The sequence below is a fragment of the Hemitrygon akajei genome, chromosome 5, assembly GCF_048418815.1.
Source record: "Hemitrygon akajei chromosome 5, sHemAka1.3, whole genome shotgun sequence".
NCBI lineage: Eukaryota > Metazoa > Chordata > Chondrichthyes > Myliobatiformes > Dasyatidae > Hemitrygon > Hemitrygon akajei.
Genome location: NC_133128.1, coordinates 39763899 through 39835987, shown reverse-complemented (window position 1 = coordinate 39835987; position 72089 = coordinate 39763899). Strand labels below are relative to the sequence as shown.

Genomic DNA, 72089 nt, shown 5'->3' with positions numbered 1-72089 from the left:
AGTTGCAAGCGATGCAAATCTTAATCGTGTCTCTCATCGGAAGTACTTATTCAATTTCAGAATCGAAGTCCTGCAATAAAAATGTGATATTAGATCAAATTATTTTTAAAGTAACATTTTCATATGAAGTAATGCAAGTTAGCACATTGCCTCTTTGCTTTCCGGTAAACCATTTTCACCAAAACAAGTAAATGTTAGTGGGCCACTGTAAGGTGTGTCTGACGTGCACTTCAAAGTCCAAAGGTTGCCCAGGGCATACATTTGATATTTGATCTCTTCACACCAATGGGATTACACATTAACTAAATCTCTCCAAAACTTAATTTTCAAAGTTTTAGAAATACAAGGATATTCTGAACAAAGGCAGTTGGTTAGTAATGTCTCTGATTAGTTGCAAAACCATCAAAGTCAGGAATTAAGGGGGGATTCCATAATGATAAAAAGTTATTACAAATATTAGTAATCTCCAGAATTATTAGAGTCATAAACTCATGGAGTCATACAACATGGAAGCTGGCACTTCAGCCCAACATGTGTATACTGACCAGGCTTATCCCATTTGACCCACTTATCCAGATGCTTTACCGTATCTGCTCCAACAACCTTCTCTATATAAGCACCACCCTCTGCATGAAAAGTTACTCCTCAGATCACTTCTAAATATTTCACTTCTCACCTAAAACCTACAGCATATTCTCTAGGAAAATGGTTATGTGGGTTATGTATCAATACCCCTCATGATTTTATTTCAACCCTATTTCTCCTCCGTTCTAAGGAACAAGGTCATACTCTGCCCAGTCTCCTGCTATGATAGAGGCCCTCAAGGCCCCACAGCATCCTAGTAAATCCTCTCTGCTATTGCTCCAATTTAATGAACTATTTCCCGTAACAGCGTGATCAAGACTGTACACAGTGTACTTTAAGTGCGGTCTCACCAAAGTTTGTAAAACAATGAAAGGTAGTGAATGTCTGAAACTTGATTTTTATTTTATCATTAGGAATGTGTGTTATCATAAAGGGATGCCAATTCCTTGTTTAGTCCTTGAGAAATGAAAGGTTTCCTGCAAAGAACCATGAAACCGAGAATGATACTTCAAAATCATTTAACAAATAAGACCATAAGATATAGGAGCAGAATTAGGCCACTTGGTCCATCGAGTCTGCTCTGCTATTTCATCACGGCTGATCCATTTTCCAACCAGCCCCAATATCCTGCCTTGTCTCTGTATCCCTTCATAGCCTGACCAATCAAGAATCTATCAACCTCTGCCTTAAATATACATAAAGTCTTGAACTCCGCAGCTGCCTGTGGCGATGAATTCCACAGATTCACCACTCTCTGGTAAAGTAATTCCTCTTCATCTCTGTTCTAAAAGGCCACCCCCCTTTTCTGAGAATGTGTCCTCTGGTCTTAGACTCTCCCACCATAGGAAACATCCTCTCCACATCTACTCTACAAAGGCCTTTCACCATTTGATAGGTTTCAATGAGGACACCCCTCATTCTTCTGAATTCTAGTGAATACAAGCCCACAGCCATCAGATTCTCTTCATATGACAAGCTGTTCAAGCCTAGGATTATTTCCGTGAACATCCTTTGAACCCTCTCCAGTTTCAGCACATCCTTTCTAAGATAAGGGGCCCAAAACTGCTCACAATCCTCCAAGTGAGGACACACCAGTGCTTTATAAAGTTGTAACAATACATCCTTGTTTTTATATTCTTTCAGATTACCAGTTCACAAGTGCAGCAACATACTGTACCCTCAGTGGCCACTTTATTAAGTACCTCCCGTACCTAATACAATGGTCACTGAGGGTATGTTCTGCAGTCCATCCACTTCAAGCTTTGACATTTTACATGTTCAGAGATGCTCTTTTGCACACCACTGTTGTAGCACATGGTTATTTGTGTTAATCTCACCTTCCTGTCAGCTTGAACCAGTCTGACCGTTCTCTTCTGAACTGTCTTGTTAACAAAGTATTTTTGCCCACAGAACTGCCACAGGGGATGTATTTTTTTCACTATCTCCTGTAAACTCTAGAGACTGTTGTGCATGAAAGTCACAGAGGATCAGTAGTTTGTGAGATGCACAAGCCACCCCATCTGGCACCAATAATTATTCCATGGTCAATAGATAGATCATCACCTAGGTCACATTTCTTACCCATTCAGATGTTGGGTCTGAACAAAAACTGAACCTCTTGACCATGCCTGAATTGCTCCCACACGATTGGCTGATTAGATATTTGCATTAACATATAGGTATATCTGATAAAGTGGCAACTCTGGTAGTCTCGAATTGTGCTGAAGAAAGACACTATGGATGTTTGGTGCAATGGCATGAAGATGGAGCCGGTGACTAGCAGTTGCCATAGTTACAAAGCAGTGCGCTGAGTTTAGGATGAGTAATTTGACAATTATTAACTGCCCACTGGACCTTAACAGGATCTGGGACTTGGAACGAGGTGGGATGTGAAATGTGAAGAGGCCTTCAGTTGCTGAAGGTGCTGGGCCGCCTGAAAGCTGAAGGGTTAAAATTTTCCCTGGGCAAGACTTACCCTGGTCTGTCAGTTATGTTGGGCACATAGTCTCATGATGGAGTTAAGATAGAGGCAGATCAAGGCCCCAGAATGTGAGTGTTTTGTGCTCATTCCTTGGGTTCTGTGGGGACTTCGGAGGTTCTTGAATCATTCTTTAAATCAGCTGTGGTTACCCTCCCTTGGGGAAGAAAGGGAGGAGGACAAAAGGAGAAGAGGGTAAAGGGTATCTTAGTTCTTCAGTAGTTTCCTTTGCATTGATTACTTAAGAACAAATAAATCAATGCCATGGAAATGATTTGGAGTCATAAACCAATGTCAAGAAAGCTGTTTCTGTTACATTGGGAAAGGAAACTTTAGAGCATAGGTCATGCTTGACAAAGTGCTAGACTCCAGTGTTACGTACTCCGTAACTGGGTTTCTTACCAGCAAAGATAGAAGTATCCATTGGAGTCTGGTACTATTTTCAAAACAGTGTTTATTAGTAAAATATACAAATCAATATCCACAATGCAAATATACAGATAATACATGTTAGCAATACTAAACCTAAAAGTGTGGGTATAATAATAATCAATAATAAACAAGCTCTATCGATGTCTAGGGGATAATGAATTGTCATCTGTGAATATAAAGTTCAGTTCAGTTCATACAGGCTGAGGTAGTTGTTGATCGATGTGTTGTAATTGTTGGAGAGAGAGAGAGAGCGAACAGTGACAGCCAGTCAAACCTTCCTTTACGTTCTTGATCCGTCGATGTGTTGTTGTGGCCATTCAGGTATGACCCTCTCGCCTTTAGCTAGACCGTTCTTCTGTGGTGGACTCGTCACCCAGGCAAGGGTGGACACACTCACAAGCCCCCACCGGTCTCGCTATAAACACTGTGAGTTAAAATTGACCAATCCGTTCGGTCCCCGATGCCCCCCACTTTCTCGTGGGTTCCAACACTTAAGCAGTGCTCACTAGTGTGTCTCTTGGTGCGTCTCCTGGTGTGTCTGAGGGGTGTCTCCCCAGACCTCACTTTTATCCCTACTCACGGGGTCTCAGATGTCAATCAGTTTTGAATGGCTTAGCCCATCAAACCAGCCCACTCCGGCTGTCTACTGAAGAATTTTAATGAACAGAATCGTACCAAGTAAACAGCCCTCTCCGGAGCCGTGAGTCTTTCAGGAGTCATAACATGGTGGAACAACAAGTCTCTCTCCCCTCTCTTATCAGCAGCAGATGTTCTGGCATGTTTTTGTTCCATCTCTTTTTCTCTCATTAGCAGCCTGGCAACAGTAATGGTTTGTAATTCTCCCAGGGGAGGGGACATGGGCAACCCTGCACCCTTCTGCCCATCAGAGCTGTTCATCCTTCGTAACACCAGTAATGTTTTGAAAGATGCACAAGGATAAGAAGAAGGAATAGTTCAGTTAAAGTTTAGAACTGCAGGATGTTACAGCACATTTGGCTTAAAGGTGCAATGAATATTTTAAAGTCAGCCACTGAGTAAACGAGAAAAGAATCAAGTTGGAAAGACGAGGATAACATTTGAGTACGGTGTGTTTAGAATATCTCCATGGGTCCCAGTGAAGTGAAACAGAGGGTGGGGATGAATGTTAATCTCAGAGTGAGCCAGATGCTAAACCATTGAGCAATGAGATAATAGTGGAATTGTACAGTAAAAAGATTTCCTGAAGTGAGAATAGAAAGATTCTCACATCTAGTCAACACCACAAATCAAAATCCTACACTAGAAATTAAATTGTATCTCAACCTGCTCACAGAGCTAGAAGTATTTAAAAATAATCTACTTACATTTTCCAGCCACTTCTCAGCATTCTTTATCTTGTAGTTTCATTTACTTTTATCGTTTTAATTTCTTCTTGAAGCTTGATACTTGCTTCCTTACTAGAGCAAAGCTTCACAATGCCAAAGTGGAGGTGGAGTTATTGTTAATCAGAACAAGAGAATGTACCTTGAACCCAACAGGTATGACTAGTTGAGCAGGTAGCAAAAATTGGATAGAAACTGGCCAGTTCCAAGACTGTTTAAAAAGTAAGTACGGTAACTTTACACGATGCCTCTTGTAATTTACACCTGTTAAGAAATATGCTCACGCGTATAAAAACTGGGGATTAGCGAGTCCATTAATACATCAGGAAACAAGTATAGACCAAAAAAAATCACAAATATTAGGTTTAACTGCAAGTTGCCAGATTTTAAAAGAATGAAACTGGTCAAATGTGGAAAAGAAATTTTCTTTGCCACAGTTTTACTGGGAGACTGGTAGAAACTTTATTAATGCACCTATGCAGTTGATGATATTTGTTTAAATTTATTTTTATTTATTTAGAGATACAGCACATATTAGGGCAGCGTAGCAGGAACGGAGATTTGGCGACAGAGAGAGAAACCCCTGAAGTCATGAGCCAAATGAACCACCTGGTCACTATGACTTCACATAATCCTGGGGGTGGAACAGCTAATGTCCTCACTTAAATCGAGGCTGTTACAGCGGTATGAAGATAGAGTTGTTTGGATTGGACTTGTCAAATAGACTAAGAGGTAAGTTAATAGATGAGCAGAACCAGTTATTTAGATAGTTAATTCATAGCATTCAGCAGAAAAGTATCCCATTGAAATAGAAGAAAGAGAGCAAAGCTTAGCAAAGGAGGCCAAAGTATTTCATCAAAGGTTAAATTATAATATGGCGAGATCTTGTGGCAGACCAGAGAACTAACAATTTTACAGGAACCAATGGTAAAAGACAAAGAGATTAATAAGGAGTGAGAAAACTGAATATGAGAAAAAGCTGGCAACTCATTAAAACACTGCAAGTATTTTTGTTAACATAACAAAGCCTGCAGATGCTGGAAATCCAAAGCAACTCACACAAAATGCAGGAAGAACTCAGTAGATCAAGCAGCATCTATGGAAATGAATGAACAATCAATTTCGTGGGCTGAGACCCACGATAGGCAGGTGAGATGAGCTGAGAGGCCAGAGTGGGGAATAGAAGAAGAGGGGAGGGGAAAGGAAATGTTTTTAACTGGAAGGCAAAAATCAATATTCATGTCATCAGGTTGGAGGTTATCAGGCTGAATATAAGGTGTTGCTCCTCCACCCGGAGGGTGGCCTCATCCTGGCACAAGAGGAGGTCATGGACTGTTACATCAAAATGGGAATGGGAATTGGAATTAAAACGTTTGTCCACCAGGATGTTCCGGTTATTGCAGATGAAGCGGAGATGTTTGATGAAGCGTTTCCCCAATTTATGACGAGTTTCACCGATATGGAGGAGCACCTGGAAGGCCCATTCCCAGCCGATTCCCAGGTGACGTGTTGTCTCACCGGGAAGGACAGTTTGCAGTCCTGAATGGAGGTGAATGGGCAGATGTAGCGCTTAGGCCACTTGCAGGGTTAAGTGCCGGGGGTATTAGTGGGGAGGGTCAAATGGACAAAGAAATCACAGAGGGAGCGATCCCTGCAGAAAGTGGGGAGGGGGAGAGGTAAAATTATTTTTAGTGGTAGGATTCTTTCGGAGATGCCCGAATTTGCAGAGGATGATTTGTTGGATGCAGAGGCTCATCCAACAAGTACGGACAAGAAGAACTCCATCACTGTTAAGATGACAGGAAGACGGGGTGAGGGCTCTTATCGATATATTGAAAGGAAAATGTACTTAACTATGGTAAGTATGGGACATTTTGTAGGTGAGACTGGGGAATTTAAAAAGTAAAACGAAACGGGTACATATAGTAAATAAATACTTTGCATAATTGATCATGGTGAAGGATATCACAAATATCCCAAAGATTCCTGATCAGCCAGTTTTAAACACTGTGGAAGTCCATGTAAATATCACCATTACCTTTGGGGGTTTTGTAACTGCAAAACATTAAACTAATTCCAAGGAAGACACAGGAGTCCAAAATGTTAGTCTACTTTCAGGTTCACTTTAAGCGAGGTGTGATGATGATGTATGTAATTCACATATTTTACATTAACCCATAATTAATTATTTAAATGAACAAGAATGTTTAATCAAACAATACATATACAAGATTATTTAATTATTACTGAAATATCACATACTCAACAATTAATGTAAGACCATAGACATACGAGCAGAATTAGGCCATTTGCTCCATTGAGTCTGTTCCACCATTCAAATATGGCTGATTTATTTTTCCTCACAAACCTATTCCTTTCCTTCTCCCTATAACCTTTGATGTTCTTATTAATCAAGAATTTATTCCCCTGTTTTTTAAAATATGCTCAATGACTTGGACTTGAGCACAGGAACACGGAACACAGAGTCAGGACCCCTCCTTGGGAACAGGACATAGGGCCAGGGCTTTACACAGAGTCAGGACCCCTCCTTGGGGACAGGACATAGGGCCAGGGCTTTACATAGAGTCAGGACCCCTCCTTGGGGACAGGACATAGGGCCAGGGCTTTACACAGAGTCAGGACCCCTCCTTGGGAACAGGACCTAGGGCCGGGACTCATACATGGACACTAAACACAGGGACACAAATTCGAGAGTTTCAGGGAGCAGAAGTAAGTGCAGTCACTGTTACTAACGGGAAAGTACTTGGAAGGCTGAAAGGTCTGAAGGTAAATGATTCTCCTGAACGAGAGAGACTACACCGCAGGGTAGTCTTAGCCAGCATTGGGTAAGACTAAATATACCCAGCACTGAGTATATTTGTGACATTAAATTCCACAGATTCACATCCTCTGGTTAAAGGAATTCCTCTGCTGCTCAGTTCTAAAGGGACATCCTTTTGTCGCCCTGTTGTCCTAGATTCCTAGACTCGCCCACTAATAGAAACATCCTCTGTATATCCATGCTGTCTAGGCCTTTCAAAATTTGGTTGGTTTCATTGAGCTCCCCCTCCCCCCGCATTCTTCTAAAACTCCTATGAGTACAGACCCAGAACCATCAAAAACGCCTCGTACATTGACCCTTTCATTCTTGGGATAATTTTCTAGACCGGCATATGCTTTCTTAGATTTGGAGACCAAAACTGCTAACATTACTCCAAATGTGGCCTGACCAATGCCTAATAATGTCTGAACATTACATCCTTGTCTTGCGAACATTGCATTTGCTTTCCTTACTACCGCTTCAACCAGTGAGTTAATCATTAGGGAATCCTGCACCAGGACTCCCAGTGGAATTTTATACTAAAACTCCAAAGTCCCTATGTACCTCTGATTTCTGAACTTGCTCTTTGTTTAGAAAATTGCCCTTATTCCTTCTATCAAAGTGAGTGGCCATACATTTCCCTATTCTGTACTCCCTCTGCCACTCCTTAGCCCATGCTCCTAATCTGTCCACGTCCTTCTGCAGACTCCCTGATTCCTCAAGACTACCTGGCCCTCCATCTATCTTTGTACCATCCGCAAACTGGGCCACAAAGCTATCGGTTCATTGACATACAACGTGAGAAGTCACAGGTCTAATACCAATCCTTCTGGAATGCCACTAGTCACCAGCAGACAGAGAAGTCCCCCCTTATTCACACTCTTTGTCTTCTGCCAGTCAGCTAATCTTCTGTTAATGCCTGTATCTTTTCTGTTGTACCATGGACTCTTATCTTGTTTAGCAGTCTCCTGTGCAGCACTTGTCGAAGGACTTTTGAAAATGCAAGTAAGTAAAAACCACCGACTCTCCTTTATCAATCCTGCCTCTTGTTTCTTCAAAGAATTCCATCAGATTTATTGGTAATGATTTCCCTGTCATAAGGTGGGCGTTGGGAACAGACCCAAATGCAAGACACAGACACTGAAGTACTAGGGAGAGGACTAGGTGTATCAAGAAAGCAAGGGAAGTGGGGGAGAAATGACGCTGGACAAGACACAAGCCCTGGACAAGACTAGGAGACAAGGCGGGCTAGGACTAGACTAGGAAAGTGGGACCTGGATGAGGAACTAGGAACCTGGACAAGGACTCCGAGCCAGAGACTGGATAGGGACCCAGAACCTGGGTCTTGACTCAGGCTTGGACTCCAGATCCAGGCAAGGACTGGACGTGGCAAGGCAACAGGACTGGACGTGGGGGCAGGACGCGGGACTCCAGGGATGGACGAGGACATGAAGCTCAGACTTGGTCTTGATCGAGGGAGAGTAGGAACGCAGAGCCTAGGTAGAGGGAGAGCAAAGCAGAAGTAGGGAGAGGTGTAGCTGGACACGGACACTAGCCCTGAACGAGACCAGGACTCAGGGCCTAGGCTACAACTTGTACTTGGACACGGACTGGAACCTCCTCAGAGCTCAACGATAGATAGTTCTTTCTGCTGGCATGGCAAAGCTCCGGTCTCACTCCGGCGGCTGAACTTGATGGCGATACAGGCGAGGTTGCTGGCAGGGCTTCCGGCCAGGCTTCAGAGGGAAGGAAGGGAACAGTCCAGCCTCAGGTAACGGCAAGGACAGGAAGGGACAGATCCCACCATAGGGTAACAGCAAGGACAGCCTGACTTACTCCACAGAGGCAAGGACAGGAAGGGACAGATCCCACTGTAGGGTAACAGCAAGGACAGCCTGACTTACTCCACAGAGGCAAGGACAGGAAGGGACAGATCCTACTGTAGGGTAATGGCAAGGACAGCCTGACTTACTCCACAGAGGCAAGGACAGGAAGGGACAGATCCCACCATAGGGTAACAGCAAGAATGGCCTGACTTACTCCACAGAGGCAAGGACAGGAAGGGACAGATCCTACTGTAGGGTAACAGCAAGAATGGCCTGACTTACCCCACAGAGGTGAGGACAGGATACCAACGAGACGAACCAGCAACCACACTCGAACCCAGGGCCACAAACATTCCAACTTCCAGTATGAGAATCAGGTGCCTGTGATTAAGCCGAACTGAAACAACGGACAGCCAGAAGACCCGGAATCTGGAGTCCACGGACCGGACCATGACATTCCCCTCAGGGAAACCATGCTGACTTTAGCCTATTTTATCTTGTGCCTCCAAGTACCCCAAAGCGTCATCCTTAAAAATAGACTCTATCTTCTTGCTAGCCACTGAAGTCAAGCTAACTGGCCTGTCCCTTGCAAACCTCCCTTCGTGAAGAGTGGAGTGTCATTCGCGGAGATCTAGTCCTCCGGAATTATTCCAGAACCTAGTGATTTATGAAAGGCACTACAAATGCCTCCACATTCTCGTCAACTACCCCTTTCAGAACCCTGCGGTGTAGTCTCTCTCGTTCAGGAGACTTATTTACCTTCAGACCTTTCAGCCTTCCAAGCACTTTCCCTTTAGTAATAGTGACGGCACTTACTTCTGCTCCCCGAAACTCTCGAATTTCTGGTATATTGTTAGTGCCTTCCACCTTGAAGACTGACGCAAAAAACTTACTTAGTTTGTCCGCCATTTCTTTGTTCACCGTTACTACCTCTCCAGCATCATATTCCAGTTATTATTAGCAAGCCTACCTTCATATTTAATTTTTACTCTTTTTGCTTTTCAGTTGCCTTCTCTTGGTTTGTAAAAGGTTCCCAATACTTTAGCTTCCCACTAATTTTTGCTACATTGTATGCCTTGTCTTTTGCATTGACTGTCATTATCTTTGACTTCCCTTGTTAGCTACAGTTGCCTAATCTCCCTTTAGAATGTTTCTTCTGCTTTGGGATATATCAATCCTGCAAATTCCAAATTAATCCCGGAAGTACCAGGCATTGCTGCTCTACCATTATCCCCACTGGTGTCCACTTTCAATCAACTTTGGCCATCTTCTCTCTCATGCCTCTGCAGTTTTATTTACTCAATTGTAATAATGATACATCTGATTTTAGTTTCTCCCTTTCAAGTTGCTGGGTGAATTCTATCGTATTCGATCACTGCTTCCTTTACCATAAGCTCCCTAACTGAATCTAGTTCATTACACAACCGCCAATCCAGAATTGCCTTTTTGTTAGTGGGCTCAACCACAAGGTGCTCTAAAAGGCTATTTGCTGGGCATTATCCCAAACACCTTCTGTTGGGATCTAGCACCAACCTGATTTTCCCAATCTACCTGCATATTGAAATCCCCTCATAATATTGCCCCTTTTACGTAACTTTACTATCTCCTGTTGTAATTTGTACCCCACATTCTGGCTACTATTTGGAAGCCTGAATACACCTTCCATCAGGGTCTTTTTAACCTTGCACTTTCTGAACTCTACTCCCAAGGATTCTACATCATCTGATCTTCTGTCGATTCTAATGATCTGATTTCATTTTGACTAGCAAAGCCACCTGAATCCCTCTGCCCACCTGCCTGTCCTTTCAATACCGTGGAAACAAAAGCAAGGAAAGGGTTAAAATCATGAGCTTTATACAGCCTTTCCTACAAGTGGAAGTTTAGCAAGGTGACAGTCAAGATAAGCTGACAAAGAGACGTAGTGTACTCACCCAGTCTGAACATGGCCCTTGGAGCCAAAACTGTTCTTTTCCCAGCCTTTCTTTCCAAGTCTGGGAACCAAGGTCAGCAAACATACCAAGTCAAGACAAATATGTGAACAAAGGATTCCAGGGCAACACTTGCTATTGGCCAGTTACTTTACAAATTCGGAAGTTTTTTTGGTCATAGATTTCAATGGTTATTAACACATGAAATATGCGTGATGATTGATATTTTAATATGTATATGAAGGTATTTAGAAGTGACAAAGATTCTGTTGGATAAATATCCAAACCCAACTAGTCAATTTCTACATAGAACTGGCATTTCTTTTCAAGCCTCAGAGCAGCTTGGTGACAGGGTCTAAGCTGTTCTCCTTGCACACAAGTACGGTAAATAAAGTGTGATGGAAGAAGGAGTGCAAATTGTCAGTCTAGTGAATCGGAGACAATAATACAATGTGTATCCTTGAATGTTAAGATTGTGATCTTCTTTCTAGCATGACTCTGTGATGCCCACAATATCATACCTGCTGATTTCTGAGCTACAAGTTCATCTACTTTATTTCATATACTGCATGCATTCAAATATAACACCTTCAGTCCTGTAGAATCAAGAATCAGTTTTATTACGTCTGACATATGTTGTGAAATTTGTTTATCTTGCAGCAGCAGCAGAGTAACACATAACATACACAATAACTTACAGTAAGAAATATATGCTAAAAACTAAGTCAGGAGTGCAAAAAGAGAGGAGATATAGGAGGCAGTGTTCGTGGGTTCATGGTACGTTCAGAAATCTGATGGTGCAAGGAAGCTGTTTCTAAAATATTGAGTGTGTGTATTCATCACCTTTTATTTCAAATTTTGCCTCCATGTTGCCTGAAGTGATATTTTTATCCCTTTCCAAACTTTTCATTTTATTCTTTATTCTGGAGACAAAGTGGAGGATAAAGTATTTTAAAAAGCTAACAGGACCAAAATTAGTCAAATCTCTAGATCCCCAAAGTTCGCAAACCTGAGTGAGGTTGATAAAATACATTTTCTAGAATACACTTAGAAACAAAGGACATTCTGTGTACTAAGTCAATGACTCAAACAGTGAGGACCTTGAAGAAATAACTCTTGAGGATGGAAGTGGGGAGATCTGAGGTTGGCATCATCAGTGTACAACCATAGAACATTACAGCACAGAAACAGGCCTTTTGGCCCTTCTTGGCTGTGCCAAACCATTTTTCTGCCTAGTCCCACTGACCTACACCTGGACCATATCCCTCCATACACCTCTCATCCATGCACCTGTCCAAGTTTTTCTTAAATGTTAAAAGTGAGCCTGTATTCACCACTTCAACTGGCAGCTCATTCCACACACCCAACACTCTCTGCGTGAAAAAGCCTCCCCTAATGTTCCCTTTAAACTTTTCCCTTTTCACACTTAACCCATGTCCTCTGGATTTTTTTCTCCCCTAGCCTCTGGAAAAAGCCTGCTTGCATTCACTCTATCTATACCCATCATAATTTTATACACCTCTATCAAATCTCCCCTCATTCTTCTATGCTCCAGGGAATAAAGTCCTAACCTATTCAACCTTTCTCTGTAACTCAGTTTGTCAAGTCCCGGCAACATCCTAGTAAACCTTCTCTGCACTCTTTCAACCTTATTAATATCCTTCCTGTAATTAGGTGACCAAAACTGCTCACAATACTCCAAATTCGGCATCACCAATGTCTTATACAACCTCACCATTACATTCCAACTCTAATACTCAATACTTTGATTTATAAAGGCCAATGTACCAAAAGCTCTCTTTACAACCCTATCTACTTGTGACGCCACTTTTAGGGAATTATGTATCTGTATTCCCAGATCCCTCTGTTCTACTGCAATCCTCAGTGCCCTACCATTTACCTTGTATGATCTACCTTGGTTTGACCTTCTGAAGTGCAATACCTCACACTTGTCTGCATTAAACTCCATCTGCCATTTTTCTGCCCATTCCTCCAACTGGTCCAAATCCCTCTGCAAGCTTTGAAAACCTTCCTCACTGTCCACTACACCTCCAATCTTTGTATCATCAGCAAATCTGCTGATCCAATTTGCCATATTATCATCCAGATCATTGATATAGATGACAAATAACAATGGACCCAGCACTGATCCCTGTGGCACACCACTAGTCACAGGCCTCCACTCAGAGTAGCAATCCTCCACTACCACTCTCTGGCTTCTTCCATTGAGCCAATGTCTAATCCAATTTACTACCTCTCCATGTATACCTAGCGACTGAATCTTCCCAACTAACCTCCCATGCTGGACCTTGTCAAAGGCCTTACTGAAGTCCATGCATACGACATCCACTGCCTTCCCTTCATCCAGTTTCCTGGTAACTTCCTCGAAAAACTCTAATAGATTGGTTAAACATAACCTACCACGCACAAAGCCATGCTGACTTTTTCTAATAAGTCCCTGTCTATCCAAATACTTGTAGATTCTATCTCTTAGTATTCCTTCCAATAATTTACCTACTACCGATGTCAAACTCACTGGCCTATAATTTCCCGACTTACTTTTTGAGCCTTTTTTAAACAACGGAACTACATGAGCTATACTCCAATCCTCCGGCACCTGACCCATGGATATCGACATTTTAAATATTTCTGCCAGGGCCCCTGCAATTTCAATCCTAGTCTCCTTCAAGGTCCGAGGGAATACCCTGTCTGGTCCTGGGGATTTATCTACTCTGATTTGCCTCAAGACAGCAAGCACCTCCTCCTCTTTAATCTGTATAGGTTCCATGACCTCCCTACTTGTTTGCCTTGTTTCCATAGACTCCATTCCAGATTCCTTAGTAAATACAGATGCAAAAAATCCATTTAATATCTTTCCCATTTCTTTTGGCTCCATACATAGCCGACCACTCTGATCTTCAAGAGGACCAATTTTATCCCTTACTATCCTTTTGCTCTTAATATACCTGTAGAAGCTCTTAGAATTATCCTTCACCCTGACTGCCAAAGCAACCTCATGTCTTCTTTTAGCCCTCCTGATTTCCTTCTTAAGTATTTTCTTACTCTTTTTATACTCCTCAAGCATCTTATTTCCTCCCTGTTGCCTATACATGTTATACATCTCTCTCTTCTTCTTTATCAGAGTTCCAATATCCCTCGAGAACCAAGGTTCCTTATTCTTATTCATTTTGCCTTTAACCCTGACAGGAACATACAAACTCTGCACTCTCAAAATTTCTCCTTTGAAGGCCTCCCACTTACCAATCACATCCTTGCCAGAGAACAACCTGTCCCAATCTACGCTTTTTAGATCCTTTCTCATTTCTTCAAATTTGGCCTTTTTCCAGTTTAGTACCTCAACCTGAGGACCAGATCTATCTTTATCCATGATCAAGTTGAAACTAATGATGTTATGATCACTGGAACCAAAGTGTTCTCCTACACACACTTCCGTCACCTGCCCTAACTCATTTTCTAATAGGAGATTTAATATTGCATCCTCCCTAGTTGGTACATCTATATATTGATTTATAAAACTTTCCTGAACACATTTCACAAACTCTAACCCATCTAGACCTATAACAGTATGGGAGTCCTAATCAATGTGTGGAAAATTAAAATCCTCTACAATCACAACTTTCTGTCTCCTGCAGTTGTCTGTTATCTCTCTGCAGATTTGCTCCTCCAATTCTCACTGACTATTGGGTGGTCTATAATACAACCCTATTAATTAACAGAGTTAATTCAGATAACTCTGAACATCCTCTACATAGCACCATCCAGAGACAGAGAAGCAGTTTCAGCGACAGGTTACTATCGATGCAATGCTCCTCAGACAGGATGAAGAGGTCAATACTCCCCAATGCCATTAGGCTTTACAATTCTACCGCCAGGACTTAAGAACTTTTTAAAAGCTATTATTAATGCTTTTTGAGATAGTGATTTAGATGCATATCATATTTTTTTTACTGAGTTAAGTATTGTATGTAATTAGTTTTGCTACAACAAGTGTATGGGACATTGGAAAAAAAAAGTTGAATTTCCCCATGGGGATGAATAAAGTATCTATCTATCTATCTATCTATCTATCTATCTATCTAATGTGGTCAAACCTTCCCTGTTTCTCAGCTCCACCCATATAGCCTCAGTAGACAAGCCCTCCAATCTGTCCTGCCGAAGCACTGCTGTAATATTTTCCCTGACTAGCAAAGCCACCCCCCCACCCTTCATCCCTCTGCCTCTATCACATCTGAAACATCAGAACCCTGGAACATTGAGCTGCCAGTCCTGCCCCTCCTGTAGCCAAGTTTCAGTAATGGCAATGATGTCATAATTCCACGTGTCAATCCAGGCCCTCAGCTCGTCTGCCTTCCCCACAATACTCCTCGCATTGAAATAGACACACCTCAGAAGATTTTTAACACCACACACAACCTTACTTTTTGTGACTTTGCATGAACTACTAACATCATTTATTTTTACCCCCATTCCACTATCTACTCTGGAACTCTGGTTCCCATTCCCCTGCATATCTAGTTTAAACCCTCCCCAATAACACTAGCAAACCTCCCTGCAAGGATATTGGTCCCCTTGTAGTTCAGGTGTAACCCATCTCTCTTGTACAGGTCCCACCTGCCCCAGAAGATCCAAAAATCTGAAACCCTGCCCCCTACAGCAGTTCCTCAACTGTAGCATTGGTTGTCCTCGTCGGTGATTGTCAAGCATTGCCAGTTCAGGGACAACTGAGGGTGTGGACAGATCTCAGGTCAGATAACCTAGTCCATACTTACAAAATTATGTACCGGTATGTGGTGGATGTCATCCAAATGAATAATGGGAGGTTTGCTTACTTTTCATTGTCATGGTATGTCTAATGTAATTGGTAAGGCCCCAGATTTCTGCTTTTGGAATGTAGGTTTGTTGTCTTTTGGTTGGCTTGTGCAGAAATATTTAAGATAATTTGAATTCTCTTCTTACTGCGATGGAATAAATGTGCAGGAAAACCTGTTGGTTAAGTTGAAAAAACACATAATGTAAGGAGTAAGGTTTAGACGGGTGAACCAATTCAACACAGTAATTTACTTGCTCGGTGATCCAGATTAATGTACTGTAAGTGGTTACTCAGCAACCTGTTTGGAGCCCTGCTTCACTCATGGCAATCTATTGTCACTTTGCATTTTTATGCACCTGCAAATTGAAAGCCGCAGCAGAAGTGCAAGCCTGGTGAAAGTTCAAAGGTGAAAGTTCAAAGTAAAGTTATTATCAAACTACATATACCAACACAAGATTCAATTTCTTGCAGGCATTCACAGTGCATACAAAAGAATTCAAGTAGCTTAGAGCTAGAAATGGGTTTTACTGAGAATAAATCTAAAACTTAGCAATTATTTTTAGTGATTTTGTTATTTTGTGCACATCTTTTGGTGAATGTTATCTTGTTTCACATTAATTTGTTTTCAATTTTAAAAAAATGTTCAATGAGGCAAACTAGGAATGAAGGACTGTTCTGCAGTTGTTCCATAACTGTTCAATACACGTTTGATACTTGTTTGATCCTGAGGTGCCAGGCGTTTGTGCCAGCGGTGTGTCGCAGGTTTTTTGCCAGTCAGTTTACAATTGTCTCTCATGCGCTACAGAGTTGTGCTTTGTTCATCCTTTGTGAACATTTGCAGTTTTGTACTTTTTTGAAAATTAAGCCTTGTTTTTACATTCAGTTACCCATCACAGTGCAAAAGAAAAGCAGAAAGTGATAGTAAGCGTGAATTCAATGAACAGTGGGAATATGAGTTCTTATTTACAGCGGGTCCGTCAGGAAAACCGTTGTGCATTGTTTGTGAAAACACTTTCTCACATAATAGAAGACATGATCTTAACAGACACTATAAAACACAACATCAGACTGAAATAGAAGGAAAACTGATGCTAGTGCTTGGGTCTGAGTTACAGAAAGAATATGTGATTAAGAAAAAGGAAGAAATCAAAAAAAGACAAAATATATTTGTTAAAAGTCTCATTAAGGTGAGTAATGTTTATCTTGTTTTTTTATATTAAATCAATACATCATGTAAAATGCTAAATATGTCTATATTAACATATTTTTACAAGAATTGAATGGGGGTACCAGAGTTGTGTGGCACATCTGAACTCATGCATGAAAAAACTGATGCATGGAATGTAAAAGGTTGGCCACCCCTGGTTTAGACCCCCCTGAACAGCACTGGTTGTCCAATCCCGTCCTGCATATTGGTGCCCCTTGGGTTCCAGTGTAATCAGTTCCTTCTCTACAGGTTGCACCTGAATTCAGAAGAAATCCCAATGATCCAGAAGTCTTAATGCCTGCTTCCTGCACCAGTTCCTCAGCCACACATTTATCTGTCAAATGATCCTCTTCTTACCCTCACTAGTGCGTGGCACAGGCAGCAATTCAGAGATTACTTCCACAGCTTTCTACCTAACTTCCTAAATTCTCTCTTTAGGACCTCTTTATGTCATTGGTGCCATTAACTACCAAGACTTCTGGCTGCTCGCCCTTTCCTTTTAGAATGCCATGAACTCGATCCGAACCATCCCTGACTCTGGCAGCATTCCGTCCGTGTGTCTCCATCACATCTACAGAATCTGGTTTTTCTTACTCTAACTATGGAATCTCCAATCACTATTGGAGTCTATTCACTTTGCTTCTGTTCAGAGCCACAGTGCCAGACTCAGAATCAGGGACTCAGTTGCTGCTGCTCCCTTGGTTGGTCAACCCCCCCCCCCAACAGAATCTAAAAGGGGAAAAGCCACAGGGCTACTCTGTATTGGCTGCCCATTCCCTTTCTTTTCTCTCCTGTTAGTTACCCAGTTGCCTGCCTCCTGCAGCCAGCCAAGGGGCGACTGCCTCCCTGTAGCTCCTATCTATCACTTCCTCAGTCTCCCGTATGAGTCGAAGGTCCATGCAGGTCCAGTCCTTTAACATGTTCTCTGAGGAGATGCAGCTCGGTACTTGGTGCACTTGTGGCCATCTGGGAAGATGTAGGTCTCCCAGTATTCCCCCATCTTACACAAAGAACACAACACCGCACCTGGAGTCTTTCTCACAGCTCTAACTATGCCCTATCAGATGAAGAGTGAAGAAGAGAAAAAGAAACTTACCGCCCCAATCCTGATCCTGCCCAAGTCTGATGACCCAAAGCCAAAGCCTCCCCACTCTCACAATGGCTGCTCCGCTTGCTCCTGCTTTATTTTTATTGGCCTTAGCTAATGAATCCTCTTCACTGTTTGGCTGCAGTTCAAACTCTGAAGATTGCCACAAAGCACTGCTTTTTAAAATTTTCAATCACAGACCTTTGAGAAGTTGCCTCTTCTTCTCATGCTTCTGTTGTCTGATTGGCCATGGTTCAAACTCACAGCTCTGGAAATCAATCCTCCAACTATTATTCCGCTTACAAGGATAAGTGTCTCCCTCCTGGCACTTATCCTTGTAAACAGAACAAGTGCTACACCTGCCCTTACACTTCCTCCCTCACCATCATTCAGGGCTCCAGACAGTCCTTCCAGGTGAGGTGACACTTCACCTGTGAGTCGGCTGGTGTGGTATACTGCGTCCGGTGCTCCCAGTGTGGCCTTTTATATATTGGCGAGACCCGACACAGACTGGGAGACCGTTTCGCTGAACACCTATGCTCGGTCCGCCAGAGAAAGCAGGATCTCCCAGTGGCCACACATTTTAATTCCACGACCCATTCCCATTCTGATATGTCTATCCATGGCCTCCTCTACTGTCAAGATGAAGCCACACTCAGGTTGGAGGAACAACACCTTATATACCAGCTGGGTAGCCTCCAACCTGATGGCATGAACATTGACTTCTCTAACTTCCGTTAATGCCCCTCTTCCCCTTTTTACCCCATCCCTGACATATTTAGTTGTTTGTTTTTTTTTCTCTCTCTCTGCCCATCACCCTGCCTATTCTCCATCTCCCTCTGGTGCTCCCCCCCTCCCCCTTTCTTTCTTCCGAGGCCTCCCGTCCCATGATCCTTCCCCTTCTCCAGCTCTGTATCACTTTCACCAATCACCTTTCCAGCTCTTAGCTTCATCCCACCCCCTCCGGTCTTCTCCTATCATTTCGCATTTCCCCCTCCCCCCACTACTTTCAAATCTCTTAGTATCTCTCCTTTCAGTTAGTCCTGACGAAGGGTCTCGGCCCGAAACATCGACAGTGCTTCTCCCTATAGATGCTGCCTGGCCTGCTGTGTTCCATCAGCATTTTGTGTGTGTTGCTGAAGGGTGATTTGCTCAGTTGCACTCAAACCTACTGTAATGGAGTATTTTAGAAGCTGGTCATGGCCAGAATTAACTCCTGCCTAGGCAAGGACCTGGACCTGCTGTAGTTTTCCTATCTCCACAATAGGTCTACAGTGGACACAATCTCACTGGATCTCCACTTGGCTTTGGATCGCCTGAACAATGGGAATACGTACATCAGGCTGGTGTTTGCTGCTTACAGCTCAGCATTGAAGACCAACATATTCTCAGTACTTATCAACAAGCTCCACAGCCTGAACTTCTGCACCTCTCTCTGCAGCTGGAATCTTGACTTTCTCATTGAGAGACCAAGTCAGTGTGGAGAAGAAATAACATCTCCTCCTCTCTGACAATCAACACTGGCGCACCTCAAGGATGCGTGCTTAGCCCACTGCTCTACTCTCTCTGCGTCCACGACTGTGCGGCTAGGCACAGCTCAAACTTCATATATAAGTTTGCTGATGACTCAACCACTGCTGGCAGAATTTCAGATGGTGACAAGGATGTGTATGGGGGTGGGATAGATCAGCTGGTTGAGGGGTGTCACAACAACACCTTGCACCCAGCGTCATTAAAACCAAAGAATTGATTGAGGACTTCAGAAAAGGTAAGTCGAGGGAACACACACCAGTTCTCGTTGAGGGATCAGCAGTGGAAAGGGCGAGCAGATTCAAGTTCCTGGATGCCAAACATCCTTGAGGTTCTGCCCTGGCCAACATATGGATGCAATTTCACGCAAGGCACAACGGCGGCTATATTTCATTAGGAGTTTGAGGAGACTCGGTATGTCAGCACATTTCTACAGGTGTACTGTGGAGAGCATTCTACCTGGCTGCATCGCCATCAGGTATGGAGGGGCCACTGCACAGGGTTGGAGAAAGCTGCAGACTCACCCAGCTCCACCATGGGCACTAGCCTCCCCAGCATCGAGGACATCTTCAAAAAGCGGTGCCTCAAAAAAGGCGGCATCCATCATTAGGGAGCCGCATCTCTCCAGAATTGCCCTCTTCTCATTGTTACCATCAATGAATGGATACGTGAGCCTGAAGACACAAATGCAACATTTTGGGAACAGCTTCTTCTCCGCTGCGATGAGATTTCTGAGTGGACAATGAACCTATGTACACACGCTCATTTTTTTCTGCTTTGTTTTTGCACTACTTATTTAATTTATACATACGGTACACACATACATTATATATATATGCACACACACACACTTATTGTGATTTATAGTATTATGATGTATTGCAATGTACTGCTGCTGTGAAACAACAAATTCATGACATATACCAGCCATATTCAATGTGATTCTGATTCTGATTCTGAAGGGATGGTGAAAATCCTTGGTGGTTTTTTTCTTGGAAGGGCTGGATTTTATCGGAAGCCATAGTCTGGGGTAACTGGTTTTGAAGGTAAAGCCACTGCCTGAAGCCATGCCCTGGAACAAGGGTCACTATTACCATGCTCCAAAAGACTAGTGGGGTTGCTATTAAACCAGAAGACAACTCTCTTGTTCATTCTCTCCCTCTGTCCCTCTCCTCTCCCTCTGTCCCTCTCCCTCTCCCTCTCCCTCTGTCCCTCTCCTCTCCCTCTCTCTCCATTCATTCGCAGAGTATCAGTAGTGACTGGTAATACAAATATACGACTAACAAGCTGATTGTTTAAGGGATGCAAAGTCTACATGTGTAATCTATGTCACAATAAACTGCAGTCTAATTGTCATTAATTTCAAGGTTATTCCACACATTTATGACTGCTGTAAAGTTTTGCAACAAAGGAAAATCAAATCACTGATATTCAGGTTTGCTATTTTGTTTACTTATGAAATACCTTTGACACAGGCCAACCTTGCTGTTGTAATTCAAATCCAGCAGAAATTGACCAATGTCTTATTTCATCCCTGAACCAGAAAACATGTGATAAAGCAAAAGATCAAAAAGCGTATTTTAATTGTCTCAAAGTTTACTCTTAATAATTTTATTGCATTTTTTCATCTCTCTTTCTTTGAGTGGACTTTTACCACTGTAATTACTGACAGTGAAAGAAAGAGGTGCCAGTGAACTTCTGATTTTTATTTCCATTTACTTCAGGCAAAACAACCTTGTGATTGAATCTACAATATCTGCAATATACCCAGCATTTATTTTATACATTTTTTTGTCATTCTGGCCTTTCTTGCCTGCTTCACTGAAACTTGGGAAGCCTCTTAGCAGCAAAATAGTTCTAAAAGTAAAGGTGGCCTTTAGAATTGTAAGTTTTATTCTGTGTCACCTCTGAGATTTCTCTTTCATTTTCCCATATGATATTTGGATTTGGGTTGGCTGATATTCTTGCCCTCTTTTTAACCTGATATACAATGTGTAGTTGTCACTGACAAGACCAGCGTCATATTTCTTATTCATAGTTACCACTGGAAGGAGGTGAGTAGTTTTGAGGCACTGCGGACTAACTGGGGAATCTAAAGTGCTGATGAATAAGGAGGTTGAATACATGGTCTAGCAACACAATGGAGTTGGACACAGAGTCTATAGAAGTGAGGCAAAGTGGCATCAACTTCATGGACCCTGAAGGAGGTGTTTGCTACTCTGAGGCAAATCAGGGTGGATTAATCCCCAGGGCCTGACAAAATGCTCCCTCAGATCCTATGGGAGGTGCAGAGATTGCCAGGGTCCTAGGAAAGGTACCAGAGGATTGCAGGATAGCCAGTGTTTTTTCACTGTTTAAAAAAGGTTCTAAACATAGACCAGGGAATATAAGCTGGTGAGTCTGACACCAGTTGTGGGAAAGTTATTGCAAGGTATTCTAAGGGACCAGATATATAAATATTTGGATAGACATGGACTGATTAAGGATAGGCAGTATGGCTTTGTACCTGGTAGGTCATGTCTAACCAATCCTATGGAGATTTTCGAGGAAGTTACCAGGAAAGTGGATGAAGGCAAGGCAGTGGATGTTGTCCACATGAACTTTAGCAAGGCCTTTGTCAAGATCCCGCACGGGAGACTGGTCAAGAAGGTTCAGTCACTCAGCATACATGATGAGGTAGTAAATTGGATTAGACAACACACACAAAATGCTGGTGGAGCACAGCAGGCCAGGCAGCATCCATAGGAGAAGCACTGTCGATGTTTCGGGCCGAGTCCCTTCGTCCTGACAAAGGGTCTCGGCCCGAAACGTCGACAGTGCTTCTCCTATAGATGCTGCCTGGCCTGCTGTGTTCCACCAGCATTTTGTGTGTGTTGTTGTTTGAATTTCCAGCATCTGCAGATTTCCTCGTGTTTGCTCTTTAAATTGGATTAGACATTGGCTTTGAGGGAGCAGCCAGAGAGTGGTGGTAGATGGTTGCCTCTCTGACTGGAGGCCTGTGACTGGAGGAGTGCCACAGGGATTGGTGTTGGGTCCTTTGTTGTTTGTCATCTATATCAATGATCTGGATGATAATGTGGTTAACTGCATCAGAAAATTTGCGGGTGACACCAAGTTTAGGGGAGTGGGGGACAGTGAGGAAGGCTATCATGGCTTGCAAAGGGATCTGTATCAGCTGGAAAAATGGGCTGAAAAATGGCAGACGGAATTTAATGCAGACAAGTGTGAGGTTTTTCACTTTGGTAGGACCAACCAGGGTAGGTCTTACATGGTGAACAGAAGGGCACTGAGGAGTGTGGTAGAATAACGGGATCTGGGAGTACAGGCTCATAATTCATTGGAAGTGATGTCACGGGTAGATAGGGCCATAAAGAAATCTTTTGGCACATTGGCCTTCATAAATCAATGTATTGAATAGAGGAGATGGGGCGTTATGTTGAAGTTATATAAGTCGTTGGTGAGGCCTAATTTGGAATATTGTGTTCAGTCTTGGTCACCTACCTATAGGAAAGATGTAAACAAGGTTGAAAGAATACGGGGAAAATTTACAAGGATGTCGCCAAGCAGGTCTGGAGGACCTGAGTTATAAGGAAAGATTGAATAGGTTAGATCCAGATTCTTCAGAATGTAGAAGACTGAGAGGAGATTTGATAGAGGTATACAAAATTATAAGGGGTATAGATAGGGTAAATGCAAGCAGGCTTTTTCCACTGAGGCTGGGTGGGACTACAGCCAGAGGTCATGGATTAAGGGTGAAAGGGATCTCATCGCAACCTCTTGAATATTGAAAGTTCTGGATAAAATGGATGTGGAAAGGATAATTTCCTATAGTGGGGTTATCTAGGACCAAAGGGCGGAGCCTCAGAATTGAGGGATGTCCATTTAGAACACAGATGTGGAAAAATTTCTTTAGCCAGAGGCTGATGAATCTCTGAAATTCATTGACACAGACAGATGTGCAGGCCAAGTCACCAGATATTTAATACAGAAGTTGATAGGTTCTTGATTAATGTCAAAGGTTACGGGGAGAAGGCAGGAGAATGGGGTTGAGATGGAATATATGTCAGTCATGACGGAATGGCACAGCAGATTTGATGGGCTGAATGGCCTCATTCTGTTCCTATGTCTTATAATAAAAAACGAATGAGAGGATAATATCTAAGTGAATGGAACCTCTGTGTCTATACTGTCCTGAGAATGATAAGGGTCTCCACTTTAACAAAAAAAGGACAATTGGTTTGCAATCAACTATTTCTTGCATAATGGCGAGATTCTCACCAGCTGCCTGTTCATTCAATTTTGCAACATTAAATCAGTTGTTTGACATATAATAATTAGTTAGGTAATATAAACTGGAGGAACTTCTAGAACAACACTAAATTGGCAGAATGCAGCAAAAGGAATGCCAGATTTTCTGAAAGAATATCACAGGAGACTTTGCACATTCAAAGAATAAGATTACACAGACAGTCTTTGGTTAAACAGGTGGCCTGTTCATATTTAACACACGTAATGCTGGCCAAGCAGCGAGTAAATAGCATCATCACTGTTATCATTAAGCTGCTGTCTCACTGGCGGCTTCGCAGTTTCTTCACTTTCAGGCCCGGCTGATATCACTGATAATGGAACCTTCTTTTCTGCAATAAACCAAAGAGGAAAATCGTTAGAGGAGCTTAGAAGGTAAAGCAGCTAAAGAGCTGCAGCATAAAAGTAGTGCCAGCTACGGAAAGATCAATTCATTTTAAAGCAAATTCATCTGTGTGTCATGATTGCTGGAGTTGTACTAGCAGAGAAAAAAACTCTTAACAACCAGACATCTGAATCATTAAAACTAAAAGCTGTAAGTCTTCATTAGCACTTGTAATGGGAAAAGTTGTGTTTTAAGATTCAAGATTGTTTATTGCCATTCTTCAATACATGAGTGTGACGGAGAATAAAATGATAGTTACTCTGGAGCCTATGCAACATACAAATACAATAAGCACAATAATATAAACATGACAGCAGTCCTATAAAACACAATGCACAAATTACTGTTGAGTGCATACAGTATCTCTCATATCATATCTCTGACATGAATTCTCACTGGAATTCCAGGTACAAGCAGAACTCTTTTAAAGAAGTGGGGGATACGAAAGCTGGAGAATGAGGTGGAGGGGGTTGCACTGATTCCAACCTGTGGCACTCAGCAATAGGTGTGGGTAGGACAGTGAGTGGAGGTCAAGTGCCCCACAGCCTCGGAAGGGGTGAGCTGAGACGCTGGAGGATGTTATAGGATGGCTGCTATAGAAGAGCAATTCTTTGAGGAGATTTAAGAGCAAGAGGGGCAGCCCTGTGATCCATTTGGTAAGGTTGGAACTAGTCGCTACGGAGCTGGACAACCAAAGCTGATTTTGTCACTAGGTACACCATCACAGAGTAAAGTCTGTTCATAAAGTGCTCTTCATACTCTGAGGATTTCCTAAAGCACTTTGAAGTTAATTGTGTTTTTTTGAAATGTTATAATACATAAGCAGGTGGCAGCCAATTTGTGCACAACAATATTTTGCATACAGCAGTGTGATATTTACTAGGATTAAATGTTGGTCTGGACACGGGACAAATTTACTGTTCCTCTTTGAAATGGCATGAGAACATTTGTGCTCATGTGAGAAAGCAGAACTAGTTTCATATAACAATTCATCACAGAGAGGAAAACCGGAAGTTCTTTATGCATCACATGCCATTTCTACCAGAGTAATAGAAGGTATCAGCGGCTGGGCTGTTTCAAAATCCCAGGACAAAAATCTGATTGGAAGGATTCAGTCAACAGGCTGTGGGGCAGCTTGAAGCTGAAGGTGTGTGTTCAAGTAAACTGAACAAGGAGAATCAATGGCAAGGACAAAAGGTACGGAATGTCTTTCTTATCGGAGTTAGAATTCAGGACTGATTTGGAGCATACAGTGTGTTTGTCAACAATCCCAGTAAAATGGTTTTAAAGGGTTACAGTTCTGTACATAAAATACTTGGGTGCTCATTCATAACATAAACTTGACCGTGTGACTTGGAACAAGGTAATTCTCCGACTATGTTTGCCACTAGCTTCTTTTAGAATTTACAATAATGTAACATTGTAATTTAGAAAACATGAAACACTTACTTGAAATTGAGTACAGGTATATACAAATTACTGCAACTATCAGCACAAGTAGACTGCATAATGTCAATATTCTCCAATAATTCTTATGTTTAACAGGACCTGGTGAGATAATTCAGGAAAAACTTTTGAAGTTGCATTGCACAATCTCATAACTTTAAGGTTAGTTTCTCTTCACACTCATCATTATCTAAGTTGAATTACAGGGTCTCATTGTAGTCTGAGCAGTCACAAAAGTGGTATGATTGGCTTTCTGAATGTGAATCTTTTCAATAAAAGCTTGATTTTCATGGATTTTACTCTCCTTTTTCAATGCAGTTTCTATCACTTAATCTGTACAAAGGGACTGTGGCATTGTCCATTTTGTCACCAATTTTGAGTAAAAGATATAAAAACCACACTCAAATTGAAATTCACACTTTGAATAAAAGCCCAGAGCTTTCAGACTGGGAAACTACTAACACCTCTTTAACTATCTGCCACTTGCCTATTTGATTTACATTTTCACAAGATGCTGTGCTTCTAAGGCTGACAATCAAACATGTAATTTAAAGTATCCAAATGATACACAGCTTTACTGATTATTTTCCTTATTTACTGGCCAATTCTGTAATGACAATTCCTTCCAATAGAATTGTATGCTGTCTCATCCAGTCCTAATACAGCCTGTGTTAGAAGGCTAGAGATGCGAGACTTCAGAACAAAATCTTGGCTGATTTCCTGTACTGAAAAAGCTCTGAAGGTGTTTGCCTTTCAGATAGGACTTAAAACTCAAGTGGATTAAAGCACATAATTGCAAAGAGGAGCAGGGGCTATACCCCCCAATGTCCTTGCCAATGTTAGTCACAGTTTTCAAAGTAGCTGTCATATCACATACATTACAACAGTGGCTAACCACTTGCTGCAAAACAATTCAGATTACTTTGGAAGGAATGTGGAAGTTGCTATATAAATGGATATCTTTCTAATTTGGCGAAGAATTGTGGGTAGGGTTGACACTTCCCTTCCTTCATAGCTCACCCTCACCCACTATCCCCTCACTTCCTGTTGTGTTTGTTTCCTTCCTTTCAGTGACCCCCCTCTCTCCATACCCTTTTACTCCTTCTTCTTCCAACCCTCTCTTGTACACCCCACAACTCATCTAGCTCCTTCTATTCCTTTCCTGGACTCCTCCCAACTCCTCTTTATCTTCCTCCAACTCTTCGCTCCCCTCTCCTCATTCCCTGGCATTTTCTCTTCCCAACTCTCCCTCTGCCCCTCAGATAACACCCTTCCTCTCTGTCCCTTCGTCAGCCCTGAGAAAACCTTAGGAAAGGCTCGTTGATCGTTCAATGATATCAGCTGTTCAGTTGATGCTGCATGAAGCTGGCTGAATGTCATCACCCCAAAAGAGAGCACACGGTGCTAAGCCCCTGGTCATGTGATATCTACCCTGGACCTCCTCTGAAATCTCTGGAAAGGCTGCAGCCTGATGCTGGCTCTAGTTTCCAGGATCTATGGTCCTGCTTGTCATTAGACCCAGATCTCACTTTGCCTCCTTGCATGGTAACTGGTGCACAATGACTACTACATACAACAGGAAATACACGGGCAGATTCCAGCCTTCAACATGACGTCTGGAAGCTGGAACATCAGGACCTCAGGGACAACTATCCTAACCGATACATCAGTGATATGAAAGTCATTGAAGAGGATTCTGAGAGGGAGGATTTATTTGCATTTAAAAACACGAGGATGGATTAGTGATAGTCTGCATGGCTTTGCGTGTGAGAAATCACGTCTCACAAACTTGACTGAGGATTTCGAAAAGGTGACCAAAAAGAACGATGAGGGTGTGGTGGTAGATGAGCAAAAGAATGACGGATGGACTAACTATTGCAAGCATCTTAAACTCTGAAGAGACACACCAAAATTGTCTCTGCGATTTGCAGAATAAGCAGGCAACATCCCTGATATCCAGAGATCTAAGTACCCTCAATTGGCTCAGAAGAGCTTTCCACATCATGTATATGCTTGATCTTGGACTCCCAAAAGACTGGTCTGCTCTGAGCTCTGCAGTAGTAAGATATCTCAAGGAAATGTTTTGACAAATCCATGACTTCCTGAGCACACGGACATCCGATGTAAATAGAAGAGGGAATGTTATGTCTTTTCGAATGACCCACCTATTCTGATCCACCTGTGATGGAATCAATGGATCCCATATTAGCTTCATCAGCTCCCTCGGGACCTGGAGAAGCGGAGTGGAAGGGAAGCAAATTGAGGGACATGTCTGAAGGACTGCCTAAGAAGGGGAGAAGAATGAACAGGAAACTTTTCTAGCTATGGGTGATATGTGGACTGTTCTGAATGGTGGTGCCTTTCAAGGTTTCAAGTTTACTAGAGCAAAGTAAGTGGATTGGCTCTGGTCACTTTGTAGTTTCTTAAGTTCTTGGTAAATTGACTAATTATCTATGTGACTAAATTAATTAAACCTTTGTGAGGGATAATACATTATTTATCGTCTCATTGTTATGTGACGTGTCACTTGACGTGCGCGATCATGATCTTTCCATGACCATGATTGTTCTTGTAAATTTTTCTACAGAAGTGGCTTGCCATTGCCTTCTTCTGGGCAGTGTCTTTACAAGATGGGTGACCCCAGCCATTATCAATATTCTTCAGTAATTGTCTGCTTGGTGTCAGTAGTCACATAACCAGGACTTGTGATATGCACCGGCTGCTCATACAACCATCTACCACTTGCTCCTATGGCTTCACGTGACCCTGATTGGTGGGTGGTGGAGGCTAAGCTGGTGCTACACCTTGTCCAAGGGTGATCTGCTGGCTAGTGGAGAGAAGGAGCACCTTACACCTCCTTTGGTAGAGACTTATCTTCACCCTGCCACCCTATACATTATTAGACTTAGCAAAGCCTCAGCTCTGCTGCTTGACTCTGCATTCCCTATTAAACTTCTTAATTGTTACAAATCATATCTATCTGTGAGACATGACACAGTCCAGTAACGAGCAGTGTTCCCTATACGAAAATCTAAGTCTCAGATCACAGGGAGAATGGGCCTGACTGTGAAAACTGAGTATTATGGTTAGCCTGAGCAGTCCTAACTTGAAAAGTTCAACTTTGCTATATGAGAGTCTGCCAAACTAAGCACAGACCTGTGCATTAATTGTGAGACATTTTGCTTAAATCCTTGAATGGGAAAAATAAATCATTGGAATATTCATTCAAAGCTTTGCAACCTGGCATGATTCAAACACCTGTATAACAAAGCACCCAGCAATCTTACCTGGGCTGCTGTCACGACTGTGTTTAATGATTGGTGCGGAGAGTGTCGAGTGGTTCACCTGACAGGAATAATTCCCACCGTCACCCCAGTCAGGTACAGACAGATTCAGGAAGCTTGCCATGGAGAAGGAGCCGTCACTATTAGAATAGAGGGGCCCATCCTCTGTCCCGTTGGTGATCAACTGTCCATCGCTAAACCAGGACACTTGAATGTTGCCCGGGTAGAACTCCACCGATGTGCAGATGAGCTGTACGCCAGCGTTAGGGGAAGGTGGAGCCTTGGTTGTTAACTGAACTGTTGGGCGTGCTGAAAAGCAATTGTAATATAATATCAGACCTTGTAAGCCATGCAGATTCTTTCTAATCATTCTGTCTATCCGAATGTATCACACCCTGTCCCTCAGAATTCCCTCTAGTACACTTGGCACTACTGACATCGTGTTGACTTGCCTGTAGTTTTCCAAATTATCCTTGCTTCCCTTCTTAAAGCCACCTTCTAGTCTTTGGGGACTTCACCCGTGACTAACGATAAACCAGTTAAGGACTCCACAATTTCCTATCTAGCTTCCCATAAAGTCCAAAAATGCACTTGGTCAGGCCTTGGGAATTCATCCAGCTTAATGTGCTGGAAGGCTGTAAATATTTCCTTCCTGGTAATATGAATGTCCTGATACAGGATTTCAATCCCAAACGCGAACAGTTTTTTGCTCTCCCTGATGCTGCTCAACCTGCTGCATTTCTCCAGCCATTTGTTCATTGCTGCAGACTCCAGCATCTGCAGTCTCTTGTGTCTCCAAAACAGCTCTACATGTTTCCCTTATCTGGTGAGCAATCTGTGCAGTAAACACCAAGGGGAAATATTGGTTAAATATTTCCCATCTCCTGTGGCTCAAGACATAGATTCAAGACTACGGGGACCTATTCTTCCCCATAGCCCTTTGTTTACTCTTCATATAGCTATAAAATTGCCTGGGAATTTTCTTAACTTACACTGCCAGATCCACCTCAAAGCCCTCTCTTTGCCCTTCTGATTTCTCTCTTGTGAATATTCTTAATAACTATAAAACCTTCAAGAGTTTAGGCAGCTTCTGGAAAGAAAATCAGCTTGAAACACTGACTTTATTTCTTTCTCCACAGACGCTGCCCGACTTGCTGAGCGTTTTCTGTCTTTACGTGAGAGATAACTACAAGGTACTTTTGTATTCTTGATGTACAACTCACCCTCCACTTTCAGCCACGTGCCTTCTCCTTTTGCTGTCAGTGTAGGGGGAGGGATTTCAATAGAAAATTCACAAAAATAAATGTCAATGTCACTTAGATTAACGTTATAGATCAGTAAAGATGTAGAGTTTGCTGAGATATCCAGTGTAACTTGAAATTGACTTGCACATAATGGAACAGAAGCAGGATTAAATTTATTTTTCATTTGCTGACACAATGGCTGTACACTGGAGTTTCTTATCCACTTAATCCTCATCTGCTCTTCATCTCCACCGCTGTACAAACAGTTTATTCGTGCTGTTTCTCCTTTCAAGATTTGGATTTCTGGTGGTGTCTGGGTGACCTTTGGGTTTGTTTTTGCTGAAGAAAAGATAAATGATTAATATAATAAAACCTCCATTTGGTAGTAAATATTATCTGTGCTGAATGTAAAACTCCATTTGTAGTTCAGTGGAAATTAAAAAGATGTACAACTAATTTAGTTTCTACAAACACCGACATAAATATTTTCATTATTAACGGCATCGTTCTCATGCAGGAGATGTTGAAGATCCCATACTGCTTATTTTGGAAAAAGAACAGAAATTTATTCTCGATTTCCTGGATGATATTTATTCCTCTGTCAAACTGCTAAAGAAGACCTGGTCTTTTTGTCACTTGTGGGGAATTACTGTGTAAAAATCTGCTGCTGTGTTTTCTCCGTTGTAACGGATTAACTTCAAAAGCATGAACTTAATTGCATCTAAATCACTTTGGGAAATCCTGTGGTTGGCTGAATTTCTTTCACACGGGATACCTGTAAAACTACCTGGATGTTTTAATGATTAAGATCAACTTCCTCATCCCCATCCCGTTTCAATGGAGTTTATGCAAGCACACCTTCAACTCTAGGTTCATATTCCTAGCAATAACTGTTCCTGATTCACCATGTTCATGCTTGAACCCTCAGGCTCCTGAATGGGCATGGATAACTTCACTCACCTCAATTCTGAACTGATTCCACAACACTTTCAAGGACTCTACAACTCATGGTCTCAAGGTTATTTATTTATGGGTGTATTTGCACATTGGTTGCGTGTGTGCGTGTGCGTGTGTAGTTTTCACTGATTCTATTGTATTTCTTTGTTCTACTGTGAATGCCTGCAAGGAAATGAACTTCAAGTAGTATATGGTGACATATACGTATTTTGATAATAAACTGACCTTGAAATTTGAACACTGCAAATATTCGTGATATCCTTTCTTCAAATTAGTTGGGGGATTTACAAAAGGAAAGAATTAAACAAGGTTAAAACTCACATTTATTGGGAAGATAATGAATTTGAGCATAATTTAAAACTACTTGAATCAGGATCAGAATGAGGTTAAACATAATTAGCATATGTTGTCATGTTTGTTGTTTTGGGGCAGCAATACCATGAAAACTATAAATTATAATAAGAAATGCATATAACCATATAACAATTACAGCATGGAATATTTAATTATTATAATTCACACTAATTATATTTTAATAAGTAGTGCGAAAAGACAGCAAGAAATAGTGAGGTAGTGTTCTTGGATTGGTTCAATGTCTGTTCAGAAATCTGATGTTGGAGGGGAAGAGGTTGTTCCTAAAATGTTGAGCATGTGGACATGCTCCATTCTTATTGCCACCTCCTTGATGGTAACAATAAGAAGGGGGCATATCCTAAGCGATGGCAGCCCTAAATGATAGATGCTGCTTTTTCGAAACAGTGCCTTTTGAAGATGTCACGGTAGCGCGATGGTATCATAGTGGCTAATGCGACGCTATCACAGAGTTCAATAGCAGGATCGCTGTAAGAGCGTTGTTCATTCTTCCCGTGTGCATGTGTTTCCTTTGGATGGTCCAGTTGCTTCCCACGTTCCAAAGATGAACTGGTTAGTAGGGCGATTAGTCCATTCTGACCTAACCTGTGATTAGGCTCGGGTTACATAGGTGGGTTGCTGGACGGTGCAACGCATTGGGACAGAAGAGCCTGTTCTGCACTGTTTCTAAATAAAAATAAATATCCTCAATTCTAGTGCCCATGATATAGTTGGCCAAGTCTGCAACCCTTTGGTTGAGGTAGAACCAGTCTCTATGTATTGATTAATAAAGTGAAAGTAAGCTGCGTAGCAGTGTGCAGAATGGGAAGGCAATTGTTGTTTTGTCTCATCAATGTAATTAATAGCATCTGTGATAGGTATAAATCAGACTTGCCTGCAATTAGAAAAATGTAAAGAAAAACACCAACGCAGATCCCTTGCGTTCTCTGAAGTGTCATTTTATTTATTTCATTCTGAAGATGGAAAAAATAGGAATTAATGAATTGCTAAAGGAGCAAATGATTTGTCTCTGTGTAATCAGGAGCAGCATCTTACACATATAACATAAGGAGGAATTCCCCTGCATTTCACAATAATGCTTTGGGAAATGGACACCAAGTTGGAGTTGGTGGTGTTAAATATTTAATCATAGTGCAGTTATTTTCTCCTCTTTGAAGCAAGAAGGAAAGAAAAAAATACTCCCTGGTGAAAAATGAGAACTGGAGGTACTCAATGGGTCAGGCAGCATCTGTGGAGGAAAATTGTAATGAGCATTTCAGGTCAAACTTTTCATTTAGATGGGAAGATAGCCAGTACACAGAGGTGAATCAGAATATGTTAAATTAAGCAAAATTGCTCTCCTAGCCAATAAAGTTGTAAAAGCTATCATCCATTGGGTGGAAACAGGAATATCTCCTGCAGTAAAAAATTGCTTAATTCCCAAAAATTGCTGTAAGTAAATTTGTTTGTAGATCCAAATTCAGAACTTTTGATAAAGTTTTAAAGACTTCTTTCCAAAAATTATCTAACTTGATACAAGACCAGAACATATATGTTAAAGTAGCCACCTCAATATTACATCTATCACAAATAGGAATAATATTAGAAAAAATACAAGCTAATTTGTCTTTTGACATATGCACCTGATGCACCACCTTGAACTGTATCAATGAGTGATGGGCACAAATAGAAGAGTTATATACTAAATGAAAAATTTTATTCCACTAGTTATCTGAAAGTGACTTTCGAAACTCCAATTCCCATGCAGCTTTGACTTTATCATTAGATAACATATGCAAATTCAATTACCATTTATAAATTATAGCTATCAGTCCTTTTTGAAATGGTTTGACCTGAAAAAGAGTATCAATTATATTGGGTGAATAAGCCAAAGGAAAATCTGGTAATAAATTAAGTAGAAAATTCCTAATTTATAAATATCTAAAAAAGTGTACATTAGATAGGTCATATTTATTCACTAACTGAGTGAAAGACATTAGGCAAATACCCAAGAACAAATCTAAAAAGGTTACTATTCCTTTGGTTTTCCAAATTGAAAAGGTCTGATCAAAAATTCTAATCCACCTACTGTTATTCATTGGCTTACCTCCATTATGTCCTGGTTAAGTTTAGAGAAAATAAGAAGTTGGACATTTGAAACATCCTCTAAGTTTGAGGAAACTTGACGACCTTTTATTCCATATTTTCATGTGCTCTGATGTATGGCCCTTCCAGTTACCTTTTTCGAAGTTTTGTATTTGATCAGAAAGTTTTTCCTTTTTTTTTGTTGCTTTCACTCTCAGTTTGAGCTGCCCAGTTCTTTTTTGTTTTTTTTTTGTTTTTTTGTGTTTTGGGTTTTTTTTCTGGTCATGTCAATTACAAAAGCCTCTTTATCTTTTTTTTCTTTTTATGGATAAGAGGAGAATCAACTACCTTTCTCTTTATTATATACTATTAGATTATGTTTGATCTTGATGATTATTTTTCTTTTTATTTGAACTGTTATTGATATAGATATTTGTGATAATTCTCCTTTTGTTTATATATATATGTACTTTTTTATTTAACTAATAAAAAGATTGATAAAGAAAGAATATGTTAAATTAAATAAGTGGTGCAAAGAAGTAGTGGGCTAGTGTTATAGGTTCAATGTCCATTCAGAAATTGGATAGCAAATGGGTAGAAGCTGTTCCTGAATCACTGAGTGTGTGCCTTCAGGCTTCTGCACCTCATCCCCAATGGCAGCAATGAGAAGAGAGCACATCCTGGGTGATAGGGGTCCTTAATAAAGGACACCACCTTCAAAGGCACCACTCCTTGAAGGTGTCCTGGGTGCTGGGGAGGCTGGTGCCAGTGATAGAGCTGACTGAGTTTACAGCTTTCTGCAACTTCTTTCGATCCTGTACAGTACCCCTCCACCCAAACCAGATGGCGATGTAGACAGAAAGAACGCTCTCCATGGTGCACCTGTAGAAATTTGTCTAAGTGTCTTTGATAACAAACCAAATCCCTTCAAACTCCTAATGAGAGATAGTCACTGTTATGCCTTCTTTGTAACAGCTTTGATATGGGCCCAGGATAGATCCTCAGAGATATTGACACCCAGGAACTTGAACTTGCTCACTCTTTCCACTTCTGATCCCTCTATGATGACTGGTGAAGGGGAGGGTTGAGCCAAGATCTGGCAAGCAAGGGATGGATTCAGGTGGATGCCAGCTCTTGTCTTCCCCTCACCCCCTTATACTGGACATCTCCCCTCTACACTATGAATGCAGTTAAAGGGTCTTGACCCAAAACATCAACTGTCCTTTTTCCTGTCAGATGATAACTGACTCGCTGAGATCCTCCTGCTGTTGCTCTAATTTTCATTTTGTTCAAGATACCAGCATCTGCAGTCTCTCGTGTCCCCAGAAAGGAAATTGTATTTTTAAAGAGCTGCAAACACGAGGAAATCTGCAGGTGCTGGAAATTCAAGCAACACACACAAAATGCTCCTCCCCCTCCCACTTTCAAATCTCTTACTATCTCTTCTTTTAGTTACTCCTGACGAAGGGTCTCGACCTGAAGCGTTGACTGTACTTCTCCCTATAGATGCTGCCTGGCCTGCTGCGTTCCACCAGCATTTTGTGTGTGTTTTTTTTAAGAGTTTTTTTTTTGCTTTTTCCTTTCACTTTCTGTCTTCCAAAGTCTGCTCATATTAAACATGTCCACTGTTGTGGTGTTTAGAGTTACTCGGCCCCTGAACCAACTTCACAATGAATCTGAAGGTAGTACATGGACATACGTACTTAGAAAGTGAATTTATTTTGAATTTTGAACTTGCATCTGTACTTTTTTTGCTATATGAATGTTGTGGGCTGAACATGTGGAAAAGCATTCCTTGAGCAATCGTTATTCTTAAATCATAACACCAAAATCTGTGTCTGCAGCTAAAGAAAAGTTCTCATTAATAAGAATGGATTTAAAGTTTATGAAGCAAGCTATCACTTACAGTTTGGTGATAAGATTTACTCATTTGTCTTTCTGCCATGATGCTGTCACACTATTGATCCAAATTTTGGAATTCTTTTGACACGTGATAAAATCAGCATATTTCAAAGAGACAAGATTTTCTAGTTAAATGGGTTTTTCCATTTAATCTCCACCCCTTGTCTAAAACCTTATGGTTATGATGGGGAATTTGTTTAAAGTTGCAGTCCACACCTAAATACCATAGATTCAGAGAGTTATCCAGAAAGAAACAGGTCCTTCATCCATGAAAACCAAGCTGTCTGTTTGCACTAATCCTACGTATTCATCTCAGCCTTTCCAATCAACACACCTGTCCAAATGTCCTAGATATTGTAATTGTTCCCTTCTGTAATACTTTCTGTGGAAATTTGTTCCAGATATCCACCTACCTTGGTATGGAAATCTTGCCAATCAGATTACCTTTTCAATATTTCTCTTTTCACCTTGGTCTATGCCCTCCAGCCTAGACCCCGCTACTTTTAGAATAAGAAGACTATGGCTGTCTACCCTGTCTATGCCCCTCATTATTTAATAAACCTTTATAATGTCAACCCTCAGTCTCCATGTAACACCAGTGTTAAGAACAGTGGGTTATAAGGTATCTTGCATTGGGTTCTATTTTAGAGACTTCTCTTCCCTTTGCTCTTTCTAAATTGCCGAAACGAATTGACAACCCGATAGTTAAACATACTTTACGTATATGGTTTCAATTTCGGAAATTTTTTGGGTTGACTCAGTTTGTTTTAAATATTCCTATTGTATCCAATTGCTTTTTTTACCCTTCTATTATAGACCAAGCTTATTCAGCTTGGAAGACTAAAGGATTACTACGATTTTCCGATTTATTTTTGGATTATTGTTTTATGTCTTTTGAACAATTATCTAATAAATATAATTTGCCTAGATTTCATTTTTTTAGATATTTACAGATTAGGAATTTCTTAAATACTGTACTTCCTACTTTTCCAAATTTTGTGTCTTCAGGTATTTTGGAGAATTTGTTTGAACTAAATCCTTCTCAGAAAGGGCTAATATCAAAACTTTACAATATATTTATGAAGGTACATTCAGAGCCCTTCTATAAGACTAAAAATGATTGGGGAAGAGAACTTAACCTTACTATCCCTATTGAGAATTGGGATAAAATTCTTCAATTAGTTAATACATCATCTATATGTGCTAAACATTCATTAATACAGTTTAAGGTTGCGCATAGATATCTGATAGCCTAATTATTCAAAATGACCAAATAATAAACATTTATATATAAATGGTGTTTGGCACTTTCAAGCTGTGCCAAAAATTTCCCAGCTAATGCAAAGAATCAAAAAAGTGTACAGGGTGACTAAAAATGAGGGTCATAGTGTCATAGAATCATAGAGCACAACAGCACAGAAAAAGGCCCTTCAGCCCATCTAGTCCATTCTGACCTGCTTTCTGTCTAGTTGCATCTACCAGCTCCTGAAAAATAGCGCTCCAGGCTCTTCTCATCCACATAGTTACCCAGACTTCATCACCACTTCTGCTGGCAGCTCATTCCACACTTGTACCTCACTCTGAGTGAAAAATTTCCCCTTCAGGTACCCTTTAAATATTTTCACCAGCATAAAAGCAAAAGAGAGGACAGACAATATCAAAAATTAGTGGGAAACTTTAAAAAACAATGGAAGGCAACTAAAAAAGCAATAAGGAGAGAAAAGACAAAAAATGAAGGTAAGCTATTGCAATAATATTAAAGAAGATACCGAAAGATTTTTTCATATATATATAAAAACAGAGCCGAGTGGATATTGGACGGCTACAATATGACAACTGAGAGGTAGTAATAGGGTCAAAGAAATGGCGGATGAACTCAATAAGTACTTTGCGTCAGTCTTCACTGTAGAACGCTCCAGCAGTATGCCAGAAGTTCAAGTGTTAGGACAAAAATGAGTGCAGTTGCTATTAGTAAAGAGAAGGTGCTTGGGAACCTGAAAGATGTGAAGGTAGATAGGTCACCCAGACTAGATGGTTTGAAAGAGATAGTTGAAGAGATTGTGGAGGCAATGGTAATAATCATTTAAGAGTCACTTGATTCTGGAATGGTTCGAGGACTGGAAAACTGCAAATGTTACTCCACACTTTACAAAGAGAGGGAAGCAAAAGAAAATAAATTATAGACCAGTTGGCCTCACTTCAGTTGCTGGGAAGGTGCAGGAGTCCATTATTAAGGATGATGTTTCAAGGATACTTGGAGGCACATGATAAAACAGGCCAAAGTTAGCATGGTTTCCTAAAGGGGATATATTGTGTGACAAATCTGTTGGAATTCTTTAATGGAATAACATGCAGGATAGGCATAGGAGACTCAGTAGATGTTGTTCACTTGCATTTTCAGATGCAGCAAGTGAGGCTGCAAAACAAGATAGGAGCCCATGGTATTATAGGAAAGATACCAGCACGGACTAGGATTAGCTGACTGAAAGAGTGAAAGTAAAGATGGCCTTTCTGGTTGGCTGCAGGTTATTAGTGGTGTTCTGTGGGGGACGGTGCTAAGTCTGTTTCTTTTCATGGTATTTGTCAAAAATTTGGTTGATGGAATTGATAGGTTTGAAGCCAAGTTTGTGGATGATATGAAGAAAGGTGGAGAAGCAGTTATTGTTGAAGAAGCAGGGAGTCTGCAGAAGGATTTGGACAGATTAGGAGAAAGGGAAAGAAGTGGCAGGTGGCATACAGTGTAGGGATGTGTATGATCATGTACTTCGGTAGAAGGAATAAAGGTGTAGATTATTTTCTAAATGGGGAGATAATTCAAATATTGGAAGTGGAAAGGAATTTAGGAGTCCTGGTGCAGGATTCCTTAATGATTAGCGTGCAGGTTTAGTCAGTAGGAAGGAAGGCAAAAGCAACATTAACACTTATTTTGAGTGGACTAGAATATAAAAGCAAGGATGAAATGCTAAGGCTTTATAAGGTATTAGTCAGACTGCATTTACAGGATTAGGGACAGTCCATCTGATGCATGGTGACAGCGCTGATCTTCAAGAGAGTCAATATTGTCCTTGCTATACTTTTCTCTTAATGTATCTATAGCAGCCTTTGAGATTGTCTTTTCCCTTGTCTGCCAGAGACACCTCACGTTCTCTTTTAGTTTTCCTGAATTGTTTTTAAGTGCTCTTGTGCATTTCATATACTCCTCAAGCTCCTTATCGGAACCTCTTTTGAAGATGTTAGTACTGCGGTCCTAATTCAAATTTTTTTTCTATTTTGCAATGATTCACTTTAGTCACTGGATAATTGGGAGCATCATGGATCAGATGGACTCTCCCTAATGCTGTAAGTGGAATCAGGTGGCACAGCTTTTTCAGGTTGATCCTGTTCTTCCTGGTGACTAATTCCCTCCGATATGGCACAGCAGGAAATCACGAACAAATGAATTAGTCAATACTGTATTCTGACCCGCCCTACCAAGAAGTGATTTGTTTGCCTACTGATAGGACTTAAAAGGCATTAAAATTATAATGACGGGCTGAATTTTTACCGCTGCTGGTTCTGTTCTATGACAAAGGCTTTAAGGGTACCATCCCTGCGTAAACAGCTCAACATCCCGTTACACAGGTCTGACTTCAGTCAATGTATATACGTGCTACATCGCCAAGCACGTAGAGAGGCTGCCTCTCTGCTTCTGTGCTTCCTAATGGAATTTCTGCCTACACGGATTTCTGAAGCATGGAAGAGGGTTCTGATGCTCAGGCAATTGACTGGCCATGTCATTTTATAAGCATATCCATTATGATTTGGGTTGAAATCTTTGTTCCCTGTAGTTTACTCTGGATCGGCTTTCTATCACTTTTAGCCTTTAATCAACAATTGTGTTTCCACACGGCCTCATGGACTGGAACCGGAAACTTATTCATTGGCCATTCAAACTGGAAACAAAGCCAAACCTTCATAACTACCTTCACAAACTTTGAGGGAATTTCCAAAACTATAGGACCTATTTTGATTCAGCCTCATTATTCCAATAAGCACACAGAGATTTAAATTAGAGAGACCCTGAAACTAGACATGGGGATGCTGAGGCCTGATTAACTCAAGCCCAGTAACTGATACAAGCATCACAGCAAACCCCTCTGCATGGTAAAGGATTGCTGTGCCCAGCTAATATTGACTGAACAGTGAAGTGGCTTAGAGAAGGGACCAGTTCACTGAGTTGCATTCACTAGCCTGCCTTGCCCTAATCCAGCTTGTATACGTGATTTCAGCAAGTGGTGATAGCTAAGATGGAGATGACTGCAGCTTGTCGAAAGATTCTTTTTTTAATATTTTTTCATTTACGGGATGTGGGAGTCGCCAGCTAAGCCAGCATTTTCTGCCCCTCCCTAGCTGCCTTCGAGAAGGTGGTGGTGAGCTGCGTTCTCGAACCGCTCCAGTCCCCGAGGTGTAGGTACACCCTCAGTGCTGTTAGGGAGACAATTCCGTGATTTTGACCGAGTGACAATGAAGGCATGTTGATATGCTTCCAAGTCAGGATGGTGATTGATGTGGAGGGGGATTTTCTTGGCAGCACATGGGAAAGAATGGAACGTTCTGTGTCACACTGAAGCTCTTACCATGAGGGGGAGACGAGTTCTGTTTCTGCAATGGTCCTATAGCTTCCTCAGGCTCACATTCAGAAAGAGATAGGAGGAGTTAGCTGTAATGAGAATCAATCCTCAGGTTTCCAGATGCAATGCCAGAGAACTTACCTGAGTTTAGGGATAAGTTCAGCTATCAACGTGTGTGTGTGTGTGGGGTCACACATATTGCACCACACAACTCTCTCTATTAGGCTGATTTGCACCCAGCATCCATGCATTCAGAGCGTTCTCAGACATTTAATGCTGCCCAAAGCCTTCCCCCTTCATTTTATACTTTACCCATATTGGCAATTGTTCATCAATGAGACACAGGTGATCTAAACCATATTATATGGCCCTTCCCTCACTTGTGCTGGAGAAACTGGGCCCTCATCATCAACAGCAACAGCAGGGGCTAACTGTCAGAGAATAAATGTGATTGCCTCACCTTACACAGGTGCAATAAATGCTCACGGTCAATGGCAGGCCAGAAGCCATCCTCACTATCTTGCAGTTCCACCTCATCCCAGAACCTTTTCTGATTTTCAGGCCTTAGCTGCTGATTTCCTCTCTCATCTACTCTCCGGGTCTGGGCCACGTGCCCCTCCTGTCAGATACAGGCATTTCTACCTGCCCAAGCAGTGGCAGAAGGCCGAGGAGGAGGGTGAAGAAGACCCACACTCATTGAAGATACTATGAGCAGTGAGCAGCCCAGAAACCAATACCCCCTGGAATTTACAAGTTAGCTTACACTGTATTCTGCCCCGACTGATGTATCAGACATTGAGAGAACTCCAGCCAGGGAAGGGGCATCTCAGCTACTTAGGAATCAGATCAGACACTAACGTGAAGGGTTACAAAATCAGGCTAAGTTATGGCAAACTAGCAGCATGTGTTCACTGTCATGCCTGTACTGACATGTCAGTCCCTGGCCTCCTGTACTGCCCTGATGAGGGCACTCTCAGATTGAAGTTGGCCTCGTATTTCATTTGGGTATGTTCTAACCTGACAGCACGAGCATCAATTTCTCCAACTTCTAGACTCTCCTCCTTCTCTCCTTTTTCATTCCCCATTCTGACTCCCTTCTTATCTCTTCTCTTCTCCTCACCTGCCTATCACCTCCCTCTGGTTCCCCACCTTCCCTTTCTCCCAAATGCAATCTCCTCTCCTGTCAGATTCCTTCTTCTTCCTCCCTTTACCTTTGCCACCTATCACCTCCCACCTTCGTTTTCCTACCCACATCCTCATCTTCGCCACCTATCACCTCCCACCTTCGTTTTCCTTCCCACACTCTCATCTTCGCCACCTATCACCTCCCAGCTTCGTTTTCCTACCCATTCCCTCATCTTCACCACCTATCACCTCCCACCTTCGTTTTCCTTCCCACATCCTCATCTTCACCACCTATCACCTCCCAGCTTCGTTTTCCTTCCCACACTCTCATCTTCGCCACCTATCACCTCCCAGCTTCGTTTTCCTACCCATTCCCTCATCTTCACCACCTATCACCTCCCAGCTTCGTTTTCCTTCCCACACTCTCATCTTCACCACCTATCACCTCCCAGCTTCGTTTTCCTACCCATTCCCTCATCTTCGCCACCTATCACCTCCCACCTTCGTTTTCCTTCCCACACTCTCATCTTCACCACCTATCACCTCCCAGCTTCGTTTTCCTACCCACATCCTCATCTTTGCCACCTATCACCTCCCACCTTCGTTTTCCTTCCCACACTCTCATCTTCGCCACCTATCACCTCCCAGCTTCGTTTTCCTTCCCACACTCTCATCTTCGCCACCTATCACCTCCCAGCTTCGTTTTCCTACCCATATCCTCATCTTCACCACCTATCACCTCCCAGCTTCGTTTTCCTACCCATTCCCTCATCTTCACCACCTATCACCTCCCAGCTTCGTTTTCCTACCCATATCCTCATCTTCGCCACCTATCACCTCCCAGCTTCGTTTTCCTACCCATTCCCTCATCTTCACCACCTATCACCTCCCAGCTTCGTTTTCCTACCCATATCCTCATCTTCACCACCTATCACCTCCCAGCTTCGTTTTCCTACCCATTCCCTCATCTTCACCACCTATCACCTCCCAGCTTCGTTTTCCTACCCATATCCTCATCTTCACCACCTATCACCTCCCAGCTTCGTTTTCCTACCCATTCCCTCATCTTCACCACCTATCACCTCCCACCTTCGTTTTCCTTCCCACATCCTCATCTTCACCACCTATCACCTCCCAGCTTCGTTTTCCTACCCACATCCTCATCTTCACCACCTATCACCTCCCAGCTTCGTTTTCCTACCCATTCCCTCATCTTCACCACCTATCACCTCCCAGCTTCGTTTTCCTACCCATATCCTCATCTTCACCACCTATCACCTCCCAGCTTCGTTTTCCTACCCACATCCTCATCTTCACCACCTATCACCTCCCAGCTTCGTTTTCCTACCCATATCCTCATCTTCACCACCTATCACCTCCCAGCTTCGTTTTCCTACCCATTCCCTCATCTTCACCACCTATCACCTCCCAGCTTCGTTTTCCTACCCATTCCCTCATCTTCACCACCTATCACCTCCCAGCTTCGTTTTCCTTCCCACACTCTCATCTTCACCACCTATCACCTCCCAGCTTCGTTTTCCTACCCATTCCCTCATCTTCGCCACCTATCACCTCCCAGCTTCGTTTTCCTTCCCATTCCCTCATCTTCACCACCTATCACCTCCCAGCTTCGTTTTCCTACCCATTCCCTCATCTTCACCACCTATCACCTCCCACCTTCGTTTTCCTTCCCACACTCTCATCTTCACCACCTATCACCTCCCAGCTTCGATTTCCTACCCATTCCCTCATCTTCACCACCTATCACCTCCCAGCTTCGTTTTCCTACCCATTCCCTCATCTTCACCACCTATCACCTCCCAGCTTCGTTTTCCTACCCATTCCCTCATCTTCACCACCTATCACCTCCCAGCTTCGTTTTCCTACCCATATCCTCATCTTCGCCACCTATCACCTCCCAGCTTCGTTTTCCTTCCCATTCCCTCATCTTCACCACCTATCACCTCCCAGCTTCGTTTTCCTTCCCACACTCTCATCTTCGCCACCTATCACCTCCCAGCTTCGTTTTCCTTCCCACATCCTCATCTTCGTCACCTATCACCTTCCACCTTCGTTTTCCTACCCATATCCTCATCTTCGCCACCTATCACCTCCCAGCTTCGTTTTCCTACCCATTCCCTCATCTTCACCACCTATCACCTCCCAGCTTCGTTTTCCTTCCCACACTCTCATCTTCGCCACCTATCACCTCCCAGCTTCGTTTTCCTACCCATATCCTCATCTTCACCACCTATCACCTCCCAGCTTCGTTTTCCTACCCATTCCCTCATCTTCACCACCTATCACCTCCCAGCTTCGTTTTCCTACCCATATCCTCATCTTCGCCACCTATCACCTCCCAGCTTCGTTTTCCTACCCATTCCCTCATCTTCACCACCTATCACCTCCCAGCTTCGTTTTCCTACCCATATCCTCATCTTCACCACCTATCACCTCCCAGCTTCGTTTTCCTACCCACATCCTCATCTTCACCACCTATCACCTCCCAGCTTCGTTTTCCTACCCATATCCTCATCTTCACCACCTATCACCTCCCAGCTTCGTTTTCCTACCCATTCCCTCATCTTCACCACCTATCACCTCCCAGCTTCGTTTTCCTACCCATTCCCTCATCTTCACCACCTATCACCTCCCAGCTTCGTTTTCCTTCCCACACTCTCATCTTCACCACCTATCACCTCCCAGCTTCGTTTTCCTACCCATTCCCTCATCTTCGCCACCTATCACCTCCCAGCTTCGTTTTCCTTCCCATTCCCTCATCTTCACCACCTATCACCTCCCAGCTTCGTTTTCCTACCCATTCCCTCATCTTCACCACCTATCACCTCCCACCTTCGTTTTCCTTCCCACACTCTCATCTTCACCACCTATCACCTCCCAGCTTCGTTTTCCTACCCATTCCCTCATCTTCACCACCTATCACCTCCCAGCTTCGTTTTCCTACCCATTCCCTCATCTTCACCACCTATCACCTCCCAGCTTCGTTTTCCTACCCATTCCCTCATCTTCACCACCTATCACCTCCCAGCTTCGTTTTCCTACCCATATCCTCATCTTCGCCACCTATCACCTCCCAGCTTCGTTTTCCTTCCCATTCCCTCATCTTCACCACCTATCACCTCCCAGCTTCGTTTTCCTTCCCACACTCTCATCTTCGCCACCTATCACCTCCCAGCTTCGTTTTCCTTCCCACATCCTCATCTTCGTCACCTATCACCTTCCACCTTCGTTTTCCTACCCATATCCTCATCTTCGCCACCTATCACCTCCCAGCTTCGTTTTCCTACCCATATCCTCATCTTCGCCACCTATCACCTCCCAGCTTTGTTTTCCTACCCATTCCCTCATCTTCACCACCTATCACCTCCCAGCTTCGTTTTCCTACCCATTCCCTCATCTTCACCACCTATCACCTCCCACCTTCGTTTTCCTTCCCACACTCTCATCTTCGCCGCCTATCACCTCCCACCTTCGTTTTCCTACCCATTCCCTCATCTTCACCACCTATCACCTCCCAGCTTCGTTTTCCTTCCCACACTCTCATCTTCGCCACCTATCACCTCCCAGCTTCGTTTTCCTTCCCACATCCTTATCTTCGCCACCTATCACCTTCCACCTTCGTTTTCCTACCCATATCCTCATCTTCGCCACCTATCACCTCCCACCTTCGTTTTCCTTCCCACATCCTCATCTTCACCACCTATCACCTCCCAGCTTCGTTTTCCTACCCATTCCCTCATCTTCACCACCTATCACCTCCCAGCTTCGTTTTCCTACCCATATCCTCATCTTCGCCACCTATCACCTCCCACCTTCGTTTTCCTTCCCACATCCTCATCTTCACCACCTATCACCTCCCACCTTCGTTTTCCTTCCCACACTCTCATCTTCGCCACCTATCACCTCCCACCTTCGTTTTCCTTCCCACACTCTCATCTTCGCCGCCTATCACCTCCCAGCTTCGTTAGCTCCTCCCCTCCTCCCACCATCTTATTCTGGTTTCTCCCCCTTCCTTTCCAGTTCTGATGAATGATCTTGGCATAAAAGTTTGACTGATTCTCCCCCTCCATAGATGCTGCCTGACCTTCTGCATTGCTCCAGCACGTTGTGTGTGCATGTGTGTGTGTGTGTGTGTGTGTGTGTGTGTGTGTGTGTGTGTGAGTGTGTGTGTGTGTGTTTGTGTGTGTTTTCTATCTCTGCACCAATCTGCATCTGACGCACTAATGATCAGAGTTGCCCCCACAGTGAAATGATGCCCAACAGGCAATACTTACCCAGAAGCTACTCTGTGATTCTCATCTCTGCACCCCTGGCTTATGTACGGGCTAGGGAGTTCTTCTTTAAGTTAAACAGCAGCTCTTCCCCTTTTCCTCCACAAGAAGGCTGGAAGTTGTCCCCTGGCTGTGCAGATGAAAAAGAAAATGGAGCTATTATTTCCGTCCTTTTGGCAAAGATGGTGATTGTGCAGCTACCAATGTCCAAAATAGCTAGCTGACAGCCATAGGTCCTCGACAGAAAGTGCCAAATACTGATGGTGGAACCTGAAGTATCAGCAGAAAATTCTGGAAAGTCTCAACAGGCCAGATAGCACCTGTGGAGAGGAAAGCTGACATTTGACTTTAATACCTTTTCAACAGAAGTAGTGAAGGGACATTGAATTAAAACAAGAGACTGATTCCTCTATTCACAGATGCTGTCTAACCTGTTAAGTGCTTCCTAAACTTTCTGCATTTATTAGTTATAGTTACATAGTTATAGTACAGCACAGTAAAGGCCCTTCAGCCCACAATGTTGTGCTGACCCTTAAACCCTGCCTCTCATTCTTTAATAAAATTACCTTTCTTCATGAACTCTGACATTTACGCTATTTCCACATTTACCAGCTTGTCTAGTCATCTGGCTATGTAGACATTCATCAAAAAATCCTTGCTGAAAGTCTCCAACTACACACCAGTGTTATTTTGAAATCCAAATCAATATAAAGTATCATTGATAAATATAAATGATAAATATAAACTAGTTGTCAAAAACAGGCTCCAGAATAGTTCAGTCCTAATTAATCATCAACCATGAAGTAAATGGCCTTAAGTTGTTCTACAAATAATCACCATAGTCAACCTACTAACATGAATTTTATTTTGTTGTTTGACAGAGTGAAGAGGAGATTTACAAGGATGTTACCTAGATTGGAGAGCATGCCTTATGAGAATAGGTTGAATGAACTTGGCCTTTTCTCCTTGGGGCAACGGAGGATGAGAGGTGACTTGATAGAGGTGTATAAGATGATGAGAGGCTTTGATCGTGTGGATAGTCAGAGGCTTTATCCCCGGGCTGAAACGCCTAGCATGAGGGGGTATAGTTTTAAAGTGCTTGGAAGTGGGTACAAGGGGGACGTCAGAGGTAAGTTTTTCACACGGAGAGTGGTGGGTGCGTGGAATGCACTGCCAACGAAGGTGGTAGAGGCGGATACAATAGTGTCTTTAAAGAGACTCTTAGATAGATACATGGAGCTTAGAAAAAATAGAGGGCTATGCGATAGGGAAATTCTGGGCAGTTTCTAGAGTAGGTTACATGGTCGGCACAGCATTGTGGGCTGAAGGGCCTGTAATGTACTGTAGATTTCTACATTACTACGAATGTTTTTTTTAATCCAGATGCACACCCAACACTTTGTTGATCAAGTAGACATGAAATCTGCAGCAGCTCGAAACGGACTGTAATTCAGTTCTTGCCTCATGCTGGTTTGTGAGAGGCTGGATGGCCAGAGTTTAAGGACAAACACTGAGTGGATCGGCTCAGCTCTAGGTGTGCTTTTGGAAGAGATTTTACAGAGCAAGCTTCCAATTCATGAACCAATGGAGAATCATTTAGCTACAAGAGAAGACAAGGGGTGGCCACCAAACTCAGGGCAGTGTCTCACTCGGCTTGGGGACATACAGTACATTTCTTAGCAATTCATTTATAGTGAGGTCTGGTTAATATTATTACATCCTTCGTCTTTATTCCTTAGTTTCTGAACTGGTGTGGATAACTTTACTCATCTCAACTCTGAACTAATTCCACTACTAACGGATATACTTTCAAGGACTCTACAACAACTCATGTTCTCAGTATATACTTTGTGCGTGTGTGTGTAACATGAACCTTTGATCTTCTTCTGCACATTGGTTGTTTGTCAGTCTTTGTTCACATGTAGATTTTCAAAGATTCTATTGTATTTCTCAGTTCTATAGTGAATGCCTGCAAGAAAATGAATCAAGAAAATACATGGAGACATTTACATACTTTGATAATAGGTTTACTTTAACTTTTTTATTTTACATGGCTTAAATAAAGATCAAAGGCATACATACATTGCATGAAACAGTGCAACTGATGCCAGATAAGCAAAAACCCTCCTCAAACAGGAAGTTTTTCAAGATGCTCTAAGGCGGATCACAAATGCTGTAATGATGTAATGGTTTTGCTATTGCTATAATTGCAGCCTACAGGAATATTTTTAGAAATTGTATTTTGATTGCACTAAATGCTATTTTTATTTACTGTCGGTTAGAAGGGTTGGAAGAATCCACAGGACATAAAACAGCATATATTTGATCCACTTCCGTTTCCTGGGCTGTGATCTGCAGGGCTCAGGGAGACATTTTGCTAGCAGTTGCCAAGTCCATTAAAAACATGTGCAAAATAACTGTGCACGTATAGCTTCCAGCAGTTTGCGATGTGATTTATGTGTCCGCACCTTTTACAAGAGCATGTGTACAGTTGAATAATAAATCATATTCACTGGCATGTGTAAAGTCAGATTGCACACTAAAGTCAACTATTATTAACTAATTTCAGGGCTCCAGCTGTTAGAGGATCTGATCTTCCCATAGGATTGCCGCTGGAGAAAGTGCATCTTCTCAACCAAGGCTGAAAAGAGGGCATGGCCTAACTGGTCACCGTGGTGGAATAGGCCCAACATTCACCAGCCTGACATCAAGTATATTGATAACTGCAAGAAGGATCTGCATGTCAGCAAGCCCAAGAGACTTCCCATCTCCATCAGACCCCTAAAGATAGATGAAATGGCAGTGAGAAGAGGTGACACAAGCAGTAACAGTGGATTCTAATGAAAGGTCAGTGGTAGAAAATGGTTGGGCATTGATTCATGGAAAGAAAATCATGCCTGGCTAATCTGTTGTCCTTCATTATATTTTTCATCATTTCTTGTGAAATCAAAGGAAATCATTCAGCCCATTAGCTTGACAGGCTACAAAGCATCTTCCTCAAGCAGTCACCTTCTGTGAGCTACTCTTGCAAATGCTGGTCAACTTCACCCTGATTCTCCTACAGAAGGTAATTTACAGCAGCCCCTTAATCTACCAGCGAGCTTATTCCTTGTGGCTGTGACCAGTAGAATAGATGGGGTGGGGTGGAGGGGGGAGGGTGTGTCTGGAGAATTTGGTATATCTGAATTTTCAGAAAGCTTTTAACAAAGTTCCACAAAGGAACAGCCCAGTTAGAAAACACTGTTGTATGAAAATTAATTATTGGACAGAAGGACATGAGTAGGACTAAGCAGATCAGGGGGTGACTAATGGGGTATCACAGATATCTGTATTTGGGTAATTGGTAATTTTATTTATTATGAGCTGAAATACAATAAAAAGCTTTTGCTCGCCTGCTAGTCAGACATAAGACATAGGAGCAGAATTAGGCCATTCAGCCAATCGAGTCTTCTCCGCCATTCCATCATGGCTGATCTCGGATCCCACTCAACCCCATACACCTGCCTTCTTGCCGTATCCTTTGATGTCCTGACAGATCAGAAAATGATCAACTTCCACCTTAAATATACGCACGGTCTTGGCCTCCACCGCAGTCTGTGGCAGAGCATTCCACAGAATTACTACTCTCTGTCTAAAAAAATTTCCTCCTTACCTCTGTTCTAAAAAGTCACTCCTCAATGTTGAGCCTGTGCCCTCTAGTTCTGGATACCCCAACAAGAGGAAACATCCTCTCCACATCCACCCTATCTAGTCCTTTCAACATTCGGTAGGTTTCAATGATATCCCCACATATTCTTCTAAATCTCAGTGAATACAGGTCCAAAGCTGGCAAATGTTCCTCATATGTTAACCCCTTCATTCCTGGATTCATCCTCATGAACCTCCTTTGGACTCTCTCCAATGACAACACATCCTTTCTGAGATATGGGGCCCAAAACTGTTGACAATGCCTCACCCTTTTCCACCCTGTTTGTTACTTCCTCAAAGAACTACAACAGATTTGTCAGGCAAGATTTCCTTTCACAGAAACCATGCTGACTTTCACTTATTTTACCATTAGCCTCCAAGTACCTCGAAAACTCATCCTTAATTACAGACTCCAACGCTTTCCCAACCATTGAGGTTAGACTAACTGGCCTATAATGTCACAAAATGCTGGCAGAACTCAGCAGGCCAGACAGCATCTATGGGAGGAGGTAGTGACGACGTTTTGGGCCGAAACCCTTCATCAGGAGTGAAGTAACATGGGATGGTCAAGGGATGCTGTCTGGCCTGCTGAGTTCTGCCAGCATTTTGTGTTTTTATTTATTTCCAGCATCTGCAGATTCACTCGTGTGGCCTATAATGTCCTTTCTTTTGCCTTCCTCCCTTCGTAAAGAGAGTAGCCATGCATAAGTACATGAAGCTAGTACAAAAGGAAGAAGAAAAAGTAACAGAATGGTGTGTTAAAGTTACAGAGGAAGCGTAGCGTAGGCAGATAAATGAAGGGCAAGGCCGCGAAGATTGGGAGATCGAGACCATGAATAAGAGAGCCATTCAGGAGTGGAATAGAAGCTGTCCTTGAGTTATAAGCACTCTGAAGCTTTAGTAAATTCTGCCGGATGGCAGAGCGGAGGAGAGAGAAAGACTGAGGTGAGAGGGTACCAGCTATTAACAATCCATGTCAGCAATTTAGCTGAGGGCACCAGTTATCACATTTCCAATGACGTGATGATACAAAGCAAGGTTGGACTGTGCCTAGGAAGGAGGACATAGAGACATCGAGGGGATGTACACAAAATGAAAGAGTGGGTGAAAACATGTCTGAGAGAATATTTTGAGGAAAACAATGCGAAATCATACTCATTGAATCATGCATGGAATAGAAACATATATTTATTAAGTGGTGAGAGACAGTGTTGTTAATATTCTAAGGTGCTTGTACACAGGTGGCTGAATATTCAATTCCAACAAGCCAATGGGATGACAAGTGTTCATGTGAGGATTTGAATGTAGGAATGAGGGAGCTTTAATATAATTATATAGGCCTTGGTGAGAAAGGACATAGTTGCCACTGAGGGAATGCAGAAGTGTTTCAGTAAACTGATTTCAGAGATGGTGGACTTGACGTGTAAGGAGAGATTGAGTAGAGAGTAGGTTGTAGATGAGAAGAGATCTTCATGAAACTTAAAATGTTACTGAAGGGTAAGTTAGGCTGGTTGCTGGAAAATATTTCTCACGGCTGAGGATCTAGGAGCAGGGAGGTACAGACTCTGAACAAAAGGGGACTCTGTTTGGGTGTGAGATGCAGAGAAACTTCAGGCAGAGAGTGATGAAATTCTCAACTCCAGAGGGTTGTGGAGACTGCTGTGAAGTTCATTCAAAAGAGTGATTAATAGATTTCCAGTTATTAAAGGAGTCAAGAAAAATTAAGATCATGAAGAACGTGGCAGTGAGGAAGAAGTGGACCTCTTTCTGATACTGTTTGTAATTTTATATTCCTGACCTGAAATGTCCATCAAGTTCCTTTAAAGAGAGTGTCAAGGAGCAGAAGTGAGCATAGCTGCTATTACTAAAGGGGAAAATGCTTGGGAATCGGAATGGTCTGATGGAGATAAGTCCCCTGAACCAGATAGACCACATCCCAGGGTTCAGAAAGAGATAGCTGAAGAAATTGTGGAGGCATTTGTAGTGATCGTCCAAGGATCACTATATTTTGGAATGGTTCCAGAGTACTGGAAAATTGCATTCCTCCACTGTTTAAAAAGGGAAGGAGAGAAAAGAAAGGAAATTATAGGCCAATTAGCTCGACATTAGTGGCTGGGAAGATGTTTGAGTTAATTATTAGGAATAAGATTTCAGAGTAATTGAAGGCACTAGATAAGACAGGCCAAAGTCTGCATGGTTTCCCTAAGCAGAAGTCTTGCCCAGCAAATCTGTTGGAATTCTCTGAGGAAATAACAGGCAGGATAGACAAAGGAGAATCAGTGGATGTTGCTTACTTGGATTTTCAAAAGGCCTTTAATAAGGTGCTGCACATGAGGTAGCTTATCAAGATAAAAACCAATGGTATTACAGGAGAAATAATTTCAATATAATTATGGAGAAGGATAGGACTGGACCCAGGGTTGAGATTTTTGATTGGAGAAAGGCTAACTCTGAGGTGATGCGGAAGGATTTAGAAGGAATGTATTGTGACAATTTGTTTTATGGGAAGGATGTAATAGAGAAATGGAGGTTATTTAAAGGTAAAATTTTGAGGGTACAGAATCTTTATGTTCCTGTTAGGTTGAAAGGAAAGGTTAAAAATTTGAAAGAGCCATGGTTTTCAAGGGATATTGGAAACTTGGTTAGGAAAAAGAGAGATATCTACAATAAATATAGGCAGCATGGAGTAAATGAGGTGCTCAAAGAATATAAAGAATGTAAGAAGAATCTTAAGAAAAAAATCAGAAAAGCTAAAAGAAGATACGAGGTTGCTTTGGCAAGTAAGGTGAAAATAAATCCAAAGGGTTTCTACAGTTATATTAATAACAAAAGGATAGTGAGGGATAAAATTGGTCCCTTAGAGAATCAGAGTGGACAGCTACGTGTGGAGCCAAAAGAGATGGGGGAGATTTTGAACAATTTCTTTTCTTCGGTATTCACTAAGGAGAAGGATATTGAATTGTGTAAGGTAAGGGAAACAAGTAGGGAAGTTATGGAAACTATGACGATTAAAGAGGAGGAAGTACTGGCACTTTTAAGGAATATAAATGTGGATGAATCTCCGGATCCTGACAGGATTTTCCCTAGGACCTTGAGGGAAGTTAGTGTAGAAATAGCAGGGGCTCTGACAGAAATATTTCATATGTCATTAGAGAACGGGGATGGTGCCAGAGGATTGGCATATTGCTCATGTGGTTCCATTGTTTGAAAAGGGTTCTAAGAGTAAACCTAGCATTTATAGGCCTGTCAGTTTGACGTCAGTGGTGGGTAAATTAATGGAAAGTATTCTTAGAGATGGTATAGATAATTATTTGGATAGACAGGGTCTGATTAGGAACAGTCAACATGGATTTGTGCATGGAAGGTCATGTTTGACAAATCTTATTGAATTTTTTGAAGAGGTTACAAGGAAAGTTGATGAGGGTAAAGCAGTGGATGTTGTCTATATGAACTTCAGTAAGTCCTTTGACAAGTCTCCACACGGAAGGTTAGTTAGGAAGGTTCAATCGTTAGGTATTAATATTGAAGTAGTAAAATGGATTCAACAGTGGCTGGATGGGAGATGCCAGAGAGTAGTGATGGATAACTGTTTGTCAGGTTGGAGGCCAGTGACTAGTGGTGTGCCTCAGGGATCTGTACTGGGTCCAGTGTTGTTTGTCATATACATTAATGATCTGGATGATAGGGTGGTAAATTTGATTAGTAAGTATGCAGATGATACTAAGATAGGTGGCATTGTGGATAATGAAGTAGGTTTTCAAAGCTTGCAGAGAGATTTAGGCCAGTTAGAAGAGTGGGCTGAATGATGGCAGATGGAGTTTAATGCTGGTAAGTGTGAGGTGCTATATTTTGATAGGAATAATCTAAACAGGACATACATGGTAAATGGTAGGGCATTGAAGAATGCGGTATAACAGAGTGATCTAGGAATAATGGTGCATAGTTCCCTGAAGGTGGAATCTCATGTGGATAGGGTGGTGAAGAAAGCTTTTGGTATGCTGGCCTTTATAAATCAGAGCATTGAGTATAGGAGTTGGGATGTAATGTTAAAATTGTACAAGGCATTGGTAAGGTTGAATTTGGAGTATTGTGTACAGTTCTAGTCACCGAATTATAGGAAAGATGTCAACAAAATAGAGAGAGTACAGGGAAGATTTACTAGAATGTTACCTGGGTTTCAGCACCTAAGTTACAGGGAAAGATTGAACAAGATAGGTCTTTATTCTTTGGAGCATAGGAGGTTGAGGGGGGACGATAGAGGTATTAAAATTATGAGGGGGATAGATAGAGTTGACGTGGATAGGCTTTTTCCATTGAGAGTAGGGGAGATTCAAACAAGAGGACATGAGTTGAGACTTGGGGGCAAAAGTTTAAGGGTAACATGAGGGGGAATTTCTTTACTCCGAGAGTGGTAGCTGTGTGGAATGAGCTTCCAGTAGAAGTGGTAGAGGCAGGTTTGGTATTGTCATTTAAAGCAAAATTGGACAGGTATATGGACAGGAAAGGAATGGAGGGTTATGGGCTGAGTGCAGGTCAGTGGGACTAGGTGAGAGTAAGTGTTTAGCATGGACTAGAAGGGCCGAGATGGCCTGTTTCCGTGCTGTAATTGTTATATGGTTATATGAAATACTAGCATAGATAGAAGGCTAGTGAGATGCAAATAGTAAGAATAAAAGGGGCCTTTTCTAGTTGGCTGCCAGTGGCTAATGGTGTTCCACAAGGGTCAGTGTTGGGACTGCTTCTTTTCGTGTTATATGTCAATGATTTGGATGTCATGTCTTTGTTGCCAAGTTTGCAGGTGACACGAAGGTAAGTGGTGGGGAAGTTTGTGTTGAGGAAGCAGAGAGTCTGCAGAAGGACTCAGACAGATTAGGAGAATGGGTAAAGTAGTGGCAAATGGAAGTGTATGGTCACGCATTTTGACAGAAGGCGTAAAGGCGTAGCTATTTTCTAAATGGGGAGAAAATACAGAAATCAGAGGTGCAAAGGGACATGCAGGGTATCCTAAAGATTAACTTGCAGGTTGAGTCATTGGCAAGGAAAGCAAATGCAATGTTAGCATTCATTTTGAGAGGACTAGAACATAAAAACAAGGATGTAATGCTGAGGCTTTATAAAGCACCGGGCTGACTGCACCTGTGTGAGCAGTATTAGACACCTATCTAAGAAAAGATGTGCTGGAATTGGAGAAGGTCCAGAAGAGGTTCATAAGAATCATTTTGGGAATGAAGGGTTAACGTATGTGAAGTGTTTGACAGCTTTGGGCTTGTACTCACTAGAGTTTAGAAGAATGGGAGGGTGGGGAAATCTCATTGAAACCGGTTGAATATTGGAAGGCCTGGATTGAGTGGATGTAGAGAAGGTGTTTCCTATAGTGGGGGAACCTAGGACCAGAGGGCAGAGTCTCAAAATAGAGCAGGAGTTCCTATCCCACCCCTCAGTTAATGTACGGTCCATGGCGTAAATAAGACTGGGAACCCTGGATTATAGGGACATCACTTTAGCACGGTGATGAGGAGGACTTTCATTAGCCAGAGGGTAATGTATCCATGGAATTCACTGCCACAGATGGATCTGGAGGCAATGAATTGGGTACATTTAAAACAGAGGTTGATAGGTTCTTGATTAGTCGGGGCATCAAAGGTTATGGGGAAAAGGAAGAATGGGTTTGAGAAGGATAATAAGTCAGCCATGGTGGAATGGAGGAGTAGAGTGATGGGCCAAATGGCTCTGGTTTTTTAGGTTACTGGACTTGCCAGTTATCTCTGACACTCTCTGTTTGCCGTGTTCAGCAGAAGCCCTGCACATGATCTGGCTTAACACAGACCTCCACAAGCGGCATTCTAACTACACAAGCGTACACAACTGCTCCACATACCACATACACTTTGACAGGAATTTGATCTGAGTAGTTGGTTGTTCACACCTGCCAAAAGCTTTGCTTTCTCTTACTTGCAGGTGAGAATTGCTCAAGAGGTGTGAAAACAAAAAGCAACAAGTTCAAACTGTATAAGTGTACAATGTACTGTATATGTATCAAAATGGCTTCTTTGGTTTGCTAGAGTAGGAGTGCTTTTATTTCTGATAAGTGTTTTCTCTCGCAGTTGTTTAGCTTTGGACTTGCTGATATGGGGATTGTGTTCATTTGTTAACCAATGGGGGAATGTTATTTTGTCTTGTGGGGCTCGAAGCTTGGGGGTTTTCGCGGTCTTTTCAGGGGAGTCGGGAAGAAGACGCTGAGGAAGGTGGACGTGCGCTGCACTGCTCGGTCGACCACCAGGGTGGTCCCAGGTGCGAGGACGTGGAGGTCGGAGGAAAGTGACGAGGGGTCGAATGGTTCGATGGTTGAGCTCCAATGATGTGCACTAAACTGACTGAACTTTGATAAGTTGGCGCCTTTTACTTTATTTTCTTTTCCTTCATATATACTGTACTGCATAGTACTCTTTTAGTAAAATCTTTAAAGTGTATTCCATAACGGTATCTGGTGTGAGTTTGATATGGTGTGTGTGCGTGCAGCATAAACTTGATTCTCACAGCACCTGCGTGTACGGGAGGTGGGGTTGGTGAGTGGCTGGATCTCCTTTTCCCCCAGACATATACCAGCCTGTTGGGTAAGTGTTACATAAGAAAGCAAGAACATAAGAAATAGGAGCAGGAGTCGGCCATCTGGCCAGTCGAGCCTGCTCCGCCATTCAATAAGATCGTGGCTGATCTGACCATGGACTCATCTCCACCTACCTGCCTTTTCCCCCTGGCCCTTAATTCCACCACTATGCAAAAAATCTATCCAACCTTGTCTTAAGTATATTTACTGAGGTAGCCTCCACTGCTTCATTGGGCAGGAAATTCCACAGATTCACCACTCTTTGGGAAAAGCAGTTCCTTCTCATCTCCGTCCTAAATCTACTCTTCCCAAATCTTGAGGTTATATCCCTTAGTTCCAGTCTCACCTACCAGTGAAAACAACTTTCCTGCCTCTATCTTCTCTATCCCTTTCATAATTTTATATGTTTCTACAAGATCCCCTCCCATCCTGAAATCCAGTCAGTAATCAACCTGGTGAACCTCCTCTGCACCACCTCCAAAGCCAGTATATCCTTCCTCAAGTAAGGAGACCAGAATTGCACACAGTACTCCAGATGCGGCCTCACCAGTACCCTGTATAGTTGTAAAATACCCTCCCTGCTCTTAAATTCAATCCCCCTAGCAACGAAGGCCAACATTCCATTTGCCTTCTTGATAGCCTGCTGCAACTGCTGACCAACTTGTGATTCGTGCACAAGCACTCCCAAGTCCCTCTGCACAGCAGCGTGCCGCAATCTTTTACCATTTAAATAATTATCTGATCTTACATTTTTCCTCCCAAAGAGGATGACCTTGCATTTACCAACATTGTACTCCATCTGCCAAACCCTTGCCCACTCACTTAATTTATTGATATCTCTCTGTAGACACTCCATATCCTCTGCACAATTTGCTTTTCTATTCAGTTTAGTGTCATCAGCAAACTTAGATACACCAGACTTGATCCTCTCTTCCGGATCGTTAATGAGTATCATGAACAGTTGTGGGCCCAGCACTGAACCCTGTGGCACACTGCTCACCACTGATTGCCAACCAGAGAAACACCCATTTATCCCAACTCTCTGCTTTCTATTGGTTAACTAAGGCTACATCCACACTACACCGGATAAATCGGTAACCAAAGCTTTTTCTCTTTGTTTTTACCCTCCGTCCACACTAAAACGGTGTTTTTGTCCCCCAAAAATGGAGAATTTCAGAAACGCTCTCCAGTGTGTGTAATTTTGAAAACGTTGAATTGGCCGGAGCAGTGTGGATGGGGTAACCGGAGAAATCTAAAAACACTGTCATGACGTGCCGGAACAGATGGTGACGGCAGCGCGCTATTTCATTGTTTTCTTGAATGAAACCTAACAATTTCAGAACAGACGGCAACGAGACTGAAGCCAGAAGAGTTAGAAATGTACTCACCAAATACTTTGACCCATAACTTACTGAATAAGTATACTCTCTTTGCCCTGTTTTCTGTCCTTGCTTGTATGCAGGTGGTTTACCTATTTATGCAAGTACTTCTCTGACAATAGATGTGTAACAGCCTAATGTAACATTGTATGGAAATACAAGATAACACTGATGCAGACGTGTTTTATACATTTAACAAGGGGCTTTATTAATGCAACAGAGTTTGTCAGTTTTTCAATGTTCGTCGTCAGTTGGGTCATACTGTCCATGAACTCCCTGTCGGTTGCCTCCATACGCTCCAGTATTTGCTTTTTTTTAACTTTCAAGTCCTCCTGCGCGAGACCCAATAGCTGTCCGTCATTTAAGTTTTTCTAGTCTGTAACTGAACAAACATGCACCGTCTTTCACGGCAAGATTCGGCACCAAACATGTCACTTGTTTTCAGTAGATGTGTCCTGCGCATGCACAGTAGTAGGAAATTCACCGAAATATCCGTTTTATGTGGACAGAGATATTTTTAAAAATGCCTAGTGTGGACGCAAAAACCAGCGTTTTCAAAATTATCCTGTCCAGTGTAGACGTATCCTAGTTCTCTATCCATGCTAATACATCACCCCCAACTCTATGCATCCTTATCTTATGGATAAGTCTTAATAATGTCCATCTGTTCCCCTCTATCCACTAAACTTGTTATATCTTCAAAGAACTCCAGTAAGTTTGTCAATCAGGACCTGCCTTTGCTGAACACATGCTGCATCTGCCTGATGGATCCATTTCTTTCCAGATGCCTTGCTATTTCTTCTTTATTGATAGCTTCAAGCATTTTCCCAACTACAGATGTTAAACTAACTGGCCTATAGTTACCTGCCTTTTGCCTACATCTTGTTTTGAACAGTGGTGTGACATTTGCCTTCTTCTAATCTGCTGGGACCTGCCCAGAGTCCAGAGAATTTTGGTAAATTATCACCAAAGCCTCAACTGTAACTATCTCTTTCAATACCCTGGGATGCATTCCATCAGGACCAGGGAACTTGTTTATCTTTAGGCCCACAAGTTTGCTCAGTGCTACCTCTTTAGTGATAGCTATTGTATTGAGTTCCTCACCTCCCATGGCATCTATATCATCTCTCTTCATAATGTTAGATGTGTCCTCCACCATGGAGACTGACACAAAATAGTCATTCAAAGCCTCAGCCATTTCCTCATTACCCAATATCAATTCTCCCTTCTTGTCTTCCAAAGGATCTACATTCATTTTGGCCACCCTTTTCTGCTTTATATAAATATAAAAACTTTACTATCTGTTTTTTATATTTTGTGCTGGTTTATCTTCATAATCTATCTTCTCTTTGTTTATTGCTCACTTAGTTGTTCTTTGTTGATTTTTAAAGTTTTCCCAATCTTCCAGTTTTTCACCACTCTTGGCGACATCGTACACACAAGCTTTCAGTTTGTTGCCTTCCTTTATTTCCTTAGTTATCCAAGGCTGGCTCTCCCCACCCTTACTGTCCTTGCTTTTAACGGGAAGATACTTCTGTTTAGCATACGTTCAGTGAGTTAGAGGACAGGAAAGTCTCAATTATACATTTGGCTACCACACATTTATACCTGAGCACAGTTACAGCTATAATAATTGATAAAAATTATTTCCTCAAAATAATGGATGAAATTCTATATTTTTGTTTTAGGTTGGGACCGTCCGTTGATGCCTCACTACAAATGCAGCCAACTGGGTTACGTGAATCTCAGCATTCAAAGTTCAAAGTTTAAAGTAAATACCGGTATATCAAAGTACATACTGTATGCATCACCATGTACTATGCTGATGATCATTTTCTTTCAGACATTCACAGGAATATAAAGTACAATCTAATTTATGAAAATCTGTAAATAAAATGCCTGATGAACAACTAATGTGCAAAAGAAAACAAATAATGCAAACAATAATAAATAAATAAATAATACTGTTGCAGAGTAGTTCAATGTGATCCCAGCAGTTGTCCCAAGGTAATGGAATACTCAATCACAGGCCATGTTGGAATTTATATTTTCTAACATTGAAGGAGACCCTTCAACCCATTGAGTTGGTGCCATTTCTTAGATCTAACCCCATCTATCACGTTCCTCCTCTTATTTCCCTGTTACCTATTCTTTCTCAGAGCCTGTCAACTCCACACGGGTTTTCTTCCTGCCCACCTACACTGGTGGAAATTTACAGGAGACAAATTAACTACTCACAACCTGTTTAAGGGTTCTCTCAATACGAGGAATGAAAATCAAAACTACTGCAGGAAATCTATGATTAAAGCAGAAAATGCTGGAAATACACAGGTGGAAATAGAAACAACTAAATGTTTCAAGTCTCAGAACTTTCATCTAAACTTGTTTTCTCAATACCAGAAGGTGGGTAGATGTAAATATGTTTTGCGTGAGTCTCTGACACCCACTGACAATGGAACTTTGAACATGGAACAGTATAGTACAGGAGCAATCTATCTGTTTTACCAAATCTGCACCAACTGAATCGTGACTTTCTGCCTTCTGTGTTTAATTCCCTGGCAGCATACTGTACACAATTCTTTTTGGCCTACGGTCCCCTCAGTCTTTGAGCAATGCCGATGGTAAGAATGGTTAATGTGTGAAAGATAATCAATGTTTATGAAGTCTACATTAATTGTAGACTTTGTGAGATTTGTCAAATTTGTGAGATGGAAGTGTGAAGCAAGTGCTGTAATATTCCATAATATTCCTGAGCAGAGGTACAAGAAGCTTTAAGAAATAAAATATTTTTAAAGAGCACGACAGATGAAATAGCTTGATCTCTGGAGAATAGCATAATGAACTAAAATTTATTAGTTTTGAAAAAGTAATAAACAGTAATGCAATGGGGCAGTTATTTGGAAATATCTGAAACTTTCTGCTTGACCTTTAAGAACAGTAAATGAAAGTTGCGGTGACAACAACATATAAAATAATCAGCAGTGGATGGATAAATGCAACAAAGCACTAACCAAAATTGTGGTGACCTTCATAAACAATTCTAATTTTAAAGTCCACAGACAAAATCAAACATTATGTAAAGCTGTTGATTTTAAGTGGTCACACCAACATTAACAAAAAGGTCACATAACCTTTATGTGTGAACGTTGCCAATACAAGTAGCTCACTGCATCGATACTGTAAATTTTACAAAGCTTTTATCTTAAATTTTAAAAATGAACTTTTATTCTGATTCTCTGACTGAGAGAAGCACTTAAAAGTGCAAAATATTTTCCATCAAAGACCACCCATAACGATAGAGAAGTTTCACTACACCAAAGGCGGACGGTAACAGAACAGAGTTTTGGGTACTGATGTGCTGAGTGACGATGATTCTTTCACTACCCTGCTTTGCTGGGGTCAGTGTATGATCCCTGTCTGCAGTGATAGAATACGTGAGTGTAAGCTTTATGACTGTGTTATTTGTATGTTAGTTGGATCTAGCAAAAGGCAAGAAGGATCTGTTTCTGTTTTCCTTCTGCATTTCGGCGGGAATCATTGGATAGCATTTAGTTCTGCTGCCTTTCCTTCATTTGAGCCTCAGGTTACAGCGACCAGTTATAAAGCTGACTGAGGTTAGTTGACTGGGGACCAATCTTATTAATGCTCTACTCAGTGTAGTTTAATTGTTCAATCTTACCGGGTCTTGGTGGGAAGATTTACAGTATACTGCCATCACGTTGCAATGCTTTCCATATTATAGCTACACTTCAAAGGTATTTATTTGATTATAAATCACTTTGGAATGTTCTTATTTTAGACTTAGATTGATAGAGATTCAGACCACATGGTAAAATGCTTTTCAGCCTGATTCAGACCATTCACCTGACCAAGATGGTTATCTCCACTCTTCTCATTTTCCTGCATTTGGCCCATATTCCTCTATTCCTTTCCTATTCATGTACCTTTCTAAATCTTTTAAAATGCAGCAATTGTACCCCTGTAATTATACTTGCCCTCACCACCTCCTCTGGCAGTTCATTCCATCTATCCATCAAACTGTGTGAAAAACATGTTCCTCTGATTCTCTTTCAGTATCTCCCCCCTTCACCTTAAACCTATGCTTCTTGATTTAGATTCCCCTACCCATGGAAAAAGACTCTGAATACCTACCCTGCCTCTGTCCTTCATAAATATATAGACCTCCATAAGCTCACCCCTCAGCCTCCTGTACACTAGTGAGAATGATCCCAGCCTAGCCAGTCTCTCCTTCCAGCTAAAACCCTTCATTCCTGGCAACATCCTGGTGAGCCTCTTCTGTACAACTGCTGGGGCTGCCACATTGTTCCTATAGGTTATGACCAGAACTGTACACGATAATCCAAATGGGAATTCATCAATATTTTGGGCAGCTGCAACATGATGTTCAAGGTCTTAAATGTACGTGTCTATGAAGACACGAAGGATTAATTTGTTCATCGCTATCCTAATCACCAGTGTCACTGTTTTCAGGGAGGTATAAACTTGCACTCCAAGTCTCTCTGTGCGTCAGCATTTCTAAATTCACTGCCATTTACTGTATATGTCCAGTCAGCATTACATTACCCAAAATACATTACCTCACACTTGTCTGGATTAAATTCCATCCGGTACTGCACCATTCAACTTTCCAACTGATCTATGTCCCTCCGTATCCTCAAGCAACCATCTTTGCAAACTACAAGGATAGGGTGACACAAAGCTTTACTCTGACTGGGGATCCAATTCTTGCTGGTGTCTGTACGGATTTTGTACGTTCTCCCTGTGAATGCATGCGTTTCCTCCGGAGGCTCCGGTTTCCTCCCACGTTACAAAGATGTATGGCTAGGGTTGGGGTTGGTGAGTTGTGGGCATGCTACATTGGCACTGGAAGCATGGCAACACTTGCGGGCTGCCCCAGCACCAATCCTCACTAATTTGATTTGATGCAAATGACATATTTCCCTGTATACACAAAATGCTGGTGGAACACAGCAGGCCAGGCAGCATCTATAAGGAGATTCGTTCCTGATGAAGGGTCTCGGCCCGAAACGTCGACAGTGCTTCTCCTTATAGATGCTGCCTGGCCTGCTGTGTTCCACCAGCATTTTGTGTGTGTTGTTTGAATTTTCAGCATCTGCAGATTTCCTCGTGTTTGCTATTTCACTGTATGTTTTGATGTTAAGATGTATATGTGAGGAATAACGGTAATCTTTATCTTTACAACTCGACCAACCTTTGTAACATCAGAAAACCCATTTATCAGACCACAGACAGTCTCATCGAAAACATTTATATATACTACATGACAAATAAGAAGGGTTCTAGCTCTGATTCCCGCTGCATGTCCCCTGTTACAGTTTGTCTCCAGAGACGGAGACAGAGAGATTGAGAAAGGGAAGGAAAGTGTCAGAAATGGACCAAGTGAATTTAAGGTCAGGGTAGCAGTTGGAGGCAAAGTTGATGAAATTGATGAGCTCAGCATGGGAGCATGATGGAACACCACTGCAGCTGTCAATATCGTGCAAGAAGATTTGGAAGAGCATTACCAGGGAAGGCTTGGAACATGAACTACTCCACATAGCCAATGAAAAGGCCAGTTACCTAAATACTTGTCAGAATCAGGTTTATTATCACCGGCATGTGACTCGTGAGGATAAATTGACTCTGAATTGCTTGAGGAAGGAAATGCATGAAAAAGAAAGTAATTGTTCGATATTTTGCATTCTCACTCACTGACTGCAGCAATAGTTTGGATTTATGTAGCCGATGTGGTAAAATGTCCTCAGGAGGTGTACAGGAGCAGTCATCAAGATGAACTCCAAGATGAGATATCAGCAACATGTAACCAAGTACTTTGTAAAGCACAAAGACTTTAAGGTGAGGAAGAAAAAAGGGCAAAATGTTTAGGAAGGAAATTCCATATCGTAGGGGGTGTGTTCTCGATGCCAGTGGTAGATTAAGCTCGGGGATAAACATGGGGAATCAGTTTAAAGAGCAGGCACTGGAGTTTAATACACCCAGCTACACTTGCAGTGAGAGGGTTAATTGAGCAACATGAATAGCTTTATGGTCTCCCCAGCAACTGGCTAAGTAATGATAGTTATCGCATATCAGTCTTTCATATCTGTTAAATAAATATGAAAGCCTCCCAAAGACTTTTATGTGTATCTCTATGAGAGGATCTAATACAACGCAGAAGAAATTGTTGCCATTTATCTGTTGTTACATTTTCTAGGTCTGAATGCTTGTCACTTATTATCCCTACATCAGAAGAAAAACGGATGCAAGATAAAGACCTGCATATCATATTTTGTAGTGATCTAACTTAACCTCAATATCTGTTGTATGCTGAAAATAAATGAAAAATATTTTCCATTTTCTATCAATCTAAAGTGTCAAATTATTACAGTCCTGAAGTTCTCAGCATTTGCAGAATTAAGCTATGATAAATTGAATGTTTAAAGATTTGAATTAATTATGATAATGCCAAAGAATATCAAATAAGCACAATGATGTCCCAATTCGATATACCATGGGTGTCTAAGCAATACCTTAAAATACAGTGCAGGCACTCTGTTTATAATCCAAAACTATCCAAGAAATAAAAGATGTCTGCTAAATATAAAAAACTGGGATTTTTTTACAAGGTTACTTAAAAAATTTTTAATGACATATACACAAGGTATTTCTATCATCATTCACGAAGAAACACACTGCCCTAGAAAGATTATTTATGTTACTAATATTTTGATAATCATTTGTGCCTTCCTCAAATTAACTATTGATTGGTTTTATATGAGACCAGGTCTCCAATTTATCTTGGAAGTGCTAGGTATGTAAATGTTCTTTCTAGAGCTATGAAAATTCAATGGCACATTAGATGCTGCCTCGGAACACTTGAGAAACCGCCCTAATCTGACCTAATATGTGCATTGAAGTAGCAATGATAGAGCTTATAAACTTTATTTTTGCAGTTATAGTGGTATTGAATGAGCTCCTCTTGATCCTTAGTTGTAAAACTGCAATCATAAAACATGATGAAAAACATATGGCTTAGGTGAGTTATGGAATAAAGATTGGTGTCATTAATATAGAGCAGGAGACAGTGTGGTTTTTGAGGAGGATGCAAAGAATATCATGGACAAAACAAATATCTAACGAGGATGTCATGAACAGAGCAGGCACAAAAAGAGAAATAATGTATGAGATCACGAAAAGGCAACGTAACTTCATTGGACATGTGATTAGGAAAGAGGAGTTAGAACGCACGGTAATTATGGGAAAGATTGAAGGGAAGAAAGCAAGAGGAAGGCAAAGACAAATGATGATGGAGACAGCAGCCAGAGAACTGGAAATGAATACCAGTGATTTGATCCACTTGACCCGAAACAGGAGTGTGTGGGCCATGGCAGCCAAAGCTCAGACTGGGCATGGCACCTGATGACGATGATGCTGAGACAGCAGGGTAATGCTAAACTGGATTATAGTGTACATGGACAATGATAGAATAAAGCTAATCACAGGGAAGAAAGGTTGATACAGACTTGAAGACCACATGGGAAGGCAAGAAAAGGAAGAAGAATTAAAGCATCATTGCCTGAGCCCAAGGAGCTCCAGAGATGAAGGGTTGTGGGCACTTTTCAACTGTTGCCGAGTATATAACTTTGCACTTAATGGGCTCGTGATCTTTTATACAAATTACTGGTTGCTGCTCATTTTTTCTTGTCCTGGAACCATCCCAGACTTACAATAGGAACTCTTCAAATGTCTAATTTTAAACGAGTTGTTAGAACATAATAACAGTATGAAAAAAACCTTATAATATGATTTCCTTCCACAATGTAGGAGGGGTGATTGATAAGTTTGTGGCCTAAGATAGAAGGAGTCAATTTTAGAAAACCTAGCACTTTTGTTTTTCAACATAGTCCCCTCCTACTTATTGTCTATTGTCTATCGGAGCATATGGATATTGGATCTCCAGAAAGTATCCATAGATGGGTGATGTGTGGCTTAAGGTAGAAGGAGATGAGTTATACAGCTCTCATTACATGCACATGCAGGTCAACTCTTTGAGTGATTATGCAGAAAGTTTGAAGTTAATAACTAATCTCCTTCTACCTTAGGCCACGAACTTATCAATCACCCCTGATGAGTTATTAACTTCAAATTTTCTGCATAATCACTCAAGGAGTTGAACTGCATGTGCATGTAACGAGAGCTGTATAACTCATCTCCTTCTACCTTAGGCCACAAACTTATCAATCACCCATCTGTGGACACTTTCTGAAGGTCCAAGATCCGTATGCTCCACGACCACTGGACTAAGTGTGCAAACGTAGGAGGGGACTATATTAAAAAATGAATGTGCTAGGTTATCTAAAATTGACTCCTTCTATCTTAGGCCATGAACTTATCAATCACCCCTCAAACAATCCTCTCCACCAAATTTCAGTTCCTGAAGGAATACCCTGTGTAAATACTCCCTGTACAAAGTACAACCCTTCGGAGTAGAATGATGAAGAATTTGTTTGGGAACGTGCTGGAGAACAATAATTACCTCTCTTTTACTTGCCTGTTTTTTCATCCATCCTCCGTACTCTCCGTTAACTGATCACAGTTTTATTTAGTTCTTATTCAACAGTTTTAAAAAATGAATATTTCTTCGCTCAGCAGAACCCGAAACCATTTGCCTGAGGTTTTTTTATTGCACCTATGAGCTTCCAGCTCTCACTTCAGGCGCAACCTAATAATGTCCATTGTTCTGTCAGATACCAAACTGAATTTCAATCCTTATTTCTGACCAAAGTCACTTCCTTCTCCATCCAGAATTTCCCTTTTGTGTACCTGTATCATTATTTGTTAAATATTTATGGAGATGCAGCATGGAATAGGCCCTTCCGTCTGTTAGAGAATTAAGCTCTTCTTCCTAACCACAGTCATATACTTCAGGTTAAGGAGGAGTATTGGATCCGTTCACTTTCATACAAGGCCAAGTATTTCTCAGGTTCCATTATATCTTGCTCTCTAATTTTAGCTTTTCTTCATCTTCAAGTACTGCTTAAAATGTATCCCCCTCCACACAGCCCTCTGATAGTGGGCTATAGCTTCATCTTTCTAGTTATTTCTCTGGGCTCTGACTTCAGATCTGTGAATCAATAACTGAGCTTTCAGTGTCACACACAGCTCAATTTCTTCCACATTCACTCACTCTTCCACTAACAACAATCATGTAAATCTTCGACTATCTCAGGCTTGCAAAGTCCGGTCTAATTTCCAATCATATATAGATCCTGCACTTGATTAAAAAGGTTCATCAATGCATCAAACCTTTATTGGAAATTGGTCCTTATATTTTATATTCTATGAGGGAAAACATTTTATCTCATTTATTGCTTATCACTTTTTAATTTATTTTGGCTTTGTTTTCTCTAGTTCTGTTTTCAAACCTGCTCTCTCTGTTTACATTTTAAAATTACACAAATCCTGTGATGTTCTCTCAGTAAAAATGAATTAAGGCTAATCTGGCTTACTTTTATAATTCTCCAACTTTGCTGTTTGTTTTTCTTTGGTACTTTATCAGACTCAGTTGTTGATTTTGAGGATACAGAGTTGATACTAAGATCGAATTCTTGACCAACAGCCAATGGTCAGAAAACCTAAGACCGCCATTCTGAATGTTTCAGCTAAAAGTAGATATGACCCATTTCATTGATGACATTTATCCTTTGTCTCGTGTGAAATATAACTAATACTTGTTACGCTTATTAACTTCATCATAATTATGTCCCTCAAATGCTTTTGAACAGAATACCTTCAAGATATAAACTCATCCTATAATCTCCAGTATCAGTTATTTTATCAACACCCAAGAAAAGTGCATCAAGTACGCTTAGTTAACTGTTAATTCATTACAGTACCTGTGGAGAGTCCTTGCAAGTCTCTGAAGTTCCAATTCTGAAGAAAGTTTTCAAGCAGCATAGACAATGTTTGAGGTTGATTCTTTTCCTTTAGAAATTTGTCTGTCGGAGGGGAGGAGTGAAACAAAAGCGCCGGTGATGCAACGTTGCAATACTTCCTCCTTCTTTCAGCATTTCAGTGAAACCTTTGCAAACATATTTCAGAAACCCAGGTTGTCCAAATTGCAAGTTATCTAAACTTTCTTTATCTAATTTGGATCTATGAAGTGAGCATACCTGTGCATCATTTCAAATGTTGTCATAAATGTGCAGATTCTAAAAAGTAGTGCAGGTATTGGCTGTGACCTGAATTTAATCTCAACTTTTCCTTCCTTTACATCCGTTTTCAATATTGTTTTCCTGCATCTAATACTAATTAAAGCAATTTTATACAGTCACATCATCACATATTTGGATCAGCATTACAGTTCCCTGAAGAAAATACAAGATCAATCAGGTGGATACTGTCTCAACTATCAAAAAATAATTGCAACCTTCCCTAAATTCCGACCATAGAGAGCTACAGGTTGTATGGTGAAGCAGATGTTAAGAAGTTTGATTGATAGTGAACCATGCTCCGAGATACTGAATATTTCTATTTTACAGACTGTGGCTGCTTTATTTTGATTAACTGTTGGAAACTCAACAGTCAGAAACCCTCTTTACATAATTGTGAAATGAGTCATGTCATTGACCTCTCCTAACCACATACATTATTTTATATTTTAATAGATGAAACTTCAATGAATAAAGCAGTTATGTGATGGTTTATTGGCAACAACAATTGGCATTAAACTAATTTATTTAGATCAGATAATATGATTAACAGAAGCTGGCAGAACATGCCTTAGAGTCATTGACTATCAACATGCTTTGAATAAAAGATATAGGCATTTATTATTATCAGAGATTGAGAAAAAATGTAATTTAGATTTTCACTCATCGTCCCATTTTAGACCATCATCAATTAAAACCCTTGCTGTCATGTAACTCTGTTTAACAGAATTAATTGCTTTATTGGACAGTAAGATGTTGAGTGCTGTGGCGATGCCCAACTTTTAACTGGTCAGTGGACTATGTACAGTCTGTCGAGCTTGGATCTCTGATAAAGTGAATGGAATATAAGTACTGATAGTGTCATTTATATATTTTAATTCAATATGTATTCCAATTATTTGGATTTTCTTCAATTTGATTCTTCAGTGCAAGTGGCTGTTTAAAGTTGTTTACTTAAACTAGATCTGCAAATGTGTTTGACACAATAATATGTAATTAATTCCCAGTTAAAGTGACAATTTTTAAAAAATTGACAGCATTATCTTTTGTCAGTAGAACTACATTGCAAGTTGGGAAAATGAGAAAAACTCCAAGACCTCATTCTCAGTATGTGAGACATCGATGAAGTGTGGAAGTTTAGATCAACTTTGAAAGGCTACTGAGACACATTATCAGAATGTAACACTTCTGAGCAATGAGTAAAGGGGTTTTGAACTGCAGGGGAGTTTGATGCTGCTGGCAATAGGAGAAACAATTAGCCATAATTCACAATTTGTGAGAGGGTCTTCGCTCAAAGTGAAGCAACAAGACAACCAGGTCCAAAAGAGTGCAGGATGCGGAGATGGCATAGATTAGGGGAGAGATGAGAATCCGATGACATTTGAGGTTGGAGGCTGAGCCCTCTACTATGATTTAACCTTGATCTATTTTGCTGGATTGGAGTTTTCAAATTGTGTGGATTATACACATTGCAGAAACCTCATTGCTCATAACCTGGTTATCTCATTGCCAGTCTCTCAATATTTAAAACAGCACAATGGGCTTCTTCTTTTTTTTTCTACCAAAGTGAACAGCAAATATCATTCCACATTGTACATTTTCTGTTCTGTTGTTGCCACTTAGATTGCCTACCTTCCCGTGAAGCTCCATTCCGTAGGCATTACTACCTGCTTATTACTTGATCCTTTAAGAAGCTGACAATGTAGTGTAGCATTAATTACATTACAACAATGTAGGGCATTGGATTGTTGAGCACTCAGTTTCTATATTACGTGTTACCACTCAGAATGAGATGTAGTGCCTACACTATATACCACACAACAGCATTACCAAGAATTTGAAACTCCTTTTTAATAACACAATTTTTCTGGCGAAACACCATGGCAGGTCCAATCTAAGTAAATCACCAAACATTCATGGGTTTTACTAATCTGTTTGCATATCATTTTGCAGAGCCTTACTTTTGCAGATTATGAGATTGTTATAAAATAGGTCATCTAGATAGTTAATGTGTACTTGTTTTTAAAACTTCCAAAGCAAATTAGTGAATAACCATACCTCCAGAGTTCTATTTGTAATTGTGGAGACTGTCAAATCTCTTTGGGCAAGGGCCACCGTACATTGAAACCTGGAGCCTGTCTGCACAGGTTGATGAAGGCAATGCTGTGGGATCCTTAGTGTGCACAGAGTGACACTGGAGCACAGCCGGGTGGAAGAGCAGGAACACTGTACAAGACACCAACTAACACCAGTGGCAGAGAGATTAGATACTGTTTAACCCTTCTTCACAATGTTTTATTTACTTAGAGATACAGCATGGGACAGGCCCTTCCAGCTCTCCGAGTGACGCCACCTAGCAGCCCTGTGAAAGCTTTGCACTAAGCTGTCATGTGCCCCAATCTTGTGAGTGGGTGGAAGTTCCATTCTGGAATGCGGTGGTGGAATGGAAAAGAGTGGTTGAGGAAGATCAGCTGTGACCTTTCTCACTGGCAGGGCAAGTGCATGGGTTTGGCTGAACAATTAGTGCTCTGAACGATGTAGGAAATTGAGGATCCAGACATGAGTTGGCAGTGAAGGTTAGATTATTCCGGTGAACTGTTGTCATGTAAGGATGAAGTCTTGTGCGAAAGGGTGCTGGTTACGAAAAGATCAAGTTCCAATCATTTTCAGAGAGGAACCTTTGGAGTTAGCTCCCTGGCAACATAGTGGGTGTACATACCAGCAAAGACTGAGTGGTTCACAAAGGCAGCTCACTATCAGCTTCTCAAAAGCAACCGGGGGTGGACAATTCTCACCCTGTGAAGCCCACATCCTTTGAAATAATATAAAGTAACACTGCATGTAACCAAACTGGGTGGTAGAGGTGAGCTCTCTTCTCTAAAGATGCTTCTGGAATTTGAGTAATTTTTACATCTGGCAGATTTTGTGGAAACCTGTTCTATGTTTAACCTACAAAATCATCAGATCTATTGACTTGCATTTCAATCTTCGGAATAGATTTGAACTCAGTGGCAGAACTTTTAGAGCATTACCCATCAGGTTTTCTTCTGTTTTGCTGTTAGTTTGATTTTCAATTTATTTTGGAATTTACTCAGCATGAATTCTCAGCCCTTGAGTGTATCAGCATTACTGCAACAGAGGGAGGGAGCTCTGCAGCTAGCGTCAGGTCTTGGGTTATACAAAGTTGACAGTCTTAATATCAACAATGGTTAAGAAATAGTCTCAGAACCAGAATCAGGTTTATTATCACCAGCATGTGATGTGAAATTTGTTAACTGGGCTGCAGCAGTTCAATGCAATACATAATATAGAAGAATAAACAAACAAACAAACAAACAAATAAATAAATAAAACAAAGGAGGTTCATTGAAGTTAAGATGGCGCTAAACGGCAACTCCTTTGCTTGCATCTTTGGAATCAGCTCTATTTCCATCTTTAATATCTCTATTTTTCCCTTTCAGGGTTCTTTTGAAGACCCTGACCTGGAGTTATAGGCTGACTATGGCTCTTTGTGGGAATGGGACCCAATCCTCGGGGTTTCAGGACTGGCCGTTGTTTGGCAAGCCAAGCATTCGACCTGAGAGTCCGGCTCGGATTTGGAAGCCTAAGATCTTGGGACCCTGGAGACGGGAGGATCGAGGGCAGGAGTCACAGCAGGAGAGTCAGGAGAGTCGGATAATCTACTGCTGTGGGCCCGAAGACCCAGGATCTTTGAGATCTTCAGGCGCAGAGCTCGAGAAAAGCGATGTAACAAACTTTTAACATCGTAAACCAGTTTGCTGGGAAAATGGAGACACCTCTTTCTCCCTTATTAAGGAGAGAGTGAACCAGAAATGTGTCGAATACCCGGTGAAACACTAAGTCTCTGGGGTAACTGCAATCTGTGTCTTTGCTATTTCATTGCTCACACTTGAGTGCTCGGTGGCAATGCGGATGCTTGCTTTTTTTTTGCCAGTGGGGGTAGGGGGGAATTGTCGCTCGCCGCCACTTACACACGGGAGGGAGCGGAGCTGGGGGGGGGGTCACTTTGGGGTTCTTACGTTTGACAGACAGACAAACATACTTTATTGATCCCGAGGGAAATTGGGTTTCGTTACAGTCGCACCAACCAAGAATAGTGTAGAAATATAGCAATATAAAACCATAAATAAATAAATAAATAATAAGTTAATTATGCCAAGTGGAAATAAGTCCAGGACCAGTCTATTGGCTCAGGGTGTCTGACACTCCGAGGGAGGAGTTGTGAAGTTTGATGGCCACAGGCAGGAATGACTTCCTATGATGCTCAGTGTCACATCTCGGTGGAATGAGTCTCTGGCTGAATGTACTCCTGTGCCTAACCAGTACATTATGGAGTGGATGGGAGACATTGTCCAAGATTTAATTGTCGTTCATTCTTTGGGGCACTGCTCTGTTTTTGTGGATGTTTGCGGGAAAAAAAAGCATTTCAGGGTGTTGTATACATTTCTCTGACATTAAATTGGACCTTTGAACCTTAAATAAATAAATAAATTACAGTACACATTTCAAATAGATTAAAAATCATGCAAAAAACAGAAATAATATATATTTAAAAAGTGAGGTAACGTTCAAGGGTTCAATATCCATTTGG

The 72089-nt window shown here is 41.6% G+C and overlaps 1 protein-coding gene and 1 long non-coding RNA gene across 2 annotated transcripts; one reads left to right on the top strand and one right to left on the bottom strand.

The window, feature by feature from the left end:
- Window positions 1-22466: 22466 nt before the first annotated feature.
- Window positions 22467-67251, bottom strand: LOC140727659 (uncharacterized). Its single transcript, XM_073045297.1, has 6 exons — window positions 67163-67251; window positions 45576-45702; window positions 30230-30589; window positions 29010-29315; window positions 25726-25824; window positions 22467-24223 (listed from the first exon to the last, which is right to left on the bottom strand). Exons 3-6 carry the CDS (start codon window positions 30483-30485, stop codon window positions 24087-24089), a joined length of 798 nt encoding a protein of 265 aa, XP_072901398.1. The 5' UTR covers window positions 30486-30589; window positions 45576-45702; window positions 67163-67251; the 3' UTR covers window positions 22467-24086.
- Window positions 25826-31445, top strand: LOC140727661 (uncharacterized). The gene is made up of 3 exons (XR_012098893.1): window positions 25826-25884; window positions 30146-30199; window positions 30768-31445. It is a non-coding gene; the product is annotated as an uncharacterized lncRNA (long non-coding RNA).
- Window positions 67252-72089: the final 4838 nt, after the last annotated feature.

What these genes read in the sequence shown, in the direction of transcription:
- LOC140727659 (XM_073045297.1), bottom strand. Translation starts at nt 30,485, where the DNA reads ATGAGGATTAAGTGGATAAGAAACTCCAGTGTACAGCCATTGTGTCAG. An exon ending in CAGTCGTGACAGCAGCCCAG is followed by an intron (nt 25,825 to 29,009) that starts GTAAGATTGCTG and finishes TTATCTCACCAG; the next exon opens with GTCCTGTTAAACATAAGAAT. An exon ending in ATACCTGTACTCAATTTCAA is followed by an intron (nt 24,224 to 25,725) that starts GTAAGTGTTTCA and finishes GGTTTATTGCAG; the next exon opens with AAAAGAAGGTTCCATTATCA.